This window comes from Chenopodium album, chromosome 4 (assembly GCF_948465745.1).
Source record: "Chenopodium album chromosome 4, dcCheAlbu1.1, whole genome shotgun sequence".
In the NCBI taxonomy this organism is placed as follows: Eukaryota; Viridiplantae; Streptophyta; class Magnoliopsida; order Caryophyllales; family Amaranthaceae; genus Chenopodium; species Chenopodium album.
The window spans coordinates 70,912,630-70,973,577 of record NC_137837.1 but is presented as its reverse complement, the minus strand read 5'-3'; the positions used below and the strand labels follow the sequence as shown (position 1 = coordinate 70,973,577).

Below are 60,948 nucleotides of genomic sequence, written 5' to 3'. Positions count from 1 at the left end.
ATGATTAATACTCCGTACGGATTATATTAATAAAACATTCTTAATATTATACAAATTTTTGTTTATAATATAAGTGTAATGCAAAGTATTATATCAATATTTTATTTCATGAAATTATTTTATAAAATAGTATAAAATATATATTTTGCTTTTAAAAATATATAGACGTGGGTATGAGGTGGAGATAGGGCGGGTACGAAGTGGGGCGGGGCGGAGATGAGGCGGGTACAACTTAAAATCCATCCCCGCCCCATCACCCATGACGGGTATGGTTTTTATCCTCATTCCCGCCCCACCACCCCCCAAATCGATACTCATTCCCGCCCCAATGGGGCGGGGATGGGACAGGTCTCCTACTTGACTTGTCCCACTAACATCCCTAATAATCCGGTTTTATTTATATAAAACCCTTTCACAAATGAGCTCTCCACATTCATCTATTAAAGGTCAAACTCGGTGATTTAATTAACCTTTGAAAGGGACAATGTATCAATGGAAGAATAAACTATACTATACTATACATGGTAAGTCCAACACGTCTATACTATACATGAAGAATCTAGTACGACAATAATTTTATAAATACAACTATAAATTAATCCCAAACTGGCGAAAAAGGTCATATAAGGTTAATACTTTAAAATGCCATACATTGCAGGTACAAAGATTTGTTATAATTAATCTGAAAAGAACCATAGTTTTGGTAAATTATTTCTTATTCCCTCCATATTTTAATCATCAGTGTTATATTTTGACTGACACATAGTTTAAGACAATTTAATTGACTTAAATAAAATATGAGATTGGTGAGGTAATTGGGGTATTAAAAAATTGTAAAAGAAAGATAGTGGGTTAACACTTCATTGAAAAGTAATGAATATGAAAGAAAAGAAATAATAATAATAATAATAATAATAATAATAATAATAATAATAATAATAATAATAATAATAATAATAATAATAATAAAAAGTAATACTCGTAATAGGTTTGAGGGAAGACCATGAAAAGAAAAAAATATAATATTAAAACGTAAATTTTTGTAGGAAAAAAAAAAAGATGTAATACTTATTAAAACATGAAGGGAATAATTCATCTTATTTTTTTTACAAACTTAACTTGATGATAACTTACCGTCCAGGATATCTAAAATTACTGGTTAATAAGAATATGTCCTTTGATTTAATTACTTGTATGTACAATTGTACCTTCATATAGGGGTATGTATAAAATGTTATGTAAATAGGTCAAATGATGGGTCAATAATTGACTATCTAATTTCTTTTTGTCTTTTTAGAATCAAATTAAAAATACTACTTAATAAGATTTAAAATTTCTTAACTCGTTGAATAAAAGAAAAATGTATCCAATAATTGATGTGCGCATTCTATGAATCCCTCACAAATCAACATCAATCGTTATGTAGTTAGATCACATTCATAGGAATGATAGAAACATACATTATTATGAGAAGTGGAAGAACTCAAAGTTAGCCGTCCTCTTAAAAATACTCCATTGCACGTCTATAATAACATGAATAGTGGAGTCGTGCATGCCACTTTATTTAACGATCCATCAACTTTTTTTTTTTTTGGGAAAAACTATTCTTTCTTTATCATCATATATATACATTGCATGCATAACATCATACTACAACATCTACCTCCATATTAAAGCTCGAATATTATCTACTAGTTCCTCAAAGGAGCTTAAAAAAAATTTATAAAAAAAAAAAATACAAGAAAAAAAAAAATGAAGTTTCAAGCAAATATTGGGTTAGTCATGCTAACCCTAGGGCTAGTCTTGGTATCAACCCCAATGGCTCAATGTGCTACTATCTTTGGCATCAAAGTGAAGGATCCCTTTACAGAGGAACAACCAATGGGTGACTCTCCCGCGTTGTCACCCAGCCTTGGCCCTGCACTGGCTCCTGCTCCTGGTCCTTCTATGAGTTCTAGGCGTTCAGGTCCATTTTGGTCTTTTTCGACTACTTTTGGTTTGGTTGTTGGTTTCTACGAAGACAAGTGCAATTCTGATATTGAGGAAATAATTGATGTCCTTTGCCAGGAGGAGTTTGATCAGGATCCTACTATTCTTCCTGCCCTTCTTCGTCTCCAGTTTCATGATTGTTTTGTCCATGTAAGTTCCTATGTTATATTCTCGTACACTTTTTATCCAAGTAAAATTAATAGTTAAGTATATATTTTTTAAAATCTTAGAAAATTTCCACAATTTCTAGCTATATTAATATTATGTTTAATACAATTATATGGGGTACCATATTACATTTTATATACTTGATTTAATAATACTATGTAGGTTTCATTAGCATCATAATGAATAATCTAACGTACACATATATACGAAGGTATATGGCTTAGATAATGAAATTTTTATATCTTGAAGAAAGAAGTACTTATTCGTATAAGAAAGTGGATAATTTCATTCACTTATTATCTTTTCATGGTAATATTTATTATTGTATCTTATCATGAAATAGATCCTTAATTAGCTATATAGCATGGTATGATGAATATAATGTGACTAATTTGTATTTTTTTGTGAAGGGTTGTGATGCATCCATCCTTATCGACGGACCATCAACTGAGAAGACTTCAGACTCTAATGGTGGCGTAAGGGGTTATGAATTTATTGAAAAATTGAAGACCGCAATAGAATCAGAATGTCCTGGTGTTGTCTCTTGTGCTGACATTATCGCTATTGCTACTAAAGTGCTTATTAGGCTGGTAAATTATTCATACTTTTATAATATCTAAAACGTCATCACTTCAGTTGTAAATTCCATTATTAAGAGTGAAAAACAACATTAACTAAAATGTATACTAACACTACTTAGCTTCTAATAAACAGGGAGGAGGACTTGACTTTCCGGTAGAAACAGGACGTAGGGATGGACTTGTTTCCAATTCCGCCGATGTGAACCTTCCAAATCCTTCCATGACTGTCGAGGAAGCTGCTGCTGTATTCGCCGCCAAGAACTTCTCCGTCGAAGAGATGGTTGTCCTTCTAGGTATTGTTACTACCTTCTTTCATCTCTCTTCAAATAGGTTATATACTTATATGATGAACTTAAAGTTATAGGTCCTTTAAAAACTATTTTATGTTACATTGAATAGCTAGACAACAAAAAACTAAAATTAATTTTCCCAAATATTTATTTGAATTAGTTTCTTCGATCCATATAAAAGGAATAACAAATCTGAAAAGAAATATCGTCCAAAAAAAAAAAAAAACTAAGAGATTAATGTTTCCACTTGATATATTATGTGAACTAAAAGTGAACTAATTCATCACATATACATCCTTTAGGCATACTTCGTATATTTCATTACTTGCAAGTTGCAACACATATTTTGACACGTCAACTGAAGTTTAGTTGTGACTCGTGAATAGCATATAAAACCATTACCCTTATCCATTATGAAATGTGTTACACATAAATGGATGATCATTTTTCATGTACATGAGCTAACAATTTTCTTTCAGGTTACCACGCTGTTGGAAAAGCACACTGTAAATTCTTCGAAAAACGACTCTACGAAAACACCGGAGAATTCGACTCAGAGATGGACCTAAGCCTTCTAAACCAGTTAAGAAAAGTTTGTCCTCAAAACACAGATACAACCAACAACTCCGCTCTCCTTAACCAAGACCCTACCAACAACAACACACTGAACAACCGTTTCTACGGTGAGCTCATCGGAAACCGGGGACTTCTCAAACTCGATCAAGAATTGTCCCGTGATCCTGCAAGCTCTAGCTTCGTTTCGGCTTTGTCGCAAAATCTAACATTGTTCAACGTTAGGAAGGCACAAGTCATGATCAAGCTGCAAGCTGTTGAGGTTCTTACAGGCAGTCAAGGTGAAATTAGGAAAGTTTGCAGCCGCTTTAACTAAGAGTACGTACGTCCTAAGCTAGCCCAACCCCTTATTATACCTTATTAATTATTGTCCTAATCAAATTTATTTGAAGATTTAATTTGTTGACATTTTCAACAACATTGTATTTTGTATTGTCTTTTTGACATATATTTCTTGGTTTAGAGATTACTTAAATCTCAACAATATATGGAGTTCTTGACAAATCATGGTTGTCTATTATTTTCTCATTTTTTTTAACTATTTGTTATTTCACGTTGCCGATGCAATATTTTAGCCGAATCAACCCCAGTTAATCTTAATGATTGACAAAATTCGGCAATCTAATGGCGTTATTGTAATATTGGTGAATAGTACTCGATGCCACCTCGTGGTTGAATTAACGGCCAATTTGACCACTACTAGAATTAAGGCTGTTTCCGACGGAAAAATCCCTCGAAAACATCCTGATTTCCGTCGGTAATGGTGTTTCCGACGGAATTCCGTCGAACAGTGGTGTCGTAAAATTGTTCGTAGGAAAATTGACCTTTTCCGACGAAAATTCCGTTGGAAACACTGTTCCGACGGAAATTCCGACGAAAATTTCCGCCGTCAGAGGTTTTTCAGTCTAAGAAAAGTCCGTCGGAAATTTCCGACGGAATTGCGTTCTGTCGGAAATTTCCGACGAAAATTCCATCGGAAAACCCTTTAAAAAAAATAAAAAAAAAGATGCACCACCCCATACCACCACCAGCCCGCACCGCAATACCATCACCTCCACCGCAACAAATAAAACTAAAAAAACTCCTCAAATATTCCCCACAACCACCACCACCACCTCACGGCCTCACCTCCCCCTTAACCTCTCTACCAGCTCAAACCCCACACCACTACCACCGTTCACCACAAAAACAAAAATCTAAAATAAAATTAACCCAATAAAAAAAAAAACAACAACAACCACAACATATAGATCTAAAGTTAACCACCAAAACAACAACAATTAACCCAAAACAATGTCGAAACAAGTAGATCGAACCACAAAAATCAAAAGGATTCAAATAAATATACAATTATCCTCAAAAATTCATACACTAATATTACAATTACTTGAAAAATTAACCATAATCAGAAATTTATTAAAAAATACAACTAGATCTACAATCTAAACTAAACTAAAACAATATCTACAATACTTGAGCGGTTGACGATTCTCGCGACGGTGGTTGTGCAATTGGTTTTGTTGCGTGTTCCCGGTGTTATTGTGGTCGCCGTTGTTGTTGCACGGTTGTAATGGTGTCCGTTGTTGTTGGTAGTTGGTGATGGCGGTGGTGTTAGGACTTAGGAGAGAAGGGGAAAGAAGAGTGCGGAACTGTGGACAGAGAAGAGGCAAGAAGGAGAAGAAAAAAGAAGAGGAAAGAAGAAGAAGGAGAGAGAAAGAGGCAAATCAGAGGAAAGAGGAGAGGAGAGAGAAAGAGAAGAGAGGAGAGAAGGAAGGAGAAGAGAAGGGCGGACAGGAGAGAGAAAGAGAGGAAAGAGAAGAGAGGGAAAAAAAAGAAAAGGGGCGGAAGAGCTTTAGGGTTAGGGTTTGAATTTTTTTTTTTTTTAAAAGTTATATATTCCGTCGGAAATTACTCTTTTCGACGGAATATTCCGTCGGAAAGTACTAATTTTTCGACGGAATTAAATTCCGTCGTAAATTTACGACGGATTTGCGACGGATTCTTTAGTTTCGTCGGAAACATACGACGGATCAAAAATCCGTCGGAAATTTCGAATTTTCTGACGGAATTACGTGCCCGTCGGAACTAGTCCGTCGGAGATAGGCTGTTTTCTTGTAGTGGACGATTATTTTGTCGTTACTCCACCGATACCACCATTAAAACTCCCTCTTTTGAAAAGCTTCATGCTTCTTCCTCAATTAAAGCTTCCCGAACCTCAACCACCATTGAAGCATCTCCTATACCAAAACCAATGAAGCATCCCCAACACCAACACCGTTGAAGCTTCCCCGATCTCCACTCACCTTTCCCAACCATAAACGAAAACTATAGAAGAGAAAGATGTTTAGAGAGAGAGAGAGAGAGAGAATATGTCAGAGAATTAGAAATGAATTGTACAAAATACAATTATGACAGACTAGCCTATTTTATACAAAGGTTAGTTATAATTAACTAACTAACTTAATAATAATATATTCTTATACTCCCCCTTCAAGCTGGACTTGATCTGTAAGTCCAAGCTTGGAGCAAAGAAAATTATGTCTATTTACAGCAAGAGGCTTAGTCAATAAATCTGAAACATGTTCAGTCTTCAGAAAACCTGCTTCAACAAGATCCTTCACATAATGCATATCCCTTTTAAGATGTTTTTTCTTCTCATGAAACATGGGATTTTGAGCTAGTGTTCTGCTGAAGTGTTATTGTTGACTCGAATGAACAATACAAGAGGGGGGGGGGGAATTGTATTGTAGAGGAACTAGGGTAATTTTTGCGGAATTTATAAAGGAAATCGAATAAAAACTAAAAGTGCAAAGAGAGATTTTACGTGGAAAACTTCTTGGCCCTAATCAAGAAGAAAAACCACGACCACAAGGGATTTTAAACTCAATTCTTAATAATAATAGGGCAAACCACCTATTACAAATTAAGACTCTAAACTCAAGTTCCTCTATGAACTTAAGCTCCCTTCAACTGATCCCTCAATCAGTCGAACTCTCAACTCTCTCTTTTTCTCCTTGCTTCACTCAAAACAATAAAACACTCTTAGAGTTCCTCCAAACTCTAACCCAATACAACTCAAAGATTAAACTCTAAATTGCTAAGTACAAAGACACTCAAGGACTTAAGTGGATTATGACTCTTTTTCAAAAGCTAAAAGACTGTAATGCTGAAGTGTATTTTGTCAACAGAAAACTGATCCTATTTATAGGAAAGAAAGGGAAGTTAAAAACATTTCCGTTTGCCTCAACTTCCACTAAGCCACAACCTCCATGAAACTAGGAAGTGCAGTTCGTGGGAGCTTGGGCAGCAAGTCAAACGATTTATCAGGAAGTGTTTTACTGGCTTCCTAATTTTTCTCAACTTCCTTTGACAAAGTAAACCATACGTTTGAAAGATTATTCTCCAAGTCGAATTTTCCAAATAATGAGATAAAATTAAAACAGAAAATCTTTTTAACAAAAAAAGATAATTTAACTCAAAAAGATATTTTTCGAAAATAACTGAGTTAAAATATGGAAAATAAAATCTTTAATAAATAAAATCAAATCCACTTAATCCCTATCAACTAGACATGTACTTAACATATATACAAGAAGCCTAAAATAATCAGTAAAGATACATTAGACTCCTTGACACACTGTGAAGCTTCGACTCTGAAGCTTCAGTTCCTCACTCAAGGAACTTGGCTTCTGATTGTCTTCTATGCTCATCCATAGCTCATCCTTAGACCTTGTTCCATGCTCCATTCTGACTCTAGAACTTCGTTGCATATAAAACCTGTCAATACATCAAACCTAATAGACAAAAGTTAAAGCTCCTATGGGTTTGCTTAGGTTCCTTGAGTCATCATCAAAACTTAAGATTAACAATATTCCCCCTTTTTGATGAATGACAAACCTAAGAAAACTCACAAAATAAAATAAAAAGACAATCAGAAAAAGAAAAAGAAAAACTTAAAACGAAAATGAACTAGCTAAAGTTAAACAAGGAACTGAAGTGAAATTGTATACCTTATATACCTTAGGTACAGATGGATGGAGAAGCTTGTCAACAATTGAGTTTGCCATTCTTTTCCCCCTTTTGGCTTTCATCAAAATTAATGCACAGATATATCTAAACGCAACACCATTTTAACGGTTTGTGTCCAAAGCATATAACAAAGCACATATAGGCAGAAATAGTATGCAAATAGTCATAAAGCAAGCAAGCAACATCCATATAAACAAACTAATGTTCCTCCAGAACATCAAAAACAAAGGAAAATACCCTGTTTAATTGTTTACAGACCAAAAGAAGCAAAATAATCCAGACCAAGTTCAAGAAGATAAAGTTTTAGAGCTAAGACAGAAATAAAACATTAAGCTTTAGGGGCAGAGGACTGGGTCTCTTCTTCAGCATTATTTTCTGGCACTTCTTCAATGACCAAGTCCTCCAATTTCTTCAATAGATCAGCCTGCCCTTTGGAAAGAGTTGATGTGCTCTGGTGCATTACTGAGGTGGGCTATGTGGAAGCTTTCACCAAGTCTGATACTACCTTCTCAAGAGCTTCAATCCTTTCAACCAATCCTGGTTGAACATCAACTAGCTTTGCACTGTCTCCTTGAGAGCTTTAAGTTCCAAAGTGGAACTCACTATGCTGAGGGCAGCAAAACCTGAACCTGTAGGAAATGTTTTTTCAACAGAAGCTTGAAGTATGCCCTGTTCCCCCTGAGAACCAGTTTTCTCTCCAAGGATCCCTTGATCCCCTGGAGCACTGTTTCTCTCTTCACTCAGATCAACAACTGCAGCAGATTCAGCCTTGTCCTTCCCTCTTGGCCTTATTGCCAACCTAGTACTCTTTCTCTTCCCAGAACTTTGAGTACCCTTTTGGTTTGACATCACAATCACCTCCTTCTTTTTCTGTTCACCTTCTTTCTCACTGTCTTCTTCCTCCAACCATTTATCTAACTCTTCATCTTCCTTCTTCTTCAAACTACTCTCATCCTGTTTAGGCTTAGAAAGGGATTTTGAGAGAAATTGAGTAGTTCCCTCAACAACAGTTAGGTTTCGGGCTTCAAGTGTTTTGGGTTGGACATAATGGTTGGTTTTAAGCTTAAGAGATTCATAGTTTGTCATGGAAATTCCACAGCTTTCAAGAAGAGTAATTATCAAATTTGCATACCCAACCTTTAAATGATTGGCAAGACAATGAGTGAGGTGCTGGATCATCAAAGATGGAAAATTTATCTTTATTTTGTTTTCAAGGCAATACATAAGCACAACATCAAGGTGATTAGCCTCATGTTTATGCTGGGTTCTTGGAATGATAGCTAGGTGAACAAAAATAAACAGCAGCTTTTGAATAGGGGAGAACAAATTATGGTTGGTTCGAACTTTGGAAGCTTTACCCCCAATTGATTCAACAATTTTTTCAATAGGAACACCATCAACACTTAACTCAGTTTCTCCCTTAAAATACTCATCAAACCCCTCATTAGGAGTTCCAAACACAGCAGCTAAATCATCAGCATCAAAACTAATTATCTTGTTTTTAATTTTGCTAACACACACACCATTCACATTTCTAAAATTCGCACAAAATTCCTTTAAAGGTGCATGCGCAATCACATTGTCATAACATTCACTAAACAGCTTAATCCAATTTTGCGCTTCAAGAATGTCAAGAAGTTCAAAGTACTTACTCGATTCGCACCACTTTAGGTTTATACAAAACCCAGGAATGAATCGTTCAGAGCTGGCTTCAAGTCTTTTGACAGCAGCTGACTTCGACTTTTCCCCCTGAATTGGTTCACCCAGTTCCTCATAGTCCAATTCTTCTTCAACCTCGATCTTTCTCTTTTTCGAATCACTACGAGCCATGGGTTTGTTTTGGGGTTTTTCAACAACGGCTTTGACTGAAGTTTCAGTCTCTATTTCCATGGGTGATTCCTTTTGAGGAGAGTTTTGAATTTTGGGTGAGATTTCCATGGGAATTGGAGAGGTGTCACTAAATATGAGTGTGTATTTTACGGAGTGAGGTGGTGAGGAACAGTGGTTAGGGTTTGGTTTCATTATATAGTGGTGGAATTTAGAGGGGTGAGTTAGGTCGGTGGAATGGTGTAGATGGTTAATTGAATGGGATAGGTGTTGATTGATGAAGGATGACACAATACTTTTCACTTGGTTAGATTTTAATGTGATTTGACATGAAGGGTTTAGGTTTAATTGAAGATAATTTTTGATCAGAAACTTTGAATTGAATGCAAACAGTCACAGGTATTTAATCAACAATTTTGAGGATTGAATTTGAAATTTAAAAAATAAGCAATGAAGGATAATTCAAAATAAAAGATAAGATTTTAAGTAGATAAAATTAATCAACTGACTAGTTAATTAATTCACAAAAAGATAGAGCAAAATCTTATAGATTATTTCGGAGGAACTAGGAACAAATCAACATAGTTTGTTATAATACGGACATGCCTAATGCAATTTGATTTCTTCACATACAGCCACAATCCTATATGCAATGCCATACATTCTAATGCTTAGGACTATGTTTTCACATATTCATATTGTGTAAGACATACATTGCATACATAGTTGATTTATACCTTTGGGGTAACTTGATTGAGGTCTTCTTAACTCAATTGTATCATTCCAAGTTCCATGCGCATCTTTTCAAATTTATCCCTGCTCAAAGGCTTAGTAAGAATGTCAGCAATTTGATTTTCAGTATCACAAAAATCTAACTTAATTAAGCCTTTTTCCACATTATCCTTAAGAAAATGATGCCTTATGTGAATATGCTTCACACGAGAATGATGAACTGGATCTTTTGAAATACATATAGCACTCGTATTATCACAATAAATAGGAATGCAATCATACTTCATACCATAGTCTCTTAACTGTTGTTTAATCCAAAGAACTTGGGAACAACAAGCTGCGGCAGCCACATACTCAGCTTCAGCAGTTGATAGGGCCACTGTATTTTGTTTCTTGGAGCCCCAAGAAACTAGACATGGTCTGAGGAACTGAATCATTCCTGAAGTACTTTTCCTGTTCACCAAATCTCCTGCATAGTCATCATCTGCAAAACCTTTTAAATCAAAAGTATCACTTCTAGGATAGAAGAGACAGAGATTGTCAGTTCCTTTGAGGTATCTTAGAATCCTTTTAACTGCTGTAAGATGAGATTCTTTAGGATTCTATTGAAACCTAGCACATAGGCCAACACTAAATGCAATGTCAGGTCTACTAGCAGTTAAATAAAGAAGGGATCCGATCATACCTCTATATCTGGTTTGATCTACACTAGTTCCTTGTAGATCTTCATCTAACCTTGTGCCTATTCCCATTGGTGTATGGTTGGTCTTTGCTTGGTCAAGGTTATATTTCTTCAGTAGTTCCTTGACATACTTTTGTTGGTGAATTGCAATACCTCTTTCCGTTTGTTTGATTTGTAGTCCAAGAAAGAAGTTGAGTTCCCCCATCATGCTTATCTCAAATTCACTACTCATTAGCTCAGCAAAGTACTTGCACAAGTTTTCGTTAGTTGCTCCAAAAATAATATCATCAACATATATTTGAACAACTAGTAAGTCAGTTCCTTCAGATTTTAAAAACAAAGTTTTATCTACTTTACCTCTTTTAAAATCATTTTGAAGAAGGAACTTAGAGAGCCTTTCATACCAAGCTCTAGGTGCTTGTTTCAGCCCATAAAGAGATTTATCAAGCTTAAAGACATGATTAGGAAATTGGGGATTTTCAAAACCAGGAGGTTGTTCCACGAACACCTCTTCTTCAAGAAAACCATTTAGGAAAGCACACTTTACATCCATTTGATATAGTTTGAAACCCATAAACGAGGCAAAAGCAATTAAAATTCTAATAGCTTCTAATCTAGCAACAGGAGCAAAAGTTTCTTCAAAGTCAATACCTTCTTGTTGATTGTAGCCCTTCACAACAAGTCTTGCCTTGTTTCTTACAATTGTTTCATATTCATCCAGTTTGTTCCTTAATACCCACTTGAGACCTATAACCTTTTTGTGTTCAGGTTTCTCTTCAAGATGCCAGACCTTGTTCCTCTCGAACTCATTGAGTTCATCTTGCATGGCAATTATCCTCTCAGCATCCTTCAGTGCTTCATCATGATTTCTTGGCTCAATAATGGATAGGAAGGCTTTAAAGGCACAGAAGTTCCTCATCTGAGATCTGGTCTGAGTTCCTCTACCAATATCACTTATAATAAGGTCTGTTGGATGAGAGCCTTGATATTTGAATGGCTTTGGTTGAAACTCTCTGGCAGGAACTCCTATTTGAGGCACTTCGATCTTCTTCAGTTTCTTTTGCATTTTCCTCGTTGCCAGATTCTCCATGATCTTGTTCCTCCGGGGTTTCTTGATTAGGAACTTCAGCATTTTCTTGATGTTCTTGCTCTGGTTCCTCTCTTACTTCCTTGGTTTGCTTGGAGGTTTCCTCTTCTTCCCTGTCTATAATCATACCAATTTCATAATCATTATTGTCTTGTTCCTGCACATTCATAAACATATTAGATTCATCAAATATCACATGAATGCTTTCTTCTACACACAATGTATTTTTATTGTAAACTCTATAAGCTTTGCTATTTGATGCATAGCCAAGGAACACAACTTCATCACTTCTTTCATCAAATTTTCCTATGTTCCTTTTCCCATTATTATGAACAAAGCACCTGCATCCAAAAGCTCGAAAGTGAGAAATATTGGGTTTCCTGCCCTTAAACAGTTCATAAGGAGTCTTATTGATGATTGGTCTCATCATAACTCTATTAATAATATAACAAGCAGTATTAATAGCTTCAGCCCAGAAGTTCCTTGGAAGACCACTTGCTATGAGCATAGCTCTTGCCATGTCTTCTAGAGTCCTGTTCTTCCTTTCAACAACTCCGTTCTGTTGAGGAGTTCTTGGGGCTGAAAAGTTATGATCCATGCCATTCTCTTTGCAAAAGTCATCGAATCTTGAATTCTCAAACTCAGTTCCATGATCTGATCGAATGTGGATAATTTGATTTCCACTTGACTTTTGTACTCTTTTGGCAAAGGACACAAATTCATCAAAAGTTTCATCTTTGCTAGACAAAAAAATCACCCAAGTAAATCTAGAAAAATCATCAATAATAACTAAAACATATTTCTTTCCACTTCTACTTTGAACACGCATGGGACCACACAAATCCATATGAATTAGCTCCAATGGCTTTGTGGTGCTGACCATGTTTTTGCTTTTAAAAGAAGACCTGACTTGCTTGCCTCTCACACATGCATCAAAGATATGTTGTATGAGGAACTTGACTGGGAAGCCCTATAACCAAGTTCCTTGCTCTAAGTTTATCCATGAGTGAGAAGCTAGCATGTCCAAAACGTCTATGCCATAATAAAGGATCATCATTAATGGCACTCAGGTAGGTAAGGTTGTTCCTTGGAACAGAATTTAGATCCACAATGTATGTGTTCCCTTTTCTAGTTCCTTCAAGAACAACCCTTCCTGTTTTATCATTAATGATGTTGCATGAATCAGAGGTAAAACTTACAGAGTTTCCTTTATCACAAAATTGTGATATGCTCAGCAAATTGTGCATCAAACCCTCGACCAAAAGTACATTTTCTATTGAATGAGAACTGGACCTTCCTACTTTTCCTTTAGCAATTACTTCACCCTTTTTGTTGTCTCCAAAGGTCACAGTTCCTCCTGGATAGGCCTCTAGTGAGAGAAACTTTGATTTATCTCCTGTCATATTCTTTGAACAACCACTGTCGAGGTACCACGTGTTGTTCCCCCTCACTAGGACCTGCAAAAGAACTTATTGGTTAGATTCAGGAACCCAGGTTTCCTTGGGTTCCTTGGACGTTGAAGCAATATTAGATTTCTTTACCCAAACTTGCCTAACATTCTTGCTAACAAACTGTTCCTTCTTGTTACAAGTAGCAACAAGATGACCAGTTTTACCACAGAAAGTACATACTTTATAGCTAGGCAGGTCTACATATTTTTTCTTGCCCTTATGCTTAGAACGTGTGAATCCTAGACCTTCAATTCTTTTGGTTTGAGCATTCTCAATCCACTTAGGAATTCCAAACCGACTAATGCTTCTTTCTTTTCGAAGCTCAAGTTCCTTTTCCAATTTTGCCTTTTCAATTCTTAACTCGTCAAGATCATATTTTAATTTTTCAAAATCCTCATTAACTTTTGGCAAAGATTCAGAGGAGGAACTTGGAGACACTTCAGCATTAGCAAGTTTGTATTGAGTCAGTTCTACATTAACCATGATATTTTCAAACTTGAGTTTCTCATTCATTTCTTTTAAGAGAAGATTCTTGTCAAAAAGTTCAAAAAATCTACTTTGAACATCAGTTCGTTGATTCTCAATCCACGTACTGTGTTCCTTGCAGACTTTGAAAGCTCTTTGACATTCACCTAGACGAATACTAGTGTGAGTCCACTCATCTTCCATTTCAAATACTAAATCAATGAGAGCATCTTTAGTATAAGTCTTAAGCACATTAGGATCAAGGAATACCTCTTTAGCAAGCTCATCATTGTAAGCCTTTTCATCGCGTTTGGCCATCAAACACAGATGAGTTGTTTCTTCTTCAGGTTGTTCCTCTTCATCCTCACTTTCCGAATCTCCCCAGGCAGCAATCATAGCCTTCCTAATGTCTGTTTTGTTGAAAGGAGTTTTGTTGTAGTTGCTCTTAACTAGTTCCTTTGCCTTCCCTTTACCTTTCTCTGTATCCCAAAGTGGACACTCACAAATTAAGTGTTCTAGAGATCCACATTTGTGACAACCAGAGTCAGTCTTTGAAGTAGAGGGTTTCTTGGTGAAGTTCCTTGACCTGTTGTTTCGGTTGAACATTCTTTTGAACCTTCTCACCAGCATTGCAGCCTCTTCTTCATTGACTTCAGAGTCCTCTTGATCTCCAGCTTTGAGAGCCAAGCCTTTTCCTCGGTTTCCTTCACTGTTGCTTGTTCCTAGGTGCAACTCATGAATCATGAGGGAACCAGCAAGTTGCTCAATGTTGAACTTTGTGAAGTCCTTTGTTTCTTGTAAGGTTGTTACCTTGGCTCTCCATCTCTCATCTTGAGGGAGGCTTCTTAGAAACATGGGATTTTGAAACATGGGATTTTGAGCTAGGTGTTCTGCTGAAGTGTTATTGTTGACTCGAATGAACAATACAAGAGGGGGGGGATTGTATTGTAGAGGAACTAGGGTAATTTTTGCGGAATTTATAAAGGAACTCGAATAAAAACTAAAAGTGCAAAGAGAGATTTTATGTGGAAAACTTCTTGGCCCTAATCAAGAAGAAAAACCACGACTACAAGGGATTTTAAACTCAATTCTTAATAATAATAGGGAAAACCACCTATTACAAATTAAGACTCTAAACTCAAGTTCCTCTATGAACTTAAGCTCCCTTCAACTGATCCCTCCATCAGTCGAACTCTCAACTCTCTCTTTTTCTCCTTGCTTCACTCAAAGCAATAAAACACTCTTAGAGTTCCCCCAAACTCTAACCCAATACAACTCAAAGATTAAACTCTAAATTGCTAAGTACAAAGACACTCAAGGAATTAAGTGGATTATGACTCTTTTTCAAAAGCTAAAAGACTGTAATGCTCAAGTGTATTTTGTCAACAGAAAACTGATCCTATTTATAGGAAATAAAGGGAAGTTAAAAACATTTCCGTTTGCCTCAACTTCCACTAAGCCACAACCTCCATGAAACTAGGAAGTGCAGTTCGTGGGAGCTTGGGCAGCAAGTCAAATGATTTATCAGGAAGTGTTTTACTGGCTTCCTAATTTTTCTCAACTTCCTTTGACAAAGTAAACCATACGTTTGAAAGATTATTCTCCTAGTCAGATTTTCCAAATAATGAGATACAATTAAAACAGAAAATCTTTTTAACAAAAAAAGATAATTTAACTCAAAAAGATATTTTTCGAAAATAACTGAGTTAAAATATGGAAAATAAAATCTTTAATAAATAAAATCAAATCCACTTAAACCCTATCAACTAGCCATGTACTTAACATATATACAAGAAGCCTAAAATAATCAATAAAGATACATTAGACTCCTTGACACACTGTGAAGCTTCGACTCTGAAGCTTCAGTTCCTCACTCAAGGAACTTGGCTTCTGATTGTCTTCTATGCTTATCCATAGCTCATCCTTAGACCTTGTTCCATGCTCCATTCTGACTCTAGAACTTCGTTGCATATAAAACCTGTCAATACATCAAAGCTAATAGACAAAAGTTAAAGCTCCTTTGGGTTTGCTTAGGTTCCTTGAGTCATCATCAAAACTTAAGATCAACCGTTATCACAAAACAAAGTTACAGGGAAATTGATCTTCACCTGTAAGTCTTCTAATAAATCACGAAGCCACTCCATTTCACTACCAGTAACAGACATGCTTCCGTATTCTGATTTAGCAGAAGATTTACTGACACTCCTCTGCTTTTTGGTTTTCCAAGAAACCAAACATGATCCAAGAAACACAGTGTATGCACTTAAGGATCTGCTGCTAAACTGACATCCACCCCAATATGTATAACTGAAACCTTGCATATTCAAGCCTGAACTTGCAGAATACCAAAGTCCAGAGTCTATTGTACCCTTAAGATACCTTAAAACATGCAAAACAGCTCTAAGATGAGGAGCCCTTGAATTGTGCATAAATTGACTAAGGTGCTGAATAGAATAAGACAAATCAGGTCTAGTTATACCCAAGTATAACAATCTACCAACCAATCTTCTGTAGACTTCAGGATCTTGCAACACTTCTCCACTGTCAATAGACAGTTTTAGACCAGTAATCATAGGAACAACAGCAGGAACACAATCATCCATACTAGCATCAGTCAGAATATCTTTAATGTATTTTCTTTGGGAAAGAAAAGTACCTTCAGCATTCCTTGTGACTTCAATACCCAAAAAATACTTCAAACTTCCAAGATCCTTGATAGTAAAGGCTTTATCTAGAGCTTCTTTAACACCTTCAATCTGAATTCCAGAAGTACCAGTGACTAACATATCATCAACATACACTAGAATCACAAGAAATTCACCATCTAGTCTTCTTGTAAACAAGGAATAATCTTGTTTTGATTGCTGAAATCCCAGATTTTTCAAAAATTTACTCAATTCCTTGTTCCATTGTCTTGATGTTTGTTTAAGACCATAAATGGACTTCTTCAATCTACAAACTTGCCCTTCTTTTGTCTTTGTATAGCCAGCAGGAGGCAGCATATACACTTCTTCATCCAGATATCCATGAAGGAAAGCATTATTTACATCAAGCTGACAAAGAGGCCAACCCTTAGAAGTAGCTACAACAATTACTACTCTGACAGTAGCTAGTTTAGCAACAGGAGAAAAAGTCTGAGTGAAATCTTGTCCTTCAACCTGTTGATAACCAATAGCAACAACTCTTCCTTTGTATCTCTCAACAGTCCCATCTGGATTCAGCTTGGTCTTATACACCCATTTAGACCCTATAGCCTTTTTACCTTTAGGTAAAAAAGTCAAATCCCAAGTTTCATTATCTTCCAGTGCTTGTATCTCTTTATTCATAGCATTAATCCAGTTTGGATCATTCTTAGCCTGATTGTAATTCTTAGGCTCAACAATTTGATTAGAATTCACAGCAAAAGATAAAGATTGAGAGTGTTGATCATTATTCTTATGAGGAATATAGGTTGTAACAAAATTATTCAACTTTGAAGAAGGAATAACAGGTCTGGAAGAAGTTCTAGGAATAAACACACTAACAAAAGGAATATCAGTGTCAGGAGAAGAAGAAATAGATTGTTGTGGAACAGAATCAGCAGAACTAATAAGAGGTTCTATCACATTTTCTTCAAATACAGACACATGAGAATTTGAAGAAGAATCAGAAGTATTGAGATTTTGATTCTGAACAAAATTAGGAACTTCAGAATCAGAACTGAAGGAAACAATTTTGTATGTATAAGGAACTGGACACTTTGCTGAAACTGTATCTTCTTGAAAAGGAAAAACTGTTTCAAAGAAAGTCACATCTCTAGACACAAAAGTTGTGTGAGAGTCTAAATCATATAGCTTGACTGCCTTTTGTCCAAAAGGATATCCAATGAAAATACACCTTCTAGCTCTTGAATCAAATTTATCCTTGTTAATGCTCATGTAATAAGCATAACAAAGACAACCAACAATTCTCAACTCATTATAAGAAGGAACTTTATGAAATAAAATTTCATAAGGTGTCTTCTAATTCAGGATCTTCACAGGCATCTTATTTATCAGATAAGTAGCAGACAAAACACAATCTCCCCAAAACTTCTTAGGCAAATTTGCATGAAATCTTATGGCTCTAGCAACTTCAAGCAAATGCCTATGTTTTCTTTCAACTCTACCATTCTGTTGAGGCACCTTAGGCACACTTTTTTGATGTATGATACCCTTACTACCAAATAAATCCATACATTGCTCTTTTACCAATTCAGTACCATTGTCTGATCTAACCACCTTAACCTTCTTCTGAAACTGAGTTTCAACCATAGATAGAAAATCACTAACAGTTTTCACCACTTGCATTTTATTGTGTAACAAAGAAGTCCAAGTCACTCTACTATGATCATCTAAAATAGTGAGAAAATAGGAAGCACCACTCAATGCCTTAACCCTATAGGGACCCCATAAATCAATGTGAATGAGATCAAACACTTCAACTGCTCTACTGTTGCTAACATGAAAAGGAAATTTATGTTGCTTTGCATGTAAACAAACAACACAATTATATTCCTTTAAACCAGTACAATCACAAACATGTAATTGTTTCATCTTGGACAGAGAAACATGTCCTAGTCTAGCATGTAAAACATCCAAGCTCACCTTATTCTCCTTATCAACATTACTAGTAGCAGTCTTATATGGTAAAACAGACAATTGTTTATTATCAACATTATTGCAACTTACTACATTATTCATATTAATACTACTACCTACAGCTTCATTCTTCTCTGTCACCTCCTTAGTGAAATAATACAGACCATTATGTCTTCTACCATGTCTAACTATCTCTTCATTAGAAAGGCCCTGAAAATAACATCCATTTCTAATAAAGAAAACCTTTACTCCTGACTGATCAATGAGTCTACCTATAGACAGCAAATTATGCTTAAATCCTTCAACTAGCATAACATCATTCAATGTCAAGTTCTCATTCAAACATACATCACCCACCATTTTAACAAACTTATATGTACCATCTAGTAAAACAACTTTGATAGGTTTATCCAGAAATCTCTTATTCGCAAGCATACTTTCATCAAACACCATATGATCACAAGCACCAGAATCCACAATCCATAAGTAATTTTCACCAGTTTTACTAAAAACACAAGTAAGAGTATCATTACCTGCAAATTTAGCAAAAGTTGATCCAGTATCACCAGTAGGTTGCTTCCCTTTCATAGTCCTCATCACTTCTTGACAAATAGCACTCATCATCTCTAAACTTATCTCAGAATTATCAATGTTACCATCAGAATCAAGAGGAGAATCAGGATCTTGTCCAGCATGAAAATTTGTTGCCATTCTTTGCCCACTAGCTTGTTGTAGACACCTAAAAATGTCTCCCCAAAACCAAACCCGATGATAAATAACCTTTCACCGCATCTATTGGTCGGGTTTAGTATTTAATCCCGAGAGTGCTTAAAAAATCGTATTTTATTAAATTCATACCTTTGAAAGGCCCATGGATTAGTCTTGATGTTTGGTAAAAGCATAGTTTTAATTTTAGCCCAAGCTTATTAATTAATTTTAAGCCCAAACCTTTTTATTTTATTATTTTATTATTTTTGGCCCAAACATTTTATTTATTTTTATTTTATTATTTTCTTATTTTAGCCCGAATAATAAAAGTCAGAAAAAAGCCCGAAATTATCAATCGACACTTAAAAAGCCGAAAGAAATTAGGGTTAAAAATGAATTTAGACGAAAAAATGGACTGGAAGTGACCGTGTCACGGTACAGTCTGACCGTGTCACGGGAACCCTTCCCGTCTGACGGTGGGACTTCCCGTGACACGGGAGGTCTACCGTGACACGTGACGTTCCGTGTCCTTTCCGCGTAAACCCTCAACGCGTTTTTCATTCCGTTTTCTGAAAATTTCCCGCGTCACTCCAAAACTGTACCGTGTCACGGGAAAGTGTACCGTCTGACGGTACAGTCTGACCGTGTCACGGTACAATCTGACCGTGTCACGGGATACTTTTTTAGGGTTTTTATCATTTTAGGGTTCCGTGTGCTCTCTCAGCACATTTTCCCTATAAATACCCCCTCATTTCTGATGTACGGGGCAACCAGAATTTTATTATTTTTATTTTCTCTCTTCTATGCTATTAACCTAAACACTAGCCTACCCTTTTCACTTCAAAATTCCTTCTTCAAGCTCTCAAAGGAGTCCATATTTTACTCGAGGTTCTGTCCTTAAGCCAAGGCGTGAAAGGTAGAATCGTTTGAGGGTTTGGCCCCAAAATCAACTTTATTTAATTTAATTTAATTTAATTATTGTTTTATTATTTCCTTGAAGTTACTAACTCGTTTATTATTTTGTAGTTGCAAACAAACAGATTCAAAGTAAGGATCATGCTCTTTTATTATTATTATTATTATTATTATTTTTCTAACAATTTTGTGTTGTTAGAATTGTGATTAAATTGGTTTTAATATTAATGTTTATTCTGTTATATTTTTTTTATGATCACCATATTGCATGTTTAAAGGGAATATGTAATTGAAAATCACGCCTAATAAGATAATTTGGACAACCGGTTTAGGATCCTTTTTAATCTTGTTGTTTAATCAAGTGATCACCAATATTTTAGAATTATGTTGCATTAATATTAAACCAATTTAGCTTAATAATAGTTTGGAGCAAATTGAATATTTTGTTTGTATGCCTTTGAGATCACAGGAATGCTTTTCAATATAAGAATCGAGTAGAGGCCAATACGGGCGAATGTGACTCCATGACTCACTTCGTACCATCATCCCCGATCCTCCTTTCGTGGTTCTGAACCATATGGAGTTAGTAATCTCATGGATTATGAATGGGGTGTAACCTTCACGGGTCAATCGTTGTTGCCTATCGTTGTCCCTTATCGTGGTTGCCTTTTTATGATCCGTTAACGGTTTACAAGTTCCTTAAAAACTTGTTGGCGGCTCCCTACTTTCCTTGTCCCTAATCGTATTATGTCAATTCCTACTTCCTATGAGTGCCAAGCATATTCACACATGCTTTTTATGTAGGCGCACTTCAAACGACGCCTACAATTTGGCGACTCCGCTGGGGAGGATTCTTAATTATTTATCGATTTGAGTGATCGATATTTAATTAAGATGAGTGGATGAGACTTGAAAGATTCCTGAAAAAAATATTCCTGTGATTAATTTGGCATTTTTGCATCTGCATAGACGTTTTAACGTCGCATTCAGGTCTGTCCTGTAGGAAAAATTGGATAACTTGATTGCGCGCAAAAGCAAACAGGGCACCAGTCAGATTTTCTGACTGCCGTGTCACGGCAGAGTCTGCCGTGTCACGGTAGTCCTAAAATCAGTCCGGTGGCTTATTTTCTTTTCTCACAGTCGACTTCCTTCGATTTTTCTGAAAAAACGTATGTGTTCTACATGCGTCTTAGCTCCGGGGGATTTAAGCTCTATCGACCCAAAAACGCTCATGGCAATAAGGGTTCATCCGAGTCATTAAATCCACCCAAACCATGGAGTCGAGTTCGATTTCATCACGAACTCGCGGAGCCGCCCGTTGGCATACACCCTCAAGGGAGGCTGCCTTGCTAACGCGTCCAAACTCTTAACCATGGTACCCTTTTTGACACCCAAAGCTTGACCAATAGTTGAACATAGATCTTGACTTTAGGTTGCGAACTTTTTTTTTTTTACATCATCGTGCCTAAATGCTATGTGGTTGTTTGGTGCTAACCCTCACGCGTTTGCTCTTTTTGTTTAACCCATGACCGAGGGTTTTTATTCTCACATAGTAATTAGTACGGACTTAAAATCGATTAAAATCTGAAAATATCACAAAACTGACCTGGAACTGCGCACCGTGTCACGGCATGTTCTGTCGTGTCACGGTGAACAGTGCCGTGACACGGGAAAGTTTACCGTCTGACGGTAGACCGCACCGTGTCACGACAGTCTGCACCGTGACACGGTGCCAAGGAAAGTGTCCTGTCAGTCTTTTTCTCGATTTTTGTGCGAATGCTGTGTCCAGTTATGAGTCGTGTCTAGCTATACGGTCAAAACACGCGTCTATAACTTCACTTAATCACTCACATGTCGTGTTCACACACTTTTTGCTTTAAGTCGTGCACCACTTTTTTGACCGTATTTTAGGGAAGTCTTGTTTTTGTGTCGTTTTTTTTTTCGGAGTAAGTCGGATGGTATCCTCCCTTTAAAAATAAACAAGTAGAATTTCTAAATTATAGATTTTAAAAAAAAAAAAATATTCCCGTGACACGGAATTTTATCCCGTATGACGGGAGAAGTTCCCGTGTCACGGCAAAAAAAAAAAAAAAAAAAAAAAAATTCCCGTGACACGGGATTTTATCCCGTGTGACGGCAAAAAAAAAAAAAATTCCCGTGACACGGGATTTTATCCCGTCTGACGGGAGAAGTTCCCGTGTCACGGCAAAAAAAAAAAAAAAAAAAAAAAAAAACCCGTGCCACGTCAGCATCTACTGTGGCACGGGAATGACTGCCGCGCCACGGGAAACCCTACCGTGTCACGGCAAATTTCCACCGTGTCACGGCAAATTTCCACCGTGACACGGTGGAATTTAAAAAAAAAAAAAAAAAAGCGTCAGTCAAGTCTTCCGTGTTAATTTTGTCCTCGCGTCAGTCATTTTGGTTATTGTTCACATGTCTAGCCATACGATCATACCACGAGTCTTATAACATCACTTAGTCACTCACGAGTCAAGTATAGTCCACACACTTTCTTTATGTTCCGACTCGAGTCGTGCACCAGGTCGTTTATGATCGTATATTAGGTTCATGCACCCTTTTTTCGTCATAATAAAAAATGAGTGGAGTTTTCTCACCTGTTTTCAAATGTCTATTTTTTTCCTTCCTTTCCTATCTTGAGCAATGAGTCAAACAATTAAGTGAATTATTTTATTTCACAGTACTTGTTCAAGGAACAGAGATAGATCAATACGGTTCGAGCCATTACCGCAACAATCTCTCAGATCTAATAGGCGTTCAAAAAGAACTTTGTCATCTCCGTTACTCATCACCTTTCAATGGCCACTAAAGAAGACATTGAGAACATCAACAAATCCATTGAGGCACTGTCTTCCATGATGCAAACCCTTACCACTAGGGTCACTACCATGGAACAAAACAAGGTCACTGTTTCCACCCTTGACAAACTGAAGGAACAAATGAGTAAGATTTCTGAGGATTTCACTTATGTGGAACGGCCTCCCACTCCTTTGAATGTGAAGGACAGACTCCCTGAAAAGTTCTCCACTGCTGATATTCCAAAGTTCAAGCCTACTAACAATCCAATATTCCATTTGAAGGCGTTCTCTGCAACCATGGATCTTAAGGGATTGGACGTAACACTCTTCCCTACGGTGTTCCCTCTCTCCTTAGAACATGCTTGCCAACAATGGTTCTATTCCCTAGATGCCAAGCGTACTGCGACTTGGCAAGATGTCACCGAAAGTTTCATGAATCGTTACAAGTGTAACATTCAAACTAAAACTTCTAAACGTGAACTCTCCATTCTCAAACAAAAAGAGAATGAAGGCTTCACCGCTTACCTGAACAGGTGGAGGGAAACAGCTTCACTCTTGGTAGATCCCCCCAAAGAAAGAGAGATGGTTCGCCTCTTTATTCAAAATCTGACTCATAAATATAGGGAACATCTCAAATTTCTTCCACTGAACACTTTCGAAGCTGTATACGACATCGGCATTAATATCGAGGATGAGCTAATAAAGACTGCTGGTAGTAACAATAATAACACTTGGAAAAACAAGAAGAACGACCATCCTTCTTCTTCGTCTTCTAAGCACGAAAATACTACCAACAATATAAGCCAAGTTGATCTCAATGAAGTGTTAGCTCTTGATACTCCATTGCCCAAGAAGAAAAGAAATTACACTCCTTTAGGAATGACTTATGATGCGGCCTTTGATCGCCTTTACAGTTAAGGCTTGATCACACCTATTAGGCCATTTCCAGAGCCAAAACCTGAAGAAAGGAGCGCCAAATGCAATCCCAATGCCCATTGCAAGTGCCATCAAGGAAGGGGCCACACTACGGAGCAATGTTGGAATTTGAAGGACGTCATTCAAGACTTGATGGATGCAAATAAACTTCATGTCCCTCCAGGCGGCAAGAAGTAATGAATACAAGGCACACAGATCCTTTGTGCAAGATTTCATGCTTTTTTTTTTTATTCTTGTATCAACCCTCTCCCCCAATAAGTCTAGCATAGGTTCCCGTTATCCATGTGTATTGTCTATGTGTCATATTTCTTACCTTTTCCATCAATGAGCATTCCTTTCCTTTGCAATCGATCATCGAATTCATTTGCAAAAAAAAAAAAAAAAAAATAAAAAAAAAAAAATAAAAATCAATTACCGAACTAAACCCAAGGTACACCAATGACTTGAGGCACCTTTGCAACCATGTCATTCCCTGTTAACCGTTCAATCACATTCCATTTCTTCATCAACCATTTTGAGCCTCGTCTAACGTTTGGCCTTCATTTCTTCAACCCACATTCACTTAACCCTGGGATTGGAAGATGTGTAATTGTATAACATTCAAAAAGCAAGTAAAAAAAAAAAAAAAGAGAAAGCAGCAAAGTAACAATAAAACAATGTCTAAAGGCAAATGTTCCAATGTCTGTGATATGAACACATCTCAAATTGCGTCTCTCATCGAGTGCTTGGTACCGTGCCTGAGAAACATGAATGCTAAGTGAGTGATGGACCGCATGATCTGAGATTGTCTACATTGATTCAAAAGAAAAAAAAAAGAAGAAAAAGTTGAAAATAAACTTGCAAAATTCAAAATTTTCAAATACACAATTGCATATCTTGGGGATTCTCTCGGGTCTTAAGCCTTTTACCCCTTTCTTCCTTAAACCATCAACTTAACCACATTACAACCCTTAAAAGACCTCTTTGAGGTGTACATACACTTGTGCAGAGTTCGGTTAGAGCTACGTTCGGCCTGATTCCTAACGGATACGTAGGCAACCTCACACCGAGGTGCGGCCACATTCATATTCATATCTATGCATGATCGAGTAAAAGAATATCCAATGCTTATCTCTATATCCCTACCCATTTAGAGCTAGACGTGGGGGCTTGAACCCAAATCACTTTAGCTTACCCAGCCTAAAGAGTCATCATCTTTAACTCTTCTCACATCTCTTTCCATCGCCATAACCCTTGCAGCCAGCCTTAGTATCACATTCACACACTTCACTCACACATCCATATCCATATCAATCATCCTTCCCTTTAAGAGCCCTTTATCATGAAATCTTGTTTCAACACTGTGCATGTTTCATCATATTTAAAGACAACATTCAGTAAAAGAAACATTGTATACTTGCTTAGCTTCCTGACCTGAGCAATGTTCATTGTTTCGCATAATGTGCTAAGAAACATTTATATATCAATGATTTTTAATCATACAAAGCATATCGTGCTTAGCTCCTTGACCTAACCAACGCAATAATCACTATACGTGCTTAGCTTCCAGACCTAAGTGACGTTCAAAATCGCTTCTTTACACCATATATGATGCTTAGCTCCATGACATAAGTTCATTCATCTATCGTGTCACATGATGTAATTGTCCTTAGCCTCCTGGCCTAAGAACATGCATCATGCATACATTATTTTCAGGACAAGCAATTCAATCCATACGATTCATTTCGTTTTGCTCAAGGAGGAGGTTCAAAACTTCTTTCCTTATTTTGGGGAAGTTCAAAAACTTTTTCCAAGTTTTCATCGAAGGAAGTTCGAAAATAAAAGTTCAGTTTTCACATCTTTCTTTTTCGGGAGAAAGTCGGTACCCTCCACTCATGACAAAAAATGACGAAAATTTTTTACTTTGTTTGCTTGAGTCTGCACACACACATAGACACACACACACACACACTCACAAGTCATACACATGTCATGTCACATCAAGTCAAACTTGGTCAAGTTAGTGGTCAAGTCAATCACAGTACATACGAGTCCATTGGCAAATTTATTTTTGCAGGTCTTATCTACAGCCCACGTCCGGGGACAAGCGGACCATCTACAGCCCACGTCCGGGGACAAGCGGACCACCATCATTTCATGACGCAAGGTTCTCGATACACAGAGACTTGCAATCTCATCATCTTTCGACTTTCCTCAAGCATGGAAAGTATTATCCGGTGGATTTTTCTTCAAGTATAGAAAACCGCCAAATCGGCTTTCCTCAAGCATGGAAGGCATTATCGGTGGAATTCTCCAAGCATAGAATGACACCATATTCATCAGTCGGCTTTCCTCAGGCTTGGAAAGCGTTATCGGTGGATCTTTCTTTAAGTATAGAAAACCGCCAAGTCGGCTTTCCTCAGGCATGGAAAGCATCATCAGTGGATTTTTCTTCAAGTATAGAAAACCACCAAATTCCTTTGTCGGCTTTCCTCAAGCATGGAAGGCATTATCGGTGGATTTCTTCAAGCATAGAATGACACCAAATTCGTTCGTCGGCTTTCCTCAGGCATGGAAAGTATTATCCGGTAGCTTTCCTCAGGCATGGAAAGTATTATCCGGTAGCTTTCTTCAGGCTTAGAAAGCTACCAAACTCTTCAGTCGGCTTTCCTCAAGCATGGAAAGCACTTCAACAAACGTCATCCGGTGGATTCCTTCAAGCATAGGAAAATACCAAACTCATTTGTCACCGATACACTGGTGTCAGATACGTATTCTACCTCTTTACTCTTTTATCTGTGGAATTAACATTTTTCTACAGGTATCGGCGTACACAGAATGATTTAGGATCGCAGAACGTCTTAAATCATTCTCCGTCCCTATCGGCTACTTTGACTATCGTTTTCGAAACTGACGTTTCTACAAACTCAGTCAAAGTGGGGGCTTCTATAGACACCTAAAAATGTCTCCCCAAAACCAAACCCGATGATAAATAACCTTTCACCGCCTCTATTGGTCGGGTTTAGTATTTAATCCCGAGAGTGCTTAAAAAATCGTATTTTATTAAATTCATACCTTTGAAAGGCCCATGGATTAGTCTTGATGTTTGGTAAAAGCATAGTTTTAATTTTAGCCCAAGCTTATTAATTAATTTTAAGCCCAAACCTTTTTATTTTATTATTTTATTATTTTTGGCCCAAACATTTTATTTATTTTTATTTTATTATTTTCTTATTTTAGCCCGAATAATAAAAGTCAGAAAAAAGCTCGATATTATCAATCGGCACTTAAAAAGCCGAAAGAAATTAGGGTTAAAAATGAGTTTAGACGGAAAAATGGACTGGAAGTGACCGTGTCACGGTACAGTCTGACCGTGTCACGGGAACCCTTCCCGTCTGACGGTGGGACTTCCCGTGACACGGGAGGTCTTCCATGACACGGGACATTCCGTGTCCTTTCCGCGTAAACCCTCAACGCGTTTTTCATTCCGTTTTCTGAAAATTTCCCGCGTCACTCCAAAACTGTACCGTGTCACGGGAAAGTGTACCGTCTGACGGTACAGTCTGATCGTGTCACGGTACTGTCTGACCGTGTCACGGGATACTTTTTTAGGGTTTTTATCATTTTAGGGTTCCGTGTGCTCCCTCAGCACATTTTCCCTATAAATACCCCCTCATTTATGATGTACGGGGCAACCAGAATTTTATTATTTTTATTTTCTCTCTTCTATGCTATTAACCTAAACACTAGCAACCTACCCTTTTCACTTCAAAATTCCTTCTTCAAGCACTCAAAGGAGTACATATTTTACTCGAGGTTCTGTCCTTAAGCCAAGGCGTGAAAGGTAGAATCGTTTGAGGGTTTGGCCCCAAAATCAACTTAATTTAATTTAATTTAATTTAATTATTATTTTATTATTTCCTTGAAGTTACTAACTCGTTTATTATTTTGTAGTTGCAAACAAACAGATTCAAAGTAAGGATCATGCTCTTTAATTATTATTATTATTTTTCTAACAATTTTGTGTTGTTGGAATTGTGATTAAATTGGTTTTAATATTAATGTTTATTCTGTTATATTTTTTTTATGATCACCATATTGCATGTTTAAAGAGAATATGTAATTGAAAATCACGCCTAATAAGATAATTTGGACAACCGGTTTAGGATCCTTTTTAATCTTGTTGTTTAATCAAGTGATCACCAATATTTTAGAATTATGTTGCATTAATATTAAACCAATTTAGCTTAATAATAGTTTAGAGCAAATTGAATATTTTGTTTGTATGCCTTTGAGATCACAGGAATGCTTTTCAATATAAGAATCGAGTAGAGGCCAATACGGGCGAATGTGACTCCATGACTCACTTCGTACCATCATCCCCGATCCTCCTTTCGTGGTTCCGAACCATATGGAGTTAGTAATCTCATGGATTATGAATGGGGTGTAACCTTCACGGGTCAATCGTTGTTGCCTATCGTTGTCCCTTATCGTGGTTGCCTTTTTATGATCCGTGAACGGTTTACAAGTTCTTTAAAAACTTGTTGGCGGCTCTCTACTATCCTTGTCCCTAATCGTATTATGTCAATTCCTACTTCCTATGAGTGCCAAGCATATTCACACATGCTTTTTACGTAGGCGCACTTCAAACGACGCCTACACTTGCTGTCTACCAGCTCTTTCATTACTTTTGATAGCATTATACCAATCAGGATATCCATGAATTTTGAAACAAGAATCAATGGTATGCCCAGCCCCTTTACAGTGATCACACTTGTTAAACTTCTCCTTTTTCCAGTCTTTCTTCTGACCAAACATATTATGACCAGAATTGTTCTGACCAAACTTCTGCACTCCATTTCTCATCATTCTTTGTGCTGCCATTGCACTTGTCTCAGCAAGTTGTTCCACTGAACCACTCACTTCCTTCTGTTTCTCAATTTGTTGAGCAATTGAGAATAATGCACGATTAATCGTAGGTAAATAATCCATGGACAGAATTTTAGTGATTGTTGAATCAAAACTACTATTAAGTCCAAGCAAAAACTGCATCAAACGATCTTCTCCTTCAAGATCAGCCAATCTCTTAAGAAATTGACAAGTACAATTGTTTAGAGCTCCACAATTATAGGTAGGAAAAGCCTTAAACTCTGTAATTCATCCCACAGTTTCTTGATCTTGCCATAATAAGCAATAATACTCATATTTTCCTGTAAAAAAAAAAAAGCAATAATACTCAGATTTTCTTGTTTCAACGCATCAATTTCCTTCTTCAATTGATACACCAAAGGACCATTAGACTAACCAAATCTTTCATGCAATTCAGACCACAAATCAAATGCAAAATCAATATATGCAAAATCATCCGCTAACTCAGTACTCATAGAACTCAAAATCCAACTAACTACCATATAGTCAGCTCTCTTCCATCTCTGATGATCTCTATGACCAATATCAGGTTCCTTCAAACTTCCAGTAATGAATCCATCCTTATTCTTAGCAACTAAAGCACGTTTTACACTCCTACTCCATCTAATGAAATTTTGTCCAGAAAATTGAACCGCAACTAAAGATGAAGTTGGGTTATCAGAAGAAGCAATGAAAAGATGATCAAGATTACCTCCACCAGATTGATTTCCACCATTATCGTGAAACTGAGCATCTCCTGCCGCCATTGAAACAGTCGCACAAAACTTCAATTACACCAAAAACAACTTCAAGATAAAAAAATCGATTAATTAATCGATCGAAGATGAACCCTAACTTCAAGAAAATTTGACAACAAATCACCAAGAAATTCAAGATACCCAAAAAAATTTCAATCAATCCGAAGAAATTTCGCAATCGAATTTCAGAAACAATTCTAACAAAACAGAGGAAATGATCGACAAAAATCGCAAACCCTAATCTCAGCTGAGATTATGGCTCTGATACCATATAGAAGAGAAAGATGTTTAGAGAGAGAGAGAATATGTCAGATTGTATTCAGAAGAATTAGAAATGAATTGTACAAAATACAATTATGTCAGACTAGCCTATTTTAAACAAAGGTTAGTTATAACTAACTAACTAACTTAATAATAATATATTCTTATAAAATTAAAACCCTATGAATAAAGGGTGAATTAAGGGCATGGTCAACCCCAAAGGGTAGGGGTGACCATGTCCTCCATTGAAGCTCCATCAATTGAGCTTGATTTTCGAAAATGACGAAAGAAATGATGTCGGCGGTGTAGGGGAAAGAGATAGCAAATGACAATAATTGTGATTGTGGTTGTGGTTGTGGTGGTGAAGTGAGGTTGAAGAAGCGCCATTGTTGAGTTAGTAAATGAGTGAGGAGAGAGAAGGGATGATGGAGAAATCAGTAAGAAAGAGGAAGGAGGAAGCTAAAGTAACGGACATCCTAGCACATTGACAAAAGTATCCCAAATAATTTATTGAAAAGTCAATTTTACCCTTATGTTTAAAAAATTTGTCAATCATTAAGATTAACTTGTATTTCCTCATTTTGGCCATTAAAATCTTTAATTGTACTTCCGTAAAAATTATAAAAATTTGATATTTGAAGAGTAGGCGTCAAGACAAATCTAACGGGATTTATTTTTCCTTTCGAATAAATCACAAAAAATGGTAAATAGAGGTATAAATATTGTAAAATCTCAAATGGTGCAACTTAAAAAAACGGAGGAAGTATTATTCTAAATTTCCTTGATTTTTTCTTTTTTTTTTCTCTTTTTTTTTTCACACGAGCATCTCCTTGCTAATTGGTATTTCATGATATTTAGCTTATACAATGCTATGAGAGTTCGGGTGTATATAATGGTCATATATGTTTGGTAAAATGGAGGATTCTTGTTAGGAAAAAAAAATAGGAAATATTTGGTAAAGACATTTGTATATGAGAGTTGTAATATTTACTTTTACAGCTTATTTGTTTGGAGAGATAGGAGAAGAGGGATAAGGATATAAGAAAAATGATCTAACTAGTCTTTCACTCTTTTGTTTGTTTAAAGTGATGGGGATAAGGAGGGCGGATGGGATGGGGATAGAAAAGGGAGTTATCCTTTTAAAATAATAAATAAGGGTTCGTTTATATCACATAATGAATTAAATATTATTTAAACTTATTAAAATCATATTAATTTTGAAAACTGATAACAAAAAAGTGAAAATACTTTCTTTTTTTTTCTTGTTTTTGGTTTTTAGTTTTTAAAAAACCAGGAAACTAAAATAAAAAAACGATGTCAAACAAGCCCAAAGGGGGTGGTATAAGGGATGATGATTAAATTTAATGGATAAAAGATGTTTCTACCCTTAATCAGTGGCGGATTTAGGGAGGTACATAGAGATATAGTTGTACCCCCATTCCGAGAAAAAAAAAATAAAAAAAACTGGTAAGAAAAGAGGTCGTCTGTACCAAATTGGTGGTCTTAGGTTTTGTTATGTAGTTAGCCAAGGCAACGAATCAGGCTGCCTTTTTTGTGTTAACTTTAAAGAGACCGCCTATTTAAAAATCAGGTCTCTTAGCCTCTTAGGTGATATTTTAATTTTTTTTTAGCGCCAATTTAGTATTTTCTAATTAAAGAGACATGTGGTTCCAAATAACAAGACTCTTAGGTAATCTCTTTTTATACACCCAACATATTAGTTATTCAATAATAGGACATATTGTTGGAGCATGGGGTGTATCGTAAACACAAATATTAATACAAAGTAAAATGATTTATATATTAACTCAAAATTTTGTTCGGAAAAATAATTGCTTTCTACATATTATTTTGTAAATTTTTTTTTTATCATCTTCATTTCGTACCCCTATTTCCCAAATTCTAGATCCGCCACTGTCCTTAATGAATTAGAAAGGAGTAGAGAGTGACTAAAGAACACTAAAGATAGTTATGTATTTTTATTAGTTATTATTATCTCAATATAATCCCAATTCATAGCAAATAATAGAATACTTTATTTGGATCCTTATCCCACCTATTAATTTCATCTTCCTATCCCATATAATCTCATCCATCATACGAGTCATACCAAACGCTCGAAATTAGGGTGTACATGGATTGAGTCGATAAACAAGTTGTCTGCAACCTAGTTTGTGTTGACAAAGTAAGCTAGACATGTCAAATGCGTGGGCCATAGGCCATCCAACATCCATGGATGTCATTCAAAATTGGCAAGAGCCCAACAATAGAACGAGAGCTAGGCCATGCATCTGCCCACTTATTTCTAAATTCTAACCAATTAACTCAAAAAATTGAACAATACTCATAGAGTCATAGCTAAACCCTTATGCCTCGGTCCCTCACATAAGTCACATTACACATAAGTTACGTTGTGCTTGTGCATGATCCATTTACAAAAAACACGACTTCTCTTAAAACAACACAACTTTCCTTAATCATTATGCCCCACTACCTAATCAATAATCAATCAACATTATATTAGGATAAGAAAAACAAAAAATGTTTATAGGTTTCCTCTAGATTTCTCCTTGGGAGAGTGTTTTCCTAGTTTTTGCTAGGGTTTTCCTAGTCTTTTGGGTTTGCTTTCAATCTTCTCCCTTCTTTATTGTCACCATCATCCTTCTCTCCTTGATCTCCCCCGTGAATAATGGATAGGGGCTACCACTAGTTCCTTAATCAGTGGGAATCCCTAAAAATCTCTTTTTAATCTTTTATAATAATAGATCTCATCCTTTCAATGGTTTTGATCGTAGTAGATGATTTCTCTTTCGCCATCGGAAGTTCTAATTTGTTGCTGGTGGTTCGTGCGACGTTGAATTGGTTATCAATCAATAACTATAATTAATTGAATCAGAATCTGTTCAATTCAAAAACTACCAAAGATCGCAAAACTCCATTGTAGAAGGTTGCAGATCAGAGGATGACAATTTAAGAGACAAGGGTATTCTGGAGATTCAGACGCCCAACCTTTTATAAGAAGGATGGTTACTTAATCATCTAACCCAATCATCAACCATGTTATAAACATGAAAATAATGTATATAATTGCAAATCACAAGGACTAATTAAAATAAAAAAATAAAAAAAACACCATAATTATTAAATACATATAATCACAATATATATTTAAATAACAAGTTCATGCAACGCTCGACCTACACACTAGTCGTGTTCGGCGCTAGCTTTTGAGTAGTTTTTAGTGGTTTGACCAAGTCAAACCACTAAGGGCGTGTTCGGCAAAATGTAGCTGTAGAGGTACCTGTTAGCTGTGATGGTGGCTGTTAGTTGTATGTGTAGCTGTTAGCTGTGAAAATAAATAATTAAGTATGAGTGTTTAGTAAACTAGCTGTTAGCTGTAAAATTCTAATAAAGTATATGAAAAATTCAACAGTGTAGACACCCATTTGTGTCTCCCCAAAACCAAACCCGGTGATGAGTACCTTTCACGTTGAATCATAATCGAATGAAGCGAAAGTGTGGAAAGTCTAGTGTTGCGGATAGTTTTAATTTCTTTTCTCTGTGTTTTTGAAAACTTACTTTAAGAAAACAGCCAATCCAGTTTGGTTAGTCCATGATATGGGTCCAATAGTAGTGTATTTGGATGGGGCTTGACAAAATCTTTCCAACGATATATTATAAGCCCAATTCCGATGAATATTGAGGAAATTATGGCCAATTTACTAAACTGGGCCCGATCTGAGCCTTATATGCGGCCCAATGATCTAGGGGAGGGCCTAATATGATTTATCATTCCTAATGCAATGAGGAATGGTTTAGTCTTCTAGATTCTTCTAGAAGGTTCTTTTCATTCCTAATTCAATCAGCATTGATAAATTGACTTTTGTTGACTTTTCAGAGTTTTAATTAAAATCAAAGAACGTTTTTTTTGAGGAAGATAAGATTTTATCCTCCTGTACGGCAATTTCTATCTGATTTTAAGAAAACACGTGAATTTCTGAATCAGCGCCAAATGCCAGCTGTATCGCCTGGCGCTAATGCTGGCGTCTGGCGCCAATAGCCAGCGTTGGCGCCAACATCGTTTTATGTGCGCTAGAACTCTGTTTTGATATTTTATCTTTTTGGCTGATTTTCTCTATAAATAACGTACTAAAAACTCCGTTTTCGATCATCAATTTTCACCAATTCTAACCAATTTTCATTCATCTTCAACCAATTTTTCATTCTCATCAACAATCTACCAACTCTCATCAAGATTCTCTTAATTACTCTCTCTCTCTTTTCTAAACTAGCCTTTTACATACAAAATTCCGCATTCATTAGATCTAGATACACCTAGCCATATTCGAATTTGCCTTCGCCCTAGACGTGAAAGGTTTAATTTCTGAGGGTTTGGTCCCAAATCTCTATTTCCATTATTTGATTTAATTGTTTTGTTTTATTATTTTCCTTGAAGTTACTAACGTGTGTATTTTGTTATTAGAAAGAGGTACGAGACATCAAAGTAAGTAATTTAATGGTTTTTATTGATATTATGATATAGAAATCATGTTTAGGTTTTTATTATGATTCCTAGTATCATGTTTAGGGTAAATTTAATGCTAAATATGATTGTTATGATGCCTTTTATGTTCTTCCTAATATTTATTCATGTTAGTATCATGTTAGGGCTAAATATATGATTTTTATTTGTTTAGTGACATGCTAGGGTTTGTTATTAATCTTGTTAGTATCATGCCTAGGATCTTGCTATTATTATTATACTTTAACATGATTATTTTATGATGATGATTATAATTATTTTTATAGTTGTTATAATTATTATGATTATTATATTGCTTGATATATATTGTTATTGCTTGATCACGCCTTTTATGCATGTTTAAAGGGAATTTTTACTTGTAATCACGCTTAATAAGATAATTAATAATCTTGTTTAGGGTTAATTTGATTATAATTCAAGTGATCGCCAATAATAGTTTATTTGTGCATTAATATTCAACCAACATAGATAAACAGGTTTAGGGTTAATTCTATTGATTGTATGTTAGTCCGAAAGCGCACATGAATACGATCAGAATAAAGTAGAGGCCTATTATTAGGGCAAGTTCATTCTTTTTTAGGTTTAATTTGTATCTTCATCCCCGAACTACCAGTCATGGTTCAAGACCTATTGGAGTTGACGATCTCGTAGATCGTTAAGGGGTGTAACCTTCACCTCGTGAACGGTTTACAAGTTCCTAAAAAAACTTGTTGGCGACTCTTTTTCTCTATCTTTTTCCCTTTTGGACGCCACCGTACTTTAGTGTATGATCACCATATTGGTAAAAGCATAGTTTTAATTTCAGCCCAAACTTATTAATTAATTTTAAGCCCAAACCCTTTTTATTTTATTGTTTTATTATTTATTTTTGGCCCAAACATTTTATTTTATTATTTTCTTATTTTAGCCCGAATATTAAAAGTCAGAAAAGGCCCGAAATTATCAATCGGCACTTAAAAAGCCGAAGGAAACTAGGGTTAAAAATGTATTTAGACGGAAAATGGACTAGAAATTCCCGCGCCACGGCAGACTGCCACCGTGTCACGGGAATCATTCCCGTCTGAATCTCACATCAAAAATGACACGGGAGGTCTGCAGTGACACGGGACATTCCGTGTCTTTTCCGCGTAAACCCTTAACGCGTTTTTTATCCCGTTTTCTGAAAATTTCCCGCGTCACATCAAAAATTTACCGTGTCACGGGAATGTGTACCGTCTGACGGTGGAGCTTCCCGTGTCACGGTACAGTCTGACCGTGTCACGGGATACTTTTTTAGGGTTTTTATCATTTTAGGGTTATGTGTGCTCCCTCAGCACCTTTTCCCTATAAATACCCCCTCATTTCTGATGTACGGGGCACCGAGTAATTCTATTATTTTTATTTTCTCTCTTCTATGCTTTAGCCTTAACACTAGCCTACCCTTTTCACTTCAAAATTCCTTCTTCAAGCACTCAAAGGAGTCCATATTTTACTCGATGTTCTGTCCTTAAACCAAGGCGTGAAAGGTAGAGTTGTTTGAGGGTTTGGCCCCAAAATCAACTTTATTTTATTTAATTTAATTTAGTTATTGTTTTATTATTTCCTTGAAGTTACTAACTCGTTTATTATTTTGTAGTTGCAAACAAACAGAATCAAAGTTAGGATCATGCTCCTTTTATTTTTATTATTCTTCTAACGATTTTATGTTGTTGGAATTGTGATTAAATTGGTTTCCAATATTAATGTTTATTCTATTATATTTTTTATTGATCACCATATTGCATGTTTAAAGGGAATATGTAATTGAAAACCACGCCTAATAAGATAATTTGGACAACCGGTTTAGGTTCCTTTTTAATCTTGTTGTTTAATTCAAGTGATCACCAATATTTTAGAATTATGTGTGCATTAATATTAAACCAATTTAGTTAAATAATAGTTTGGAGCGAATTGAATTATTGTTTGTACGCCTTTGAGATCACAGGAATGCTTTTCAATATAAGAATCGAGTATAGGCCAATACGGGCGAATGTGACTCCATGACTCACTTCGTACCATCATCCCCGATCCTCCTTTCGTGGTTCCGAACCATATGGAGTTAGTAATCTCATGGATTATGAATGGGGTGTAACCTTCACGGGTCAATCGTTGTTGCCTATCGTTGTCCTTTATCGTGGTTGCCTTTTTATGATCCGTGAACGGTTTACAAGTTCCTTAAAAACTTGTTGGCGGCTCCCTACTTTTTTGTCCCTAATCGTATATGTCAATTCCCACTTCCTATGAGTGCCAAGCATATTCACAACATGCTTTTATGTAGGCGCACTTCGAGCGACGCCTACAATTTGGCGACTCCACTAGGGAGGATTCTTGGTCATTTATCGATTTGAGTGATCGATATTTAATTAAGATGAGTGGATGAGACTTTAAAGATTCTTGAAAAATATTCCTGTGATTAATTTGGCATTTTTGCATATGCATAGACGTTTTAACGTCGCATTTAGGTCTGCCCCGTAGGAAAAATTGAATAACTTGATTGCGTACGAAGGAAAACAGGGCACCAGTCAGATTTTCTGATTGCCGTGCCACGGCAAAATCTGTCGTGTCACGGTACAGTGCACCGTCTGACGGTGTGCCGTACCGTGGCACGGGAATCTTTGCCGTGTCACGGCAGTCCTAAAATCAGTCTGGTGGCTTATTTTCTCTTCTCACAGTCAACTTCCTTTGATTTTTCTGAAAAAAAAACGTATGTGTTCTACATACGTCTTAGCCCCGGGGGATTTAAGCTCTATCAACCCAAAAACGCTCATGGCAATAAGGGTTCATCCGAGTTATTAAATCCACCCAAACCATGGAGTCGAGTTTGATTTCATCACGAACTCGCGGAGCCGCCCGTTGGCATACACCCTCAAGGGAGGCTGCCTTGCTAACGCGTCCAAACTCTTAACCATGGTATCCTATTGACACCAAATAAACTTGACCATAGTCGAACATAGAACTTGACCTTAGGTTGCGAACTATTCTTTGCATCATTGTGCCTACATGTTTTATGTTTGGTCGTTTTGATCCTAACCTTAACGATCTTTCTTTGTCTATGGTGGATTATTTTATGACTAACAATTGCCAATGGACCGTACTCACTTAGTAATTAGCAAAAAAAAATTTGTCGTGTCACGGTACAGTGCACCGTCTGACGGTGTGCCGTACCGTGGCACGGGAATGTTTACCGTGGCACGGGAATGTTCACCGTGTCACGGCAATTTCCACCGTGACACGGTGGATTTTCCAAAAAAAAAAAATTGTCGTGTCACGGTACAGTGCACCGTCTGACGGTGTGCCGTACCGTGGCACGGGAAAGTTCACCGTGTCACGGCAATTTCCACCGTGACACGGTGGATTTTCCCAAAAAAAAAAAAAAAAAAAAAAAAAAACGTCAATCAAGTCTTCCGTGTTAATTTGGTCCTCGCGTCAGTCATTTTGGTTATTGTTCACATGTCTAGCCATACGATCATACCACGAGTCTTATATCATCACTTAGTCACTCACGAGTCAAGTATATTCCACACACTTTCTTTATGTTCCGACTCGAGTCGTGCACCAGGTCGTTTATGATCGTATATTAGGTTCATGCACCCTTTTTTCGTCATAATAAAAAAATGAGTGGAGTTTTCTCACCTGTTTTCAAATGTCTATTTTTTCCTTCCTTTCCTATATTGAGCAATGAGTCAAACAATTAAGTGAATTATTTTATTTCACAGTACTTGGTCAAGGAACAGGAATAGATTAATACGGTTCGAGTCATTACCGCAACAATCGATCAAATCTAATAGGCGTTCAAAGAGAACTTTGCCATCTCCATTACTCATCACCTTACAATGGCCACTAAAGAAGACATTGAGAACATAAACAAATCCATTGAGGCACTGTCTTCCATGATGCAAACCCTTACCACTAGGGTCACTACCATGGAACAAAACAAGTTCACTGTTTCCACCCTTGACAAACTGAAGGAACAAATGAGTAAGATCTCTGAGGATTTCACTTATGTGGAATGGCCTCCCACTCCTTTGGATGTGAAGGACAGACTCCCTGAAAAGTTCTCCACTGCTGATATTCCAAAGTTCAAGCCCACTGACAACCAATATTCCATTTGAAAGCGTTCTCTGCAACCATGGCTCTTAAGGGATTGGACGTAACACTCTTTCCTACGGCGTTCCCTCTCTCCTTAGAACATGCTTGCCAACAATGGTTTTATTCCTTAGATGCCAAGCATACTGCGACTTGGCAAGATGTCACCGACAGTTTCATGAATCGTTATAAATGTAACATTCAAACCAAAACTTCTGAACGTGAACTCTCCATTCTCAAACAGAAAGAGAATGAAGGCTTCACCACTTACCTGAACAGGTGGAGGGGAACAGCTTCACTCTTGGTAGATCCTCCCAAAGAAAGAGAGATGGTTCGCCTCTTTATTCAAAATCTGACTCATAAATATAGGGAACATCTCAAATTTCTTCCACTAAACACTTTCGAAGCTGTATACGACATCGGCATCAATATCGAGGATGAGCTAATAAAGACTGCTGGTAGTAACAATAATAACACTTAGAAAAACAAGAAGAACGGCCATCCTTCTTCTTCGTCTTCTAAGCACGAAAATACTACCAACAATATAAGCCAAGTTGATATCAATGAAGTGTTAGCTCTTGATGCTCCATTGCCCAAGAAGAAAATAACTTACACTCCTTTAGGAATGACTTATGATGCGGCCTTTGATTGCCTTTACGGTCAAGGCTTGATCACACCTATTGGACCCAAATCAGTGGACCGGCTTGAATCCTCAGAGATCTTACGGTCAAGGCTTGATCACACCTATTGGACCATTTCCAGAGCCAAAACCTGAAGAAAGGAGCGCCAAATGGAATCCCAATGCCCATTGCAAGTACCATCAAGGAAGGGGCCACACTACGGAGCAATGTTGGAATTTGAAGGACGTCATTCAAGACTTGATAGATGCAAACAAACTTCCTGTCCATCCAGGCGGCAAGAAGTAATGAATGAAAGGCACACAAATCCTTCGTGCAAGATTTCATGATTTCTTTCTTTATCATTCATCTCCACTCCCCCATTCATGTCTAGCATAGGTTTTCCACTTTGAATTTTCCTATATGTTTCATGTGTTTCGTTCACCTTTTCCATTAATAAAATGAGCAATTTTCCTTTACATCTCGATCATAGATTTTTTCATTCATTCATTCATTCATTCTAAAAAAAAATAAATAAATAAAAAATCAATTACCGAACTAAACCCAAGGTACACCAATGACTTGAGGCACCTTTGCAACCCTGTCATTCCCTGTTAACCGTCCAATCACATTCCATTTCTTCATCAACCATTTTGAGCCTCGTCTAACGTTTGGCCGTCATTTCTTCAACCCACATTCACTTAACCCTGGGATTGGAAGATGTGTAATTGTATATCATTCAAAAAGCAAGTAAAAAAAAAAGCAGCAAAGCAACAATAAAACAATGTCTAAAGGCAAGTGTTCCAATGTCTTTGATATGAACATGTCTCAAATTGCGTCTCTCATTGAGTGCTTGGTACCGTGCCTGAGAAACATGAATGCTAAGTGAGTGATGGACCGCATGATCTGAGATTGCCTACATTGATTCAAAAGAATAAAAAAAAAGAAGAAAAAATATATATATTGAAAATAAACTTGCAAAATTCAAAATTTTCAAATTCACAATTACACATCTTGGGGGCTTCTCTCGGGTCTTGAGCCTTTTACCCCTTTCTCCCTTAAACCATCAACTTAACCACATTACAACCCTTGAAAGACCTCTTTGAGGTGTACATACACTTGTGCAAAGTTCGGTTAGAGCTACGTTCGGCCTGATTCCTAACGGATACGTAGGCAACCTCACATTGAGGTGCGGCCACATTCATATTCATATCTATGCATGATCGAGTCAAAGAATATCCAATGCTTATCCCTACCCATTTAGAGCTAGACTTGGGGGCTTGAACCCAAATCACATTAGCTTACCCAGCCTGAAGAGTCATCATCTTTGACTCTTCTCACATCTCTTTCCATCGCCATAACCCTTGCAGCCAGCCTTAGTATCACATTCACACACTTCACTCACACATCCATATCCATATCAATCATCCTTCCCTTTAAGAGCCCTTTATCATGAAATCTTATTTCAACACTGTGCATGTTTCATCATATTTAAAGACAACATTCAGTAGAAGAAACATTGTATACTTGCTTAGCTTCCTGACCTGAGCAATGTTCATTGTTTCGCATAATGTGCTAAGAAACATTTATATATCAATGATTTTTAATCATACAAAGCATATCGTGCTTAGCTCCTTGACCTAAGCAACGCAATAATCACTATACGTGCTTAGCTTCCAGACCTAAGTGACGTTCAAAATCGCTTCTTTACACCATATATGATGCTTAGCTCCATGAATTAAGTTCATTCATCTATCGTGTCACATGATGTAATTGTCCTTAGCCTCCTGGCCTAAGAACATGCATCATGCATACATTATTTTCAGGACAAGCAATTCAATCCATACGATTCATTTCGTCTTGCTCAAGGAGGAGGTTCAAAACTTCTTTCCTTATTTTATTTTGGGGAAGTTCAAAAACTTTTTCCAAGTTTTCATCGAAGGAAGTTCGAAAATAAAAGTTCAGTTTTCACATCTTTCTTTTTCGGGAGAAAGTCGGTACCCTCCACTCATGACAAAAAATGACGGAAAATTTTTGCTTTTGCATCTTCGTTTGCTTGAGTCTGCACACACACACACACACACACACTCACAAGTCATACACATGTCATGTCACATCAAGTCAAACTTGGTCAAGTTAGTGGTCAAGTCAATCACAGTATATATGAGTCCATTGGCAAATTTATTTTTGCAGGTCTTATCTACAGCCCACGTCCGGGGACAAACGGACCATCTACATCCCACGTCCAAGGACAAGCGGACCATCTACAGCCCACGTTCGGGAACAAGCGGACCACCATCATTTCATGACGCAAGGTTCTCGATACACAGAGACTTGCAATCTCATCATCTTTCGACTTTCCTCAAGCATGGAAAGTATTATCCGGTGGATTTTTCTTCAAGTATAGAAAACCGCCAAATCGGCTTTCCTCAAGCATGGAAGGCATTATCGGTGGAATTCTTCAAGCATAGAATGACGCCATATTCATCAGTCGGCTTTCCTCAGGCTTGGAAAGCGTTATCGGTGGATTTTTCTTCAAGTATAAAAAACCGCCAAGTCGGCTTTCCTCAAGCATGGAAAGCATTATCGGTGGATTTTTCTTCAAGTATAGAAAACCGCCAAGTAGTCGGCTTTCCTCAAGCATGGAAAGCATCATCGGTGGATTTCTTCAAGCATAGAATGACACCAAATTCATACGTCGACTTTGCTCAAGCATGGAAAGTATTATCCGGTAGGTTTCTTCAGGCTTAGAAAACTACAAACTCCTCAGTCAGCTTTCCTCAGACATGGAAAGAGTTTCAACGGACGTCATCCGGTGGATTCCTTTAAGCATAGGAAGCTACCAAGCTCATTTGCCACCAATACACTGGTGTTAGATAAGCATTCTATCCCTTTACTCTTTTATCTGTAGAACTAACATTTTTCTGCAGGTATCGGCGCATACAGAATGATTTAGGATCGCAGAACGTCTTTAATCATTCTCCGTACCTATCGGCTACTTTGAATATCGTTTTTGAAACCGACGTTTCTACAAGCTCAGTCAAAGTGGGGGCTTCTGTAGACACCTAAAAATGTCTCCCCAAAACCAAAACCCGTTGATGAACACCTTTCACCGCCATTATTGGTCGAGTTGAGTATTTAATCTTTGGAGTGCTTAAATCCATGTTCTATCAAACATATTTCATGAACCAATCCAATTTCTAGCTCATTTCCCTAAACCATAACCTATTTTCTACTTTTCGTGTCCACATCGCAAAACTGAGAGAAACTGATTTTATGGCTATACAATTTTTATCCAATTATTATTTTGTTGTATAGGCCTTTAAATAATCTTTCCAACCATATATCATAAGCCCAATTCCGAGCTATAACGAAAAAGATATGAGCAAAACACCAAACTCGGCCTAAAACCAAAACCCTTCCACTAAAACGACCATATCTTAAAATATACATATTATTTTGACTTGATTCTAATTGGGTTGGAAAGTAGACTTGATAATATTTCCAATGATATATTATATTCCTTATTCCGAGTTACGGATCAAAAGTTATGATGGTTTTAAAAACGGGTAAAAACCTGGAATCACCGCGCACGGTGCAATTCCACCGTGTCACGGGAAAATGCACCGTCTGACGGTGGGAATCCTCGTGACACGGTGCCCTTGCTGTGGCGCGGGGCTATTCCGTGTCCTATTTGCGTTCTTCGTACCTAAACAACTCCCGCGTCACTGCATTTTCCACCGTGTCACGGGAATTTACACCGTCTGACGGTGGGATTTCCCGTGACACGGAGCTGTTTCCGTTTATTTTCCGCGTCTCTCATACCGTGATACGGTGTACTGTACCGTGTCACGGTGGATACTGCCATGTCACGGTACCTGTGCCGTGTCACGGGACATTCCGTATCTTTTCCGCGTAAACCCTTAACGCGTTTTCCTTCCCGTAACCTAAATATTTCCCGTGTCACGCAAATTTGTACCGTGTCACGGGAAAGTTTCCCGTCTGACGGTGGGATTTCCCATGTCACGGTACACTTTGCTGTGTCGCGGGATACTTTTTTAGGGTTTTTATCATTTTAGGGTTCCGTGTGCTCCCTCATCACATTTTCTCTATAAATACCCCCCCTTTTCTGCAGTTCGGGGCACCAATAATCATTCTCTCTCACCTTACACCAATAATCATTCTCTCTCACCTTACACCAAAAATCTTCAATAGTGTTCCCATAGACGTGGAATATTATCAAAGCGGGAGAGGATCGTTTCAGGTGAAGCTATCTTCTAAATTGGAAGCAGTTACAAGCGTAGCAGTTTTCAAGCGGGATGGCATTCTCTTGGCAGGAGGTCATCAAAACAACAGTAAAGCAGCAGCAAATCGGTTACTTTCAAAGACGTGTGCTCGACGGTGCAAGATACGCGTTTCTTAACTCTTTTATTTGTTTAACTAACGCTAGTTTGCAGGTATCGGTGTTACAAGAGTGATTTAGGATCGCAGAACGTTCTGAATCATTCTCCGTCCCTATCAATACTTTGACTTTTGTTTTCGAAACTTGTGTTTCTCTAAACTCAGTCAAAGTGGGGGCTTCTATAGACACCCATTTGTGTCTCCCCAAAACCAAAGTAATGAGTACCTTTCGCGTCGAATCATAATCGAATGAAGTGAAAGTGCGGATCGGAAAGTTTAGTGTTGCGGATAGTTTTAATTTCTTTTCTCTCTGTTTTTTAAAACTTATTTTAAGAAAACAGTCAATCCAGTTTGGTTGGTCCATTATATGGGTCCAGTAGTAGTGTAGTTGGATGGGGCTTGACAAGAGTTTTCCAACGATATATTATAAGCCCAATTCCGATGAATATTGAGGAAATTATGGCCAATTTACTAAACTAGGCCCGATCTGAGCCTTATATGCGGCCCAATGATCTAGGGGATGGCCTAATATGATTTATCATTCCTAATTCAATTAGGAATGGTTTTAGTCTTCTAGATTCTTCTAGAAGGTTCTTTTCATTCCTAATTCAATTAGCATTGATAAATTGACTTTTATTGACTTTTCAGAGTTTTAATTAAAATCAAAGAACGTTTTTTTTAGGAAGATACGATTTTATCCTTCTGTACAACAATTTCTATCTGATTTTAAGAAAACGCGTGAATTTCTAAATCAACGCCAAACGCCAACTGTAGCGCCTGGCGCTAGCATTGGCGCCTGGCGTTAATGTTGGCGTCTGGCGCCAATAGCTAGTGTTGGCGCCAACATTGTTTTATGTGCGCCAGAACTCTGTTTTTGATATTTTATCTTTTTGATATGATACTAACAAGATTAATAACAAACCCTAGCATGTCACTAAGCAATAAAAATCAAATCTGTAACCCTAACATGATACTAACATGAATAAATATTAGGAAGAACATAGGAAGCATCGTAACAATCATATTTAATATTAAAATTACCATAGACATGATACTAGGAATATCATAATAACAATGTAAACATGATTTCTACATCATAACATCAATTAAAACCATTAAAGCACTTACTTTGATGCTTCGTACCTCTTTCTAATAACAAAATACACACGTTAGTAACTTCAAGGAAAATAATAAACAACAATTAAATAATAATTGAAATAGAGATTTGGGACCAAACCCTCAGAAATTAAACCTTTCACGTCTAGGGCGAAGGCAACTTCGAATAAGGCTAGGTGTTTCTAGATCTTGTGAATGCGGAATTTTGTATGTGAAAAGCAAGTTTAGAAAAAGAAAGAGAGAGAGATGATGAATAATCAAGAAAATCTTGATGAGAGTTGGTTAATGAAAACGAAATTTTTACAACGTTATTTATAGAGAAAATCAGCCAAAAAGATAAAATTAACAAAACAGAGCATTGGCGCAACTGAAACAGAGTTGGCGCCAACATTAGGCTATTGGCGCCAAGCGCCAACACTAGCGCCAGGCGCCAATGCTGGCGCCAAACGCTACAGCTGGCGTTTGGCGCTGATTTCAGAAATTCACGCGTTTTTGTTTTTATCATATCTTTTGATCCGGAAGTCCAAATAACGCATATAATATGTCTTTGGAAATCTCTTAAAGTCTAATTTCCAACCCAATTAGAATCAGATTAAAATATTTTGTAGATAAAAAGATATGACCAAAATAGTTGAAGAGTGTCAGTTTTGGATAGAGTTTCATGTCTCATTCATATCTTTTTCGTTATAACTCGGATTTAATATTATAATATATCATTGGAAAGATAATTTCAAGATCTATCCAACCATATAAAATTTGGATAAATATTATGAGGCACGAAAATAAAATCTGAATATATTCCACTTCGTACAAAACAAGGATTCTTAAAAGTAGTAGTTTTATTCAATTTCAAACTCTTTAAAACATAATTATCAATCCTAACTCCATTAAGATTTAAAAGAACCTCCTAGAGTATTCTAAAAGACTATAATCAATCCTAATAGCTTTAGGAATGATAATTAATAATAGGCCCTCCTCTAGATCATTGGACCGCATATAAAAACCAAATCGGGCCCAATTTAGTATTTTGGCCATAACTTTCTCGATATTCATCGGAATTGGGCTTATAATATATCGTTGGAAAGGTCTTTTTAAACCCCATCCAACTACACCATTATTGGATCCTTATCATGGACCAACTAAACTGGATTGACTATTTTCTTAAAATAAGTTTTCAAAAACAGAGAGAAGAGAAAAGAATTAAAACTATCCGCAACACTAAATTTTCCACACTTTCACTTCATTCGATTATGATTCGACGTGATAGGTACTCATCACTGGGTTTGGTTTTGGGGAGACACAAATGGGTGTCTACACAACTGCTATTTTACCGAACACTCATATCTAAATTATTTATCATTACGTCAACAGCTTGTTGACAGCTAACAGCTACCTACACAGCTAACAACTACTTCCACAGCTATATTTTGCCGAACACGCCTATTGTAGTAGTTATACACATGTCCATTATTCAATTTTGTGGAGCGATACCTAGATCGTGTTTTTTGTTGGATAAGAACAGATGCCAAAAACTTGCACAATTATAGCACTTGCACTACAACCCATGATAATTGCTACGAGTATTATAATGGGGGGTATTTTATTGTTTTTTTTTTTTTTTTGACAGAGAATTAAATTAAATTAAATGATTAACAAAGAAGATGAAATTCACCGTCGAATTAAAGTGCTGTACCATGCTGTCATGACCCAGGGAGATGCAACGATATTTGATGCTTCATCATACGTTGTTTTTGAGGATATAATTAAGCCACGTATATCATACTGTTTCTACAATTAATTACACTTATAGATAATGAAGATGACGTGAGAAACCTATTTAACCTTTTTATCATCATAATTTAAAAGATTATAACTATGTTTAATTCACCTTATGTCTAAACCTTATATTCTTCATTAGTAGTAATATAATTACTCCTATGCACTATTTAGATACTATACTTTGACTTTATCAAAAGATTCTTTTCGTTTTGATTGGTGAGAGTCAATTCTAAGAACCTTGAAATTAGGATGGAAGCTCAAACTAATTGTGCTATCCTCACTCTCTATCAAAATATATAGCTAGTTCGGGTTAGATTCATTTCCATCAAAATAACCATTTTTATATTATGAAAGTTTGCAAATTGCAGCCATTTAAAGTTCGTATTTTGCGAATTGCAGCCCAAAAGTTCGTATAAATTGTAAATTGTAGCCCGATTCAATTATTTCACCGGTTTACATGTCAAAAAATCTTTGGTTAAGGTTTTAGGGGCCATTTTCGCCCTTAATGATCCGAATTGAGCTCGAAATTAGCAAAAAATAACGTAAGTGTCTCATTTTTACAGTTTCCCACAAATTGATACATTTTTGTTACGTAAAACAAGGCACTTACGTTAGTTTTTTGCTAATTTCGAGCTCAATTCGGTCCCCGAAGAACTAAAATGGCCCCTAAAACCTTAACTGAAGATTTTTCGGCATGTAAACCGATGAAAAAGTTGAATTGTGCTGCAATTTGCAAAATACGAACTTTAAATGACTGCAATTTGCAAATTTCCTTATATTATACATAATTTTTGTTTTACCACCCGTTTTTTCATTTATTTTATTTAACTAGCTACAAAAATGAAAGAAATTATCACCTCGTCACAATTTTCGTTAAGGAAACATAAACCGTTAGGTCTTGTTCTCTTCACATTATAAAAATAAGTTTCAGGTCTAATAAGTTTAGATCAGTTCAAATAAGTCCAGGTAAGTTACAATGAGGTTCAATAAGTTTAAAAAAGTCTAATAAATTCCAATAAGTTAAATAAGGTTTAATAACTTTCAATAAGTTAAATAAGATTTAATAAATTCTAATAAGTTCTCATTAAGTCTAATAAAAAGGTCCAATAAGTTTCAATAAGTTCAATCAGGTCTTATAAGTCACAATAAATTCAATAAAGTCTAATAAGTTCAATAAGGTTTAATAAGTTTAACATGGGTCTAATAAGTTCAGATAAGTTAAGTTTAGATAAAATTCAGGTTCAAAAAGGTAAAGAGGGCACACCCTATTTATTTATTTTTTTTAAATATCCGATTTTGTGCCGAACACCTGCTCTAATAAGGTTGGCCCTTCAAGATCCAATTTGAGGTCAAAATTAAAATAAAAAAAAGGAAAAAATCTCGCTTTCCGCACTACTCCCATCATTCCTGAAAAAGGTTACATTTGGTAATTACACGCGATTATTAAGGAAAATAAGATAGTGAAAATCATTAATTATCATGCATATCAAGTATTAAGACATTAAGGGTCTGTTCTGATTTACTAAACTGATTGAAGGAAATTTTGTCTAGAAATACCCTAAAGATAGGGTCATTTGTGAACAACTACCCATTTTTTTTCTATTTGTTTAGAACTACCCGAAAGTTACAAAACGTTTGGGTAGCACTACCCATTAACGTTTTCTGTCCAATTAAGACGTAATTAATTAGGCCTAATTTTTCACTTTTCCGCTTGATTAACTCCCCTAAATACCCTAATTACCTTCTCTCTCCTCCCTAATTAACTTCCCTCAATTCTCACTCAAAAAATCCAAGTGCATATACTCAATCAATTGAACACAAATTCTCAATTATTCATGTAATGTTTCACACTTACCTTTTAATTCATTGTTTGTAATCCCCCGTTTTTTTAAATATTTTATAAATGAAATTTTATTTTATTTATAATATTTATTTTTACTTTTCCGGAATTTAATTACAAAAGTTTCAAATTATTAATATTGGTCGAAAATTATTTTAGCACAAACTATTTTATGAACCTATGTTCTACAATTCATGATCATACAAACAAAGCCTACTCCATTTCATTTACCTAATTGGCCCAATAATTTTATGAGGCCCAATCGTCTTACTTACCCTACAACATTCTCTCATATAAATACTACATTAATCCCTAAAAATTTCCCACACAAAAAGGTTAGTCTTATTTTCTCTCTCCTTTGTTTTATTAATTTGTATAATTATAATTATTGATTCATGGATTTTGATTTTATTGTTTGAAAGTAATTTAATTAGTATCAAATTGTATTTTGATGATTAAAATTTATAATTTCAGATTTTATAATGTCATAATTTTAAGATTTTGTAAATTTTATAACCTAGGGTTTTTAATTATTGAAAATCATGATTTTAGGGTTTTTATGAACAATTGATTTAGGGCTTTTATAGTAATGATGTTTTAAAATTTTGGTGATATTAGTTTAACTTAATTCTAGATTATTTTGAACATGTAAATTCGTGTTTTAATTTTTAGATTTACGTTCGTTAATATTAATCTCGTTTTAATCCCGATCAGGTTCTAAACTCATCCGATTTTGACAAAAAAGTAGTGTTTTCCATGTGTAAACAACGTTTTAAGAAAGATTCACTACCTTTGGTAGTGAGCACCATCCTCTAGTGGCCAAATTCAGCCTCTAAATATGATTTCCGGGCAGTTTTTGATTTTGACGAAGTTTTTTTATACTAAAAATATTATCCTTGAGTTTGATTAACAAAATTAATTATGTTTAAATTTAATTAAGCATAAATATATTTTTTTTATTGAAGTTTTAAGTGCTGGAAATAGTTCCTAAGTACTACTTTTGATGTTTTATAAAGAGGGTTTAATCACCCATTAAAAAGGGAGATTATTAGAAGTTTTTAAATAATTTTAAGATTTTTATTAAACTTTAAACTTGTTGTAATTTCATGTATAAGAGTTTATTTTAAGGTTTTTATGAAGAAAATTTAAAGAACTATATATAAGCCTTTAATTTTAACTAAAGGGAGGGTTTTAAAGTGTTGTTTGATTTGGTTTTTGAAGGTTTCAAAGTAAGTTAGTGTTGCTGTAAATTTGATTGATTGGGTATTGATTGAGATGTTATTATTTGGTTTAGGAGAGGAGTTTATTGAAGGTGATTTCTTGTTTTTAAGTGGCCAACCGAATTGTTTACACGAGGTACGTACATGTCTACTTCATTGTAAGTAGTATCATGTTTAGGTACCAAAGAAAAGAACTTAGTTTCATGATTAGAGAACACTTGGATGAAAATTGTTTGGTTATACATTTAATTAATTCATGTGCTTATGTTTATGAGACATGTTTTGGTGAATTGATTATGTTTGTATGGAATTATGGATGCAAACATGTTGAATTATATTGGATTAATTGTTTGTATGGAATGTTGATACAAGCATAATTTTATTGGATTGGTTTGTTAACAACATTTGGATTATTAAAGGATTGGAATTGAATGGTTTAAGTGGAATGAATTTATTAATTATTCCACAAGGTTGTTATTTATTTTATTTATAAATCAAGCATGACTTGTTAGTATGTTGAGTAAAAGTGGATTAAGCCGAAATGGCTAGGTGGGTTGACTATGTTCAACAATTTGGATAATTTGGAAGTTTAATGAAATTAAAGGTCAATTTGTGATGTGATCACCATTGTCCTAAATAAGATTAAAAGTAAATTGATGTATGATTTTTATGTATGGTCTATTTGATTGAGTCGGCTATTATTTAAAATTGTAATCACGTAAAGTGAAACATGGATGAGCAATAATAAAACTCTAGAAAGCGTGCACTTCTAGAGTATTGACAATTATGGGTTGGGGTACACGGTGGTAGCCCGTGGCTTTCCGAGGCTTGTTTGATCAACATGTCCTCTTCTCTTTTGGTATTTACATTTTTATTTTATAATGAAAGTTAGATAGGATCCTAGACTAACTTTGTGAGAATGGAGTCGCGCCCACTCTTGCATCGCGCTAAACTTTTATTTTAAATGGTCATTTGGGACCGAAATGATTTGGTGGATTGGACAACCTCGTCTATTGCTTACTCCAAACTAAATTAATTAAATTAAATATAAAGAGTCGAGGGTTTAGAATCGGTCAGAAAGTATGTTGAGTCAATTGAATTGTTTAAGTGTGGAGTCTTGATTAATGAATTCAAGTTGTATGTTTATTTACTTTAATTCGTTGAGCATGTCAGGTTTTGTGTGTTTTCTTTTGGTCATGGCCATCGCCTTTCAATGACCCTGTGATGATCCAATTATTACACTTGTATTATTGGGGAGCAGTATTGCACAGGTTAGCTTGATGATGTGAAGTTCGGTGATTTGACTTACGCATTGTCAAGGGATTGGTGTGATTGAGAGTATTCGTTCTTTGTGTTAAACTTATTTATGTTTTACTACTTTAATTATGTTTTGGGACTTTGATTATTGGTTTGGTATTAAATGGTCTTTATGGTTCCAATTTGTAAGCTTTGACTTATTGGTTTTCTAAATTATATTATTTTAAGATTTAAGTTGGATTTCCGCTGCAATACTTTGATAAAGCCTTAACGTTTTAACACGTGGCGGTAACATGCCAATGGTTCTCCTCTATTTTTATTTAAAGTAAGTGGTTTGGAAATGGGAGAATTATTGGGGTGTTACATTGTTTGTTGTATTTGTTTACAAGTTTTAATTAAGCGCAATTAACATAATTACAGTGTAAATTAGTGATTCGGATTAGGGTTTATGGGTTCAAAAAAATTGGGGGTTTTGATTTTTAAGGTTTAGGGGTTCAGTTGAGTTATAGGTTTCGATTTAATTGCATTTTAATAACTAATTGGCCATTGTAATTGGTAGGATATCTAATTGGCCATTGTAATTGGTAGGATGTCTAAATTTGAGGGTTTTGATTTCTATGGTTTAGGGGAAGTTAATTAGGGAGGAGAGAAAAGTAATTAGGGGAGTTAATTAAGTGGGAAAAGTGAAAAAGTGGGTCCCATTAACGTTATTTTGACGGAAAACGTTAATGGGTAGTGTTACCCAATCGTTTTGTAACTTTCGGGTAGTTCTAAACAAATAGAAAAAAATGGGTAGTTATTCACCAATGGCCCTATCTTTAAGGTAGTTCTAGACAAAATTTCCCTGATTGGAGCTAATGAACTAAACTGAACTGAACTCAATAAAGTTGAAATGAACATTTTATAAGAGAAGAAAATTAGAAACTGAACTGAATATTGAACTGAACTGAACTGAACTAATTGGAGCTAAACTGAACTGAACTGAATTGAAATTAAGCTGAAGAGAACATGCTCTAATTCAACATTGGAAATAAAAATATTTTGTTGAAAATAGGTAGATATTTATGTAAATAGGAATATGTGCATAGACAGTGGGTAATTATGTTAGTAAATGAGAATAATTGCATTGAAAGTAGGTATGTACGAGGGAAATTGTGGAATAAAAATTTACATTAATCTAGAAAATAATTTAATTGAAATATAAGCATCAAAAGAAAATGCCTGAAAATGACAGACTTAACCACCCGAAGTAAGAAATACTTAGGTTTGCGTGATGCACGCAAATTAAAAGGAGGCATTTTCGATAATTTTTGTTGGTTATGAGATCAAATCGGATCGTGAAGGACCAAAATAATCCCCAAAATATTAATAAAGCAAGTTTTGGCACGTAAATTGATGATTTTCTATAAAATGTAACTTGACGATTCATGGAAACTGTTAAGAGGTGGTGAAATTTAATTAAGTTTTTATATTTTTTGAAGTGGTTAAATATAAGATAAACGAAAAAACGAGTGGTTAAATCAATATATATTGTTTTGAGTGGTGGTAAAATACAAATTTTTCTTAAAGATATTATTGTATCGTGAAATGAAATTGTTGGAAGCTAAGTAAAAAGCTAGAAATAGAGTAATATTTAAGGTAAGTTATGTTTTGTTCAACTAATTTGAGACGATCTTAATTGATTCATATATTGTGTGTGCAGTATCATATTTGAATTTTTCATAAATTTGTTGAATAAGAAAATAAAGATATTTGACACAAATAAAAATATTTGATTAAAAAACTCTAGCCGTCTCCTCTCTATTTTTTCTCTATAGGGTTCTTCAAAATAAGTGTTTCTATTTTTTCTCTATTTTTTTTAATACAATAAAACTACACTCTTTGAAGGTAGTAACTAGTAAGTACCCCTATAGTGGGTTTGAGTGTAGTTAGTGCCCTTATGGTGAGCTTTATTCTAGTTTTGTTATTGTTTTTTGAGTTTAGTATGGTACAAGTTGTTTCACGGGTAAAGATTTGTACGTGCTGGATCGAAAAAGTGGTTAATCCTTTGATTTCAATAAGATGAATCAAATGAATATTTTTTCATGACTACAACAAATTGATAGACTCCCTCGTCAAAATGCAGTATGGGCATGTTCACATTTACTGAACCGATTGGAGCAGAACTGAACTGAACTGAATAGAGCTGAAATGAACTGAACTGAATAGAGCTGAAATGAACTGAACTAAATAGAGCTGAAATGAATATTTTATTAGAGAAGGAAATTAGGAACTGAATTGAACTGAATGAATTTGCTGAATTGAATTGAAATTAAGCTGAAGTGAACAAGCCCTAAATCACAGAGGTTTGAAAGAATGTATGAAGAATATACGATTTGCAACAATGACCATAGCTCTACAGAAAGGATGCTTTTATTTGATTCAAGTGTCATGTATCTCTTTGTAGATAACATACGACTTTTTATTTATGAATCATTTTAGAAAGAAAAAATAAATAAATAAAAAGATTTGATTTAGTCTAATCTAATATGACCTGAATGTTTACCTAAATAAGTTGAGCTAAACATAGCCTAAGATTCTATTTATGTTTACATCCACCTCATCATAAACCATACAACTAGTTGTAAAGTTTCCTCATTTGAATGAACAAAATTTGTAATAGTAAGAAACATAAATAAGCAATTTTGCTCATTTCTAATTAAATGTGTAAAAATAATATTTGCTTGGAAAGTGGAAGGATTAATTTTGGTTGGATTTTTGGAATTACTTGTTGGGTGATATAAAAGCTTTATTTTAATTTGATTATGTGTACTCCGTTGTTTAAATAATATACAAAGTAGTTGGTGATCAAGAATAAGAGCTTTATTTTAACCAGCTTACCTTGTGGACTAGTGGTAAGAGAATGAAACCTCTAAAGTCTAGGTCCAGGGTTCAAGCATTGGTACCACCTCTCTTTCTCTCTTCTCTCTAAAAAGAATAAGAGCTTAATTGGAAATATTTGCTCATTTTCTACAATGAGCAAAAAATAATGTCCTCATCATTAACCATTTAATAATGAGCTCATTTTACAAATTAAGCATAACTAAATCAGTGAATAAGAAAAAAAAAATTGTTTTTGAAATAGTTGACTTAGGTATTGAACTTACAATATTAAGAAATTACTAACTGTTAGGGATTTTCTAGTAAACAAGGGTCACAAAGAAATGACCTAGGTGGTTCCATAATATTATTGGGTACCTAAAATGACCTAGGTGGTTTCCTTAACCTTAGGTACCTGGTGTTGTTATTAAGAGGTTTAATTCATTTATTTACTTTATTTTTTAAACGAGCTCTTTTATTTACTTAACAAAAACTAACCTTGTTAACATATGAAATTTTAAATCTTGTAAAAAAAAAAGAATTTTTATTTTAAAATAAGAAGAAAACAGAGCAGAAATGTAAACACATGGGTAAGTGCTGCTTTCTAACATCTTTTTCTCTTCTCTTCTCATTTACTCTCTAAAACCATAGTCCCCATCAATATTCTCAGTTTATCTTTTTTAATTTGATCACTTTTGTTACAAGACTTCACAGTGCAAGGTAAGTTTAAGAATTTCATCTTTTTTTTTCGAATTTGGGTTTTTTTTTGGGTATTTTTTTTTTTTTGGGTATTGACTGTTCATCTTTTTGGATTTTTTTTTGTATTGATTTCTCATCTTCTTCTCTTCTCATGCACTCTACTTTCACAATTTCATCTTTTTTGGCATTTTATTTCGAATTTAGGGGGGTTTTTTTTTGGTATTGACTGTTAATATTTTTGGGGATTTTTTGGTATTGACTGCTTATCTTCCTCTCTTCTCATGCACTCTACTTACTAATTTCATCTTTTTTTCGTAAATTTTTTTCAAATTTTGGAATTTGATTTTGTATTTTGAATTTGATTTTTAGAATTAAGTAAAATTAAGAATGTGGAAAATCATTTATCAAAATATAAGATAGAACTTATATTTCATCTTTAAACCTTAATTCACCATATGAGGAGTTTCTCATATATATAAGATAGTAGTATGTCATTACATTCTACCAAACGTAACAATGCATTTAGTCATGCATTAAAACAATTTTTTATGTCATGCGTTGAACAATGTCATAAAACATACATTAAACAATGCATTAAGGCATGCATTAAGTAACAATGCATTCACCGCCAAATGTTATCAAGAGATATGAAACTAAAACAATGCATTAAGACATGTCTTAAACAATGCATTAAGACATGCATTAGACAATGCATTAGTTATCAATTGATACATAAGTTGTAATGCATCAAGAAAATGCCATACTAATGCAAGAGAAATCGAAACTGAAATCCTTTCTCTTGATTAGTTGTATACTACTACCTGAATCATATGTTGTCTAAGTCATGACACCTTAACCAAATGACTTAAACTTAACATAACATGAATAATAATTAACTAAATACTCTAAATTCTCCAACACTAACAACACAAAAGAATAAAAAACATAAAAGAGAATAGAGTGCTGCTTAAAAATAACAAACCTGGCTTAAAACGAAAGATTTTCGTGCAAAAGTAAAAAGGTGCTGTAAGAGAAACCCAGTCTTATGTATTTAGAGACTAAATTCATCGAAAGGGTATGAAACTAATGGATTTAGTGAGAGAAAGTGAGAGTTATACACTTAGAGATTGAAAGAGGAATGAGAAATAAGCCTTATTTTATAAATGTAAAAAAAATATTTAAACAAGCTTCAAAAAAAAAAAAATATTTAAACAAAAAAATTGCTTATTTGATGTAAATTTAATTTGATCATTTTGATAAATAAACTTAATTATCTCATTTTGAGTAAATAAGTATAAAATCATGCAAATGATCAAGTAAATGTTATTATACCTTTTGTTAAAAAATAAAATTATTATACCTAGTTATATGGTACAATCTGTCATTTACATCACCTTTTACTCAATTAATTTTTTTTTTATTGAGAGAATTTTTTATTACGAAAATCAATTTTTATTGTATTTAAATTATTTTTGTCGTACTTAAATTATTTTACTTATTAAAATTTTTACAAATTATTTATCAACATGTGCTCTTTAGAGTTAGTGATTTTTTGAAAATTCTAAGGTACAAGTGGCTGTACCATGCTTGGTACAGACAAAAAAGGCGGAATAAACATGTATTTGTTTTGTAGAACATATCGCTGTTAATCCACAAAGCCATGATATGTTGACAATAGTTATATCATTTTCTTTTACTTTATAATTATCTAAAAAGTATAGGAATCCAAGTTCTTCTACTTGGTTTTCCCAATCATTCTATTGTGTATTACAGATTACTAGTATACAACAGATTAAATTCAAATACTATGAGATTCTACATAACATAATTTTTATTATCATAGTTAATTTAAGGAATATTTTTAAATTACCACCCAAAAATGTATCCATTTTTAAAATAACCACCCGCTTAATTTTTTATTTTATTTTACCACCTCTTAAATTAAAAAAAAACTACTCAGATTACCACCCATTGCAAAATTCTGGTGGATTTCTGGCATGTGGACCTACCCAATGGCAAGTAACGGCTATGTCAAAGCATTACAATACACCATGTCTTCACTCCACCTCCCCTTTAAACCAGTTTATTAAGTACAAGACAACCTAAAACCAAAAGAAAACAAGTAAAAAACCAAGAGCTTGTTATCTGAATTGCCACTACTACTAATCATCTTCTTCCTATTACCACTAAGAGTCGTTAGGTGGGGTCCACATAAGAGAAATCCACCTGAATTTTGAAATGGGTGGTAATTTGAGTAGTTTTTGAATTTAAGGGGTGGTAAAATAAAAATAAAAATTTAATGGTTGGTTATTTTGAAAATGGATACATTTTTGGGTGGTAATTTAAAAATTAACCTTAATTTAATCCACCCTATGTTATAAAAATCCATCCTGAATTTGTAAATTTCAGGATTTCTTAAATAAATTAATTTATTTGTAAATATCCATTTTTATTTCACCCCTAATAAATTGAACTCAAAACTATACTACCTACAAAAAAAGTCAAAATAATAATTTTACATAATTTTTTTCGAACAATATATCAATTTGAATCACCCCGAGGTGTGAACTATAACCAATGGTGGTTTCTATAACCTAGGATGGGTTACGTAATATAGGGGGATTTCCATTACCTAGGATAGGTTCCATAATATTATTGGGTACCTAAAATGACCTAGGTGGTTTCCTTAACCTTAGGTACCTGGTGTTGTTATTAAGAGGTTTAATTCATTTATTTACTTTACTTTTTGAACGAGCTCTTTTATTTACTTAACAAAAATTAACCTTGTTAACATATGAAATTTTAAATCTTGTAAAAAAAAAAAGAATTTTTATTTTAAAATAAGAAGAAAACAGAGCCGAAATATAAACACATGGGTAAGTGCTGCTTTCTAACATCTTTTTCTCCTCTTCTCATTTACTCTCAAAAACCATAGTCCCCATCAATATTCTTAGTTTATCTTTGTTAATTTGATCACTTTTGTTACAAGACTTCACAGTGCAAGGCAAGTTTAAGAATTTCATCTTTTTTTTTCGAATTTGGGTTTTTTTTTGGGTATTTTTTTTTTTGGGTATTGACTGTTCATCTTTTTGGATTTTTTTTTTGTATTGATTTCTCATCTTCTTCTCTTCTCATGCACTCTACTTTCACAATTTCATCTTTTTTGGCATTTTATTTTGAATTTAGGGGGGTTTTATTTTGGTATTGACTGTTAATATTTTTAGGGATTTTTTGGTATTGACTGCTTATCTTCCTCTCTTCTCATGCACTCTACTTACGAATTTCATCTTATTTTCGTAAAAATTTTTCAAATTTTGGAATTTTATTTTTTATTTTGAATTTGATTTTCAGAATTAAGTAAAATTAAGAATGTGGAAAATCATTTATCAAAAAAAAAAAAAATGGTAAGTGGAAAATCATTGTCAGATTATGTTGTTAAGTACTCCATATATTGTTCATTTGTTAGTGTTTTTGGGAAGTGAGGTTTTTAAATTTGAAATTACCTTATGGAAATTGGAATATATGGAAATAAAATTAACTTTTGGAAATTTGGAATACGTAGTGGAAATTTTTCAGATCTAACTATAGAATACAGTGCTTATCTCTCAGTTTTCATGTATATGGAGTATGTCCACCTAAAAGATTTTATCATCATATGCTTCTAATTAATCTAGAAAATTACTCATAAGCAAAACATGTACATGCAGATATGCAGTAGTCTATTTGAAGGTATTTCAATCTGTAACTGCAATCTCGGAACTATAAAGTTGATGCACATTTGTTAGTGTTTTTTGGGATGTGAGTTCTTTTTCTGTGAAATTACACTCTAAAAATTTGGAATACGTAGAAGTTTGTCAGTAAAATCTGCCTGATCCTCTTTGCCCATTAAAACCCATCTAACTATAGAATACAATGCTCTTATTTCTCAGCTTTCATGTATATGGCGTATGGCCACCTAACATATCCAATCATCATATGTTTCTAATTAATTTGGAAAAGTATACATAAGCGAAACATGTAGTTTAAGATTGTCTCTTTATATGCAGATGTGCAATAGTCTATTTGAAGGCAGTAGTCTATTTGAAGTCATTTAACTCTGTAATTGCAATTTCAAAACTGTTTGTAGATGTGATGCCCTCTTGTCTAAAGTTGATGCACACAGATAAAAGATTTGATAGTTTTTGCCGTGTCTTTGGCATTGTAATTGGTATAATGAAACAAAGGAATTAACTTAGGTAATTTGAAACAGAGGTACTCAATGCAATATTTCTGTTATAATTTTGTTGTCGTGTGTGCTTGCATGCAGGAATCAATCCCGGAGAATTATGGAATCAATCCCAGTTTTGAAGGCCCCTACTGTACCAAGTTACCAACCCACCCTCCCCTTCCCGTTTTTAATCATAGAAAACTTAACAAACTAATTATTTTTTATGTTTCTATTTGTATGCAAAAGGTTTCCAATTTTATGCATCTCTAAAAGCATTGGGAAATGTAATGATGAGAGACGAGATGGAAAACCTTCTTGAAAAAATTGAGCTAAGGATTCAAAATTCCACCATTTCCTCAAACAACTTCACAAGATTGTTCATATTGTAGGATCAACTTAGTCATTAGCTAGCTCCTCCAGAGTAGTCTTCTATTTCGGAATAAGATTCAATGAAAATGACATGGGTTTTACTGTTGGAGATGTGAAATTCTAGCTTTGTGCCAATGAAGTGCCAGATGTGCTTGGGATTCCTAATCAGGGTACCATACTTGATGAAGGAAGGAAAGGATGAAAGGAAAAAGAGAGTAAAAAAGAGGATGATGGAGAAGAGGTCAAACGTTTCTTTAATAAAATTCTATAACAACTTGATGGAAGGATTGGAGGAAAGGAAAAAGAGAGTGAAAAAGAGGATGATAGAGAAGAGAACGCGAAAAATAAGAAAAAAAGGAAAAGAGAAATAAGAGACCGAGAAAGAAGCGAACAAGAAAAGGAAGAAAAATGGAAAGAAAAAAAGGAAAGGAAAAAGAAGAGAGCGAGGAAGAGGAAGAGGAATTAAAGGAAATGGAAAGAGGAAGTGAAAGAAGAGAACAAGAGAATAAAGAAAAAAGGACAGACTTTTATCAAAAGTCATCAATTATTGGATATTCTATAGAGTATGCTCGTGATGGTGGATGATGCTCAAAGTGTGGAAGATTTCAAGAAGGTTTTCTATTACTATCTTATAGAGGGATTCCTACTTGTTTTAGCGGACAAGACTTGTAGAATAAAAACCTATAAGTATGTTCAAAACTTTGAAAAAATTAATTGGGCTTCAGGCCTTCAGCTATATTGAACAACATTCATGAAGGAGCCATGAAAGTCACCACCACCAACTCTTGCTTTACAGGTTGTTCTCCTGTTCTGGAGGTATACAAATTGTCTACCTTTGCACTCTAAGAAGATTTACCATAATTGCTGCCATTGAATTATTCTCAATGTGTTTTAATAATGTGTTGGATGCCACTTAGTTGTTATCATAATCAATTATGTTTATATCATCAATTGTGTTTACAAACTTGCTTTATCACTATATTTAAGGGTATAAGCTCTGGAGGAATTGAAATTAAAATTCTTTGGGTATTTTTTTTTTTTTTTTTTTTGTAAGTAAATCAGCAGCTTGTTGTATAGAACACTAAAGTAATAATAGATATTCTCTATTATCTAAACATCTAACATCTCAACTGCTACAAGTTCTACTACAGCTAATAAGGCTTTAGTTTTTTACATCTTGAAGTCTACATTCAAGCGAACTATAAATTTGTCTATGCTGATTTGTGTGATTTCTATCCCTCATGCTCTTATTTTGTGAATGTAGAAGTCCCTATATCCAAGTAGTAAGTGTTTTCTGAAATAAAATTATTTACAAATAGAAAAATTATCATTTTCTTTTACTTTATAATTACCTAAAAAGTAGAATTTCATAGAATGGTTAACATAATATAGTGTGGTTTCATTAACATAGGGTTAATTGGATTATATAGAGTGGTTTTGATAACATAGGGTGGTTTCATAAAAATCTAATATCTAAACTACTACAAGGCCTTCAACAACTAATAGGGCCTTAAATTTATACATCTTGAAGTCTAAATTCAAGAGAACTATAAATTTAATGGTGCTAAGCTCCTAACATGTTTAGTATTTCATTAAGGCTCAACATACAGGAAATTGCATAAGTTTAATGATCCATATGTCTATGCTGATTTGAGTGATGTCTGTCCTCCCTACCCTTATAATGTGAATGTATCTAAATGGTTAAGGAGGCAATGATAAGGGTCGAATGTTTGTGATCTTAGTGTTCACAAATTGAAAGCATGTAGGTATCTACACGAGTTATATATCTGAAGTGAAACAACCCTTGGTAATTTTTGTGTGCAACTATTTCATTTTTTTGTCCTTTCACTATTGCTGTGAAAATTCCTGGTGCTGTTTTTCCCTTCAATACTTCTACACCCTTTTTAGTAAAAATCTTTTACTTTTGGTATATTTATATTCATGGTGTTGAGTTTTACACAATATAGTTTATTATATCCCCAAAAAATAAAAGCATTTGACTCTTCCTTCATACTTTCTCTCTTCACTTGGTCACTTAAGCGTTTGACTCTTTCTTCATACACTTTCTCTCTAGCTTCACCTGGTCACTTTTCGGCTTCCCATTCATCTGGTAAAAAACTGAATAGCCTTCTCGTCTCCTAAATCTCTAATGGAAACCTC

General features: G+C 35.1%; 2 protein-coding genes across 2 annotated transcripts; one reads left to right on the top strand and one right to left on the bottom strand.

The window, feature by feature from the left end:
- The first annotated feature begins 1,712 nt into the window (after positions 1-1,712).
- On the top strand, positions 1,713-3,917 carry LOC145627199 (peroxidase 57-like). The gene is made up of 4 exons (XM_081679593.1): positions 1,713-2,139; positions 2,568-2,747; positions 2,872-3,031; positions 3,508-3,917. The coding sequence occupies exons 1-4, from the start codon at positions 1,753-1,755 to the stop codon at positions 3,915-3,917; spliced, it is 1,137 nt and encodes a 378-aa protein (XP_081535719.1). The 5' UTR covers positions 1,713-1,752.
- A 24,589-nt stretch (positions 3,918-28,506) lies between these two features.
- LOC145628085 (uncharacterized) lies at positions 28,507-29,525 on the bottom strand. Its single transcript, XM_081680411.1, has 2 exons — positions 29,156-29,525; positions 28,507-29,000 (listed from the first exon to the last, which is right to left on the bottom strand). The coding sequence occupies exons 1-2, from the start codon at positions 29,523-29,525 to the stop codon at positions 28,507-28,509; spliced, it is 864 nt and encodes a 287-aa protein (XP_081536537.1).
- Between the last annotated feature and the right edge of the window lie 31,423 nt (positions 29,526-60,948).

Excerpts from the sequence above, each read along its gene's own strand:
- LOC145628085 (XM_081680411.1), bottom strand. The coding sequence starts at position 29,525 with ATGGCGGCAGGAGATGCTCAGTTTCACGATAATGGTGGAAATCAATCT. Across the intron at positions 29,001-29,155 it reads TGAATTGCATGAAAGATTTG|AGTTTAAGGCTTTTCCTACC; the intron begins GTTAGTCTAATG and ends GATGAATTACAG.
- LOC145627199 (XM_081679593.1), top strand. The coding sequence starts at position 1,753 with ATGAAGTTTCAAGCAAATATTGGGTTAGTCATGCTAACCCTAGGGCTA. Across the intron at positions 2,140-2,567 it reads TTCATGATTGTTTTGTCCAT|GGTTGTGATGCATCCATCCT; the intron begins GTAAGTTCCTAT and ends TTTTTTGTGAAG. Across the intron at positions 2,748-2,871 it reads CTAAAGTGCTTATTAGGCTG|GGAGGAGGACTTGACTTTCC; the intron begins GTAAATTATTCA and ends TCTAATAAACAG.